Raw genomic sequence first — 72089 nt, 5'->3', positions numbered from 1 at the left:
GTTAATTATTTAGTTGTAGGCTGAAAATGTGTTTGTAGCCAAGGGCGTAACTTTGGTCTGAGAAGTACGGGGGGGTGGGGCACAATACAATGGGGGGCTGGGGCTGCTCCCCTCGAACAAAAAGTGATTTAAATCCACTTTAATTTTATTACACTGTAAATCTAACTTTGTACTACAAATTACTGTAATGATTTTTTATGATAATATACTGTTGAAGTAAACTGATACTGTGAAATAACATTTGGGTGCTGGCAACTATAGCTGCTGGTAGTTTACTGTAATTTTACGCGGAAATTTGTTACAGTGCAAAATCTGTGAAATAATTAAATTCGTCATCTTGAGAAGTCTGCCACAACTGTGAAATGTCATATTCATCTTTGGCATTTTTTTTTTCAAGTATCTCAGAGCAAATTCAGCAGCTTAATTCACACTCACTCCCAAAATCTGACAGTTAGCCAAACAATAGCATATAAGCATGATTTTTGTAGTTTAAAATAAAAAAAACCACAGTGGAAATTGCACCTTAGTGTGCAGTATTTCAAAAAAACTTATATGACAGATGTTCATTGTATAAAAATAGAGTAAAAGACATAAATGATAAACATTTTCATAATTCTTAAATTACATATCAGTTTTTCAGTGGTACTAAAAAGGTAATACAGAAGTCTCTTCAATATCAGTTTTATAATGCCTCTTATTTCCTTCAGCTGATAAAAGGCCACATAATCAAATATCTTTTCAACATTATAGTTGCTTAAGATTTCTCTGCTGTCATGTAATATGTTTCTTTTGTCTAATGTTATGTTCTTATTCTTAGAGCAATTTCTTCCAAAAAAAAAAAGAAAAGAAATTATTCTAAAGCAAAGCCTTTTTACAAGTCTTGCTTACTGCTGCACTTAACCTACCTACCAAAAGATGGAGCTAAAGCCATTTTTCAAGGTCACACAGCGAGGGCTGGACACAAGTGAGCTTCTCTGGGCCTTCCTTCGTGGTTTGAGTTCTGGATGTTTGTGAGTGAAATGATCGTAGTGTCAGGGCCGACAAACTGGACAGTGTGGGAAAAGTTTGTGTAAGGAGCCGTCCATCAGGGATCACTCAAAGTTAACACTACGCAGCATCTTTGAAAAGTGGCCACCACTTTCAGTAATATCGTAGTGTCCAATTGCTGGAGTCCCTTGAAGCCTAATATATATACAGCCAGGTGCAGAGCTAACAGGTTATATACTTTACATCTGGTGCGCTGAGTAATAAAGATGTGAAAGACAGAATGACTGAAAATTACAGTCACAGTGAATGGAGGAAGGGGGGGAGGAGTGCTGTAACCTTTTCCATAAGGAGAACCGAGGGTTGTGATTGGCTGAAGACTATTTTCCCATCTCTTTCTCTCCTTCATGCTTCCTCCCCTCCCCCTCACACCAGACCCTGGATGGCACGCAAGGCCCTGACCACCGCTGTAGCATGGCGCCGAGGGGGTACAGAGTTTGTGTTTGTGTGTACATGTGTGTGTATGTTGTGTGCGTCAGCCAGTTTGGAGGGCAGGGACCCCGGATATGTTGTGGAAGTGTGCAGTGGACAGGGGCCAGACAGGACGTGACCTTCTAGAGGAAGCTCAGTCGGCCCTATAGGCCAAGTGGCTATCAATCAACACCCTTTGTCCCGCCCCCAGCTGGCCACTTCAAACATTAGAGGATTAGACTCCTGGTCAGCTTTTTTATTGATCTTTTATCTAAACTAATATTTGTATCACTCAACAGTTGATGAGACTGATAGAGTTTTAAAACCACATTTTCCTCTATTTTTTGGATTAGTCTAATAATCCTCCCCTCTTTTTTTAAAACAATTTTTTTGGTAAAATTTCTTGCAATTTGCCAAGTTGATCATTACCTTATCCCCCTAAAAAAAAAAAAAGAAATCAAACCAGTTTGCTCAGTTTTTAAAGGGTCATATAATTTGTAAAAAGTGTCTGAACGCAGCACAAGAAAACCAATGTCAATCCAGGTTTTAAAGGGTTAAATATATTCCGACTGATGCAGAAGATGAGCATAACTGCAGGATTGCTGTGATAAATACAGTGATATCTATTGATCCACCAGTCATCATTCTTGCTCTAATTGTAGAATGTGACCTGGATCTGTACCAGTCACTTGTAGCCGCTGGACATGATTATTTATTTGTCTCTTGAACCCCACTATAATTTAGCATGGCCACTTTCATTACTCCCAATCCATGGTAACAGCAGATCAAAGCTCCGCGTTGATTCTCCTCCTCTGCCGGCTGTCCAGGGTCGAACCTGCACTTCGGACAAATGGCCGACAGGTCAGGAACTCAGTTCCGCTAAGGGTAGAGGCCAAGGGCCCAGGACTGACCCTGGACTGATGCCACTGTGCTGTGAACTGTGTCTTATGGCTTTTAGTTTCAGAAGGAGCAGGTCTTTGGTGATCAATAGATGTGGTGAGGAGCTGGCTGCAGTGGTGATGATAATGAGACGATGGATTTATAATGATTTGATATTTGCAACGTTATCCAGTGCTGTGATAATCATATCTCTGTTAAAGGAATGCTTCAGCCTCAGAACTGCTATTCGTATATTAGTTAGTTGTGCAATGTTACCTAGAATCAGTGAAGAAAGCTTTGTTTATCTTGCAGGCCTCGAGGAAAAACAACAAACTTTGATTGGGGCCCACGTTCAGCAACAGCATAACTATATCACAACTGTCATGTGCAATCCAAGTTGTATTAATGTAGTTGTATGCTCAGTACTTTCCAAACACTTGCATTTTTTATTAACCCCCCCAAAAAAACTTTAGTTTTCGAGTCTGGCTTTGAAAAGAGCAGAGATAAGTTTCACTTTCAATTCATTTTTAAACAGCGAGGCAGTGATACTTTAATTGCAGCCCATAAGCCAAATCTGGCCCGCAGTGTGCTGACTGTTTTCTAATTCAGAGTGTAGATAAAATGTGATTGTTTTTGTACTCTGAATGTAAATAAGGTGCCAGATTGCATGAAAAAGCATTAAAACAGAGCTTATTTATCAAAAAAACATGGCAGGGAAGTACGCACGGACCCTCAACAGATGTCCAGACTAACCCCTGAATGTCCTAAATCTTTCATTTTTCTAATACTTTTTTTTTTTTTTTGAAGGTTCAAATGGATTTGCTCTTTCAAATTAGTTGTAGGCTACATACATTTAATTTCTAGGAGACACGTCTGTTTTAAATATTATTAATATTTGTTCATTAAGTGCCTCCTGTTATTTTTGCAAGGGTGGACCCCAGGCAAAGCAAATTAAGTATTTCTTCAGTAAGGTTTTAGAAAAAATGCATTTGTCTGGGAAGTAGTGAGCAGAGAGTTTGTAAATTGGTGTTTTGATTGCTATTGTTAAAAGTGGTCCCCAATCAATCAGTAAATCAATATGTTTGCAGCTCTCTGTAGAGGCATGCAAGAAAAGCAAAGTTTTCTTCAAAAGCTTAAAGTAACACGGCATGACTAATTGATTTACAAATAGTCATTTTTTGCGGGTGAAGTATTCTTTTAATGTTAAACTGCTGCAAAATGTTGCAATGGGTTTGTCAATTTTTCCTCTGTTGTGGTGAGAACAGCAAACATCTGGCTGTAATGGAAAGTTGCGCAGTGGGAGAAAAATTCTTGTCCTAAAAATCACCAGTTCAGTATTTGTAACTCTACCTTTTAAATTCATAATGACATTTTTTTTGTACATATAATGATTTGAATTCATCTCTGGTCTCTTTCAACTACCTTCTCATTAAACTCTATCTTGGCACAGAGATATAGGCATTTATACGTGGAAGAATTGCTGGTTATTCTACACTGATTTGGTATTTTTGCACCACAGTTTATCAGTGAAAAGCCAACTGGCCCAATAGGATAAATATGTGGGAAGAGGACAGGAGTTAATAGACATATGAATGTCTTAGTGTTGTTCATGTCTGGTTAAAAAAAAAGGGCCAAAGGTGCTAATTAACAGAGCTGTCAGTGGTTCCTTGAAGTGAAGTGAACTTGCCGATAAGCAGAGTGGCTGGTGGAGGAAAACTGACGGGGCCCCCAAGCCATCTGGACCTTGTTCTCCCAGAGAGCGGGGCTGTGGCACAAAACGGGACAGAAAAGTCTGCAGAGTAAAGATAACGAGAACATTTGACTTGATTTTGTATTTAAACCAGGAAAACCGATGTCAGGTAACAGTGCTGACAGGTGTTAAAGATAAATATGTAATAACAAATAGTAAAGTAAAGAGTTAACCGTTTTAGGCATTCACATTTGTGTGTGAATTTGTGAAAAACATCCAGAATTTGTTTGTAAAAGCTGCCATCTTTTCCAAAGTTTAGATTTTTGGTCATTTTTGCTGGCTCACATTTACAGTGTAAAAAGAAACTAGTTGTTTCAAAAAACTAAGTGTCCATTCTGCCTTAAAATTTTAAGTTGACTGAATTTTGGAAGACAAATTGAGTTATGATGATTAAACCTAAATCAACTTTTCTAGTCAAATCTAGATGTACTTAAATTCTGTACATAACTAAATGATTAAATACAACTGAGTTAATATTATTAGATATTATCAAAAAGGGGGGAAAGAAATCAGACCATTTTACTTATGTATCAAAAAGTTAAACTAAAGGATTTATTATATAAGTGTATGTGTTTCTTGTATCACATTGGTAAAAAAAAAAACAAAAAAACAACAAAAATACATTTGGACTCAAAGTTGCACAGATAAAAAATGTGAAAAAATGAGATCATACTTTAAATCATTAAATGCGTGGGGTCTTATTTTCTGGACAATTCTAGGGGAAAAAAACCCTCAATTTACAAACACGACAAAGATGGATTTTCTTCAGCAGTGTAGCCCTGCAGCAGCGCTAAAGTGCTATCCTGTGACTCTGGAGGGCCCGTGTAGCTCATCTCCTGCAGGTAATCAACCATCATTCTTTCATGAGGCTGTGAGTGTTCAGGAGAGACTCTGGATCTCCCCTGCTGCTTCTGCCAGCAATACATCCTGCTACACGTTAGGGAACATGACAACTGCACTCCCTCCCAGCTCATTGCACCTGAACACACTCCTCCATCTCATGACATGATAGGTCAAATCAGAGCTCTCACGGTTATGGTTTGGGAAGTCAGCCTGCTCGGATGGAGCTGAGTTGTATAGATTATTATATCAAATTACACCTTGTACATAAAAGAAAATGATTCTTAAATCTCATTCGTCAGTAGGTCTAGCTCGAAAAAAATGTGACCATAACTGTTGATTTAAGCAAGCTGAATACTTCCAACTAGCATGCCTGCTGGTTGTGCTCTGTTATACGAAAATCCTGTCCAAAAAAAAGTGTAATTTGTCTTTTACTTCAGTTAGACGTCTGATGAAAAGTGGTATGTGCATATGCCAAAACAAAATGATTGTGGTTGACAAGTAACTAAAATATGAAAAAAAACCCTAATGAAAACAATTAAACTTGAAAGAAATAATTACTAGACATTAAAAATATTAACAACTTTGTGAATTGTTTTGAAATGTTTTCTATCAACACATTTGTTATAACTAGCCACATTCCTCAAAATAGCAGAAACCCTCAATGCTTTGTACATCTGCAAATGACAGTTACTGTATACTAAACCTTTTACTGTAAAGACATACTTTTTTTAGTTAGTTGTGCAATGTAACTTAGTGTATTTACTCAATTACTGTACGTACGTTTTGAGGTACTTGCACTTAATGTGAGTATTTCAATCTGATGCTACTCTCTACTTCACGGCATTTTACAGGATGTTATTGTACTTTTTAAAAATTAATTACACTTATTTTATCACTTTAGTTACTAGTTACTTTGCAGAACTGGATTATTAAAACAAATATCAAATGATACATTATGATATATTATTGTATTTTAAACTATGCAATAGCATATAGAGTAATCAAAATCAGCACCACCATTACAATTTGCAACATTAAAGTGTTTAACATATTAATACATCACTAAATATAATCCAATATAAAATGCCATTCTGCATCATGAGCACATATACTTTTTGTACTTTAAATATAATTTAACACAAACACTTTTACATGTTTACTGAATGCATAACTTGTACCTGTAACAGCGTATTCTCTCTTTATCTCTATTGTCCAAACAGGACAGTTTGTCCAACAAAACCTTTGTCTTTGAACTTTTTTGATAACTGAAACAGGGCAGTAACACATAGATCAACGAAGTAGAAAATCATGAATACATTTCAAATAATGAGGATAGAAAATGCAGTATTATATATCTGAAAACTACAGTCTCATAGCATTTCCTCAGTACTAAAGTAATGTAGGTTAATTGCACTTAATTTTTTGTGACCATTTGATAATACGCCCTCTATCAGCATCAATTTTAATGCAACATTTTGTCTGTTTTGCATGCGGCAGGCAGTTTATTGCTTAAACTGTTGCGGATTCAGTCTCGGTGGAGTGACATTGCAGCATAGTTGTAGATTTTTACACCATAATTTGTTTCAGAAAAGGCACAAATGGGTGCATAAAAATTCACCAGAATGCAGGAAATTAAGTGGTTGGCGCCCAAAATGTTGCCCTTGATTAGCAGAATTTACCCTTTGCCTATTGTTTGCTTCTGAGGTTCTCTTGAGTAGGATACAGAGGTTGAGCAGCATCGTAAATTATATAGCTAACACAAGAATGAAGCAGAATGTTTCTGCAAAAGAGCATAAATTGCACAGCAATCCTAATATGGATAAAGTTTTAAGAAGGCCAGGTCATTGACAATCTACCACCCCTTTTTATACATGTAATTAATAAAACAGTGCATGCATTTTTCGGGCACCCTGCTGAGCTTTTGTGAGATGCTGCTCAAATCCAAAAAAGGCAATTGGATTAAAGTTATATATAAAAACTTGGCTGTATCCATTTACCCGGTCTGATTCAAACTGGGCAACAGGCAAATTGCCGTGATGTAATATGTGATTAAAGAACATTTAATTGAGCCATAAGCAATTGATCATCTCTTTTCTCTGTGGCTGATGGCATACTTTTATCACATTACTATCAAGCATTTTAGCTTTAAGGTTATTTATTTTTTGACTCAAACCATGAGCTGTACAGGATAATAAGTCTTGTGACATATCACCTACTGTTTTTAGGCTTACTGTGTATGAAGACTTACCGCAGCCTCTTCCCTCACGTTATCCCTCCGTCTCAATATCTTTTTTTATTAATAAGTGTGTGTGTGTGTGTGTGTGTGTGTGTGTGTGTGTGTGTGCGTGTGCGCACATGATTTGCACACTTGCATTCGTGAGACATGGTATTATCAGTGTGGTTCACTGGTTCAGCGAAAACAGTTGAAATGATATCCAGAGCTCAGACATCAAACACCAGAGGCCAGTTGAGTTATGGTGCATCGATCGACTGCAAGAACAAAGGGAGCGATGGTTAAGGGGATGGAAATCATGGACGAAAGAGATAGATGAAGCAGACAGAAGACAAGCAGCTCCGGGGTCTGCGGCAAATTCTGCCTGGGGTCTGAGGCTCTGGGGTTTATGTCAGTCAGGATCTGGAGGAAAAGTTGCTCCCTTGAGAAAAAGAGTGGAGAGAAAAAGAGGGAGTGATGCAAGGGGATGTGTGGGGCACTAAGGGTCTGGATGATAGGTGAAATTAACCAGGTTCCCTCCTGGCCCAGCTGTCAATCCATCGCTTTCCCTTTTCTGCTCCTCTACAGTTTAATATGTGAATGTTTTCCAAAAAAACAGGCACCCAAAGTCAGGTGCTGCTTTGGAGCATGCATGGCTGGCGAGTTTCCGTCTGTCTGTTTTTCTAAGCCGTTACAGTTGTGTACGGGCACATGTCTGGATGGTGATGAATAACCAGACCCTCCTTGGTTATCTCGACTTCCTTTAGAGTTTTAAGTGAGAGCCAGATGTAGCTATTTATCTTAATCTTTCCTCTCATTTAGTCTGTATAGAGTTGGAGGCCATTTCACTTTTCATTATGTTATCAAACAGTGGAAGAACATGTTGTTATGAGAAAATAATCTGGACGTGTTGACTATATTGTCACCACCGCATATAAAATAACAAAAATAATAGAAAAATCACTGCAGTCTTCGTAGACACTGTATGACAAAAGATGTGTGACCCGAGGAAGCTCCTTCATGTACACATAAAGATTTAATTTCCTGTTGTTGTATTAATGCATTAGACATGTAGAGGAATAAAAAGCTTTTCTGACCAAGAGTGTTGAGTCAGAGGAGATGGGACTTCTCACACCGCTGTAAATGTCTGGGGTTTTTAGAGTGATCATACATTACATGATAAAATATTCAACAGTCCACATTTGACTGATCTGTTGTCTTCTCTTCCTTAAATATAGATCTAAAATCTGACCTTTCATTCGTCTGACAAACCTTATCAAAAATGTATGTATTTCTATTAATAAAATATCAATCTTTCACAAAATAAAGACAGAAAACATAGAGTATTTCCACTCACATTTTAGAAAGGAAGCAGAGGACAGGCACTTCCTGTAAGAAGTTATAAATTTGCCTCCCGTGCCACAGATTGACAGTGTTCACCACTTGTGTGTTTGCAATTAACAGATTTTAAACAGTGTCATCCTCAGTGATGACAGACCACATGCTAAGAAACTTCTGTCAGACTGCGGCAAGGAACGCCCCTCGGATATGGAGACACACACGGCTCATGCCTGCAGCTTCAGTGTTACAAGAACCACACTTTTAACAAGAGTGGTGAAGGAGTGTCCAGCGTGAACGGTTTCATCTCTTACCACATGGTTTTCACTCCGTGCCTGATAGGTGGTTGGAAAGAAAAATGTTCATATAGCAAAGTGACCCACCACAGAAACAAAAAACAAGTGCTTACATCTTCTTTCAGGCTGGTCAGCAACTAAAGATAATCACCATAGGCATAGATTTTTGTTGGGACTCAGCTGACACATCTCTCTACCCCCTAACCCTTATAGTTAAAACATCTGCATTCATATGAAAATATGAACGTAACAGAGGACTATTGTTTCACCGCACTGCTATAATGCCACTCAGATGAAATAGTGCCTTGGGTAAAGTAGTTGTTGGCAGTAGTAACTATGCATGATTGAAGCAGGAGGTACCATGAAATTTTCACCATAAATTGATGCAGAAAAGATGCAAATTTGTGAATAAACATTCACCAGAATGTAGAAACTGAAGGGTTTGATGCTCAAAATTCCTTTCCTTTTTGTGATGTTGAATTGATTGAAACAAAATCTACACCTGTGACAGCCAGTGCTGCTTTGCTAAAGGACACAATTTGCATAAATGTGCTGTTATTTAAATGAAATAAATGCATTTAAACACTGACGAACCAAAGTTTACAACAAAGAAATTCACCTATAATTTACACCACATTTAAAACCACCATAATTTGACTCCAGAACTTCCAAAATCGTGTGTTGTTCATCTTAAAATACCTTTTGTTTCGGTGACTCCTCTGCTTAATATATCAGTTTTTTCAAACTGATGATTAAAAGTTTGGCATCTTGGATTTTGTTCTTGACACTGCTGCGTTTCACAGCACATTACACACTGAACCATGTAAGCGAGAGCTTTGTAGACAGCAACAGAGGTGTGTTCAGAGGGCAGTAATGAACCAGGCGAGGGATGAAGAGAGGACTCTGTGTGCGCACCGGGCATGTGCACATGGCATGCAATCCTTGCAGAGAGGCACATGGCTGCAGCACATGTACGTATGTTCACAGTGTGGCTGCATTTAGCCGCAGTAATTGATAATAAACAGGTCTCATAGCAGGGATTTTATAGCTTTTCCAGTCTTGTTAATTCAGAAAAGAAATGCATTGGTTCTTTTCCTCCCTGATTTCGTTGGCTGCTTCCATGAACATACCTTTGTTATGGGCGCTGGTGGCCAGGCCGCTTTAAACGGCTGTGTCAATACCAGAGACGGAAATCAGGTGGCTGCCATGTCAGGCCCAACACTGGACAGAGTGTTCGATAGGGGATGGTTGTTTGCCTGGTCACGGAACTGTATATTAGTTTCCTTTTCCGACAGCCAGTCAGTGTTGTATATTTTATGATATGAAATATGGTAATAAAATTATATTTTGCTGCAGTGAGGTCATAAGAACAACATGTGAGTCCTCAAGCGTATAGATAAAAGTGCCTTTTTTTGAGACAATGTGAAACAATATTTCCAGTCGAAGATTATTCTGAGCTGCCCTGTTTCATGCAAATGGACAACTGAGTTTTGTATTCTTTCAGTTAAGCATGTAACCGTCATTATCATATACTTTGCAGCTTGAATGATTTGAGTTGCATGCATGAATACATTTAAACAATTCACCACGATCACACAGATTTTCACACGCTGATTTTTGAGCCCAGTATGGCTCACCGTGATGGAGGGCGTGGACTAACACACTACCTATGAAACATATACACTTATAGCGAACCAGTAGGGGGCATTTGTTCTTTGCGGTAGCCAACTATTTTGTGTGAAATCAACCATCCAGATTACAGCCTAACCTAGCCCTTTGTGTGGGGGATAGAGGTTGAACGGTGGTGAGTGGGGCGGCAGGAGGAGGGAGGGCTGGGAGCGGATTCTTGTCCAAACATTCTGCACGCGGATTTGTATTCATTGCACCCCTGCTGCTATTGATATCATTACGCGGGGTGCACATGCTGCGAGGAGGGGGCTGGGACTGGCAACGGGGAGGTCACGGAGCTGCAGGCCCTAACGAGAAGTGACACTGGCTCCAGGTCGGCCAAGCATCCACCGGATTTCAATGGGAGCCGCACTTTCCCAGTCAGCGCATTAGATCAAAGATCATTACCTGCTAATCAAAACACATGAACGTAAGGGGCTTCCCTTGCGTCCATTCACTCTTTCGCTACTCTTTGCTGAGCCGGGGCTTTAGAGGAGATCGAGGTGAAGTAAAGGAGGAGACTGCATCAGCTATGGACCTCCATGGCCCCGTGAGAATAGAAGACCCCCACCCTATCACTGTCTGGACTCTTTCAGCTGTTCCTGCAACCTTTACCACCTGAAACTAACTGTGTGATAAAGTTTGTGTCTAAAATGTTACCAGAGGTCGAAGTTTATGCAAAAATCTCTGGCCACATTGTCAATACCCTCCACAATGCTTGAAAAAGCTGTGTGGATTTTGCTCTCTATCCTTTTCCAAGCCCTTTTGTCTCACTGCTGCATCACCATTATTAGGTCACCACCTCTAAGGGGGGCTGAGCTGCTCTTTACCAGAAGACATGGTCACAGGACTCTTGTCTAGATAGTGACAGATCGTCTCTGTCTCTTGCTGCTTATAAACATCCTTGCAGTCAAGCTCAAATGTGGATACATTTGCCTAACTCTGTCCTTCTCCGTTGGTGCATAATCTAAGATGTTCACGGTTTTGATGTTGGGTTATTCCAGTTAATTCAGTTCAGGGATCTCAGTTGAATGTAGGGTAAGGGGTTTTCAGAAATATGTCGCCTCGAAGCAGAGGCCTGGGTCTTGAAATGTTGAACCCCCTCGGCCAACATGGGACAGGGCGAGAGCGAGGGAGCCCATAGAAGGGGGAGCAGCAGCAGTGGGTATTTTGCTGCTGTACTGAAGGCTCCATGGCCCATTAATCGTTTGTTTGAGTTTCCGCCCCAGCGAGCATGTCATGTCTCCATTAGAGAGGGTTTGTTTCTTCTTCCTGTCCGCCTCTTGGCAGCAGGGGGCTCTCACACATCTCATTTGGCCGTGCACTGCTGTCTGGTGCCAGGCAGACTGTCCTGCGCTTGTGTGTGTGTGCACACGTATACGTGTGTATGTGCGAGTGCAAATGCGCATGGTGAAATTTCATGTTTTCGGGCTACTCATTTCCTAGAGGTGAACGTTAATGCTAATCGAGTTAGGAGGGTGCTGATTCCAATGTGATCTGTTGTACAAACCAAATCCCTCCTAAAGACTGTTGTCAGTTACTTAAGCCCTCTGACTACTGCAATTCATGGATTACTCATAATTGGATTACTTTAGTTATTTTTGTCTTACTTTGCTGCCATAATGTATAACATAATGAGTAAATTCAACAATTTATTTCATGTCTAACTTGAACATGAAGACTTACTGCTGCTTTTTGTTAATGCATAACAGCTGCAAATGAGATTTTTGTGATTATGTTAATCAGATGGAACAGCACACAAATTATCAGCTCGCTGCATCCTGCAGAGTTACAGTGAAAAATCTTGTAAATATAGTGTGCTGTGTGTGTTTTGCTAATATGAGCTGAAAGCTAATTTGTTAAACCTCATGCTTTAAATATATTTTAGGCTCATGTGGACCAACAGGAGAGATCATATTGTGTACTAATAGTTGCGGTTAAAAAAAAAAAATCTAATTATCAGTATTGAAAGATAGCAATGATTAAATGTTAAAAGTACATTAATTCAGTAATAGAATATAATGATTCTTTTTAGTAATAGGTGTGACTTTTCTAAAATATTACAGTAAAAACCTGTCAACCTAAGAGTGCATGTCTCTCAGTTTCAAAAATTAATTACTATGAGTCAGAAAAGATTTTTAAATGATGTATTAGACAAAATTAATCACCTTGTTGTCTTTCCAAAGATATTCCTGCTAAGATACAACATTCCAGTCAGTCTGCCGACTTACTTATTGGGCTCTCCGGTGTAGGAGCTGACCCACACTGCCACGGCCTATCTTGATGTTAGTTTGACCTTCGACCCAAGACTATGCTGTAGACATCAGCCTGCTGACCTGTCAAATGGGCCCCTTTATTCCCGTGACCCACCGAGCCTTCTCCTTTAAACTGAAATATGGCCGCCAAGCCTACAGAAGCCAGCCAATTAGGAAGTAGAAAGAAATCAGAGTGGCACAATGAGCCGAGACTAATAGAGTCCTCTTTATCTGCCGCCCGCCCGTCTGCCTGCCTGCTGCCTTAATGCCCTCACCACTGCTGCTGTTCAGCAGATCTGTGGAGAGCTGAAAAACTGATGATCAGACCTGTGACTCTTGACTGATGCCATTTTTACTTTTGAGCTATTTTTGACAACTTAATGTACAGAAACTCATTAAAAAACACTTCCAGGCTAAATAAATTATGCTCTTAAGAAACTAAATCATGGTTACAAGTACCGCTACATGGGACTGGATTGAATTTGTCTGCTTTCAAACAGCTTCAGCAGTAACCAGTTTTCAGGATAGATGAGACAGCTGCCAACAGATTATTGAAAGGGTTGGGAATTATGATGACAAAGACAAATTAAATTGAAAAACAGTAGTTACAAATCAAAACCAACAATCAGTTTGTCAGTTTGACAAATACTGATAACTGTCCTGCTTCCTAACATGATCTGTGTTGGTAGCAGTTGTTGCAAAAGTGAGGAAAGTTCTTTGTTTCTGTCACAATATCTGATTGTAATTCGACAAACATAGGAAATGAAAAAAAAAACTTTCTCACAGAGCAAAATCCCCACTATTTCTGATATAATGGCAGTTTTGACATTTGGAAACTATACCAAGTTTCTATTCTCTTCATGCTGGCCGCTATGCAGTAAAGCAACGAGAGTCTAGAGGAACATGATGAGTAAAAGTATTGTTATTACTCTTGGTGATACAGTATAATACAAAACTAAATAATCATCCTCTTTATTAAAACTACTCGCTGAGACAAACCCAAAGTTTTGGGTAGTGCTTTATTGTTAAAATCCCGAGAACGGCAATGATTAATCGATCAGTTGTCAACTATCAAATTAATCACCAACTAATTTGATAATCGTTGAATCAGTAATTTTAGTCTTTAGTTTTAAGATTTCTTTTCTTAAATGTTAATATTTTCTGGTTTTGTTACCCCTCTATGACAGTAAAATCAAAATCAAAAACAGGACATTTGAGGACGTCATCTTGGGCCTTGGGAAACACTGATAGAAATTTTCTGATATTTTCTGAAAACACATAGACCAAACAATTAATTGATTAATCCAAAAAATGATCAACAGTTTAACAGACAATAAAAATAATCATTAGTTGCAGCCCTACCAATGGCACCTCTGCATGCGTATGTCTTGACAACACAGTGACTTTAAAACTGTATGAAAGAACAAAACCCAGAATGTTGGCATTGTTCATTTCTGCAAACCTTCTAACATTTGTATGTTATTATGTAGTGAAATATTTCTTTATCTTTCCACAGTGTTATGATTAATTTGTGATTATGTTAATTCACAAAAATCCCTTGGTTCTGATTAAAACATCAATCCCAGTTTGCTTTAAAACATCCAGTTTTGGTGGCACAACTGTGGCTGGAAATGCCACCAATGTCTTGCTAAAAAACACACCAAAAACAACCATTTTTGTAGTTTGTTGGTCTTGAAAAGTGGTCTGCGGCTTGGCAGTCATCTTGCCTGGGTGTCACGCCACATCACCTTTGATGGGAAATAGAAATAATGCCGGCTTGTGCGGTAGCTGCAATAAAAATAAACCTGCTAATGTTTTGAACATCCATCGCCATGCTTCTTGGAATGTTATCACAAGAGGGGAAGTCGCATAACATCACTCAGTGGAAACGCAGTCATCTCGCAGTTGTGTTTTATCAACATTATGAAAAGTTTTGCGCAAATTTATAATGGAAACCCACCTATTGATATTATATGCATGAACTTTACAACGTCTTTTTCTGGTGACGCACAATATATGATGGAAACCATGCACCAACTGCCTTATTGCATACTCTTAATGAGGAAAAACAACTTTTTATACCCATATAAACAGCTAACTTTTAAAGGCAAACAAAAACTTTGTAATTCTAAAACATTCATGCAGCTGAAGTGCCTCTTGTTGTGTTGCTTCAGTGCTTCTCTGTGTGAGGTGGCTGATCTTTATTCCTTCTGGCTTCCACCCTTACTCCTCTTTTCATGTCACTGACACACTCTCCCTGATGTGTGTGTGGATATACAAGATGCACTTACTGCATTTTTCATTTTTCTCATTCCAGTCCTATTTGTTTTCAGGTCCTTGTCTCTTTTTCTTTGCACTTGACTGACTCAAAGCAAGTGTTTGCATCCCTGAGCAGCTTAGGGATGCTGCAACAAACACAGAGGACTATTGTCTCAGTTTAAAAAAAGGACAGCCATCTCTGGACATGTTTCCCTGAATGATTCGCAACACATTTGAGTCACTTGTTCGTTGGCAGTGTCCTTTCATCCCGCATCCCAGAGGAGAACGAGAGAGTGCCACCAAAGGCTTCTGAGTGTCCAGAGCCGGAGAAAAACTGGTGACAAAATCAATAGCTCACTAGAGTGGAACTATTGTAGACTGTGAGTTGCAATTTCTCACCTTGTTGTTCTGAAACACAGCTAATGTTTCCCTTTGCCTCGTCCCTGTGCTGGATTGATATCTGTTGCTTCAAAGATGGACATGATGTCCCTGTTAACCCTTTGTCTGTCAGTCACAAAAAAAAACTTTATGTATGTACAGGCCCCGTTTGTTTTTGTAATAATTCTTTATCATTTAAATGGGGGGGGTTGCTCTGCAAGAAATTTTTGAGCATTAAAAACTTAATTTCCTGCATTCTGGTGAATTTTATGCCCAAATTTGTGCATTTGTGCATCAATTTTTGGTGTAAATGTTCTACTGCTATAATGTTTTTATTGGATGTGGACAAATGTATGTTCTAAATATTGAGGGGGGGGTGTCTCTAACTCTAACTCTAAAAAAAATTATAGTATTCTAAAACACAACTTTTAGGACTAGAAGGATTAGAAGATTAGTACAAATAAAGCACAACATTTGGTGCAAATTTGCTTTGCTTTGCTTAGTGGTATCAGTAAAGATTTGAGAAACTGTAACTATAATTTATAGGCAGTTTGAGTGATAATAACATGTCTTTCATGAAACATATTAATGAAATGATTAGGAAAGTTAAACAACAAAAAAAGCCTTTGATGTGTTTTTATATCCACCATATATAAATGCTGTAGACAAATCTCTGCAGTGGCTCCATATATCATTCCCTCGCTCATTCTGCTGAATGTATTTCAAAAGTCAGATAAGAGCATCACATTGATGAGAAGCAGGCTCGGGTATTTTTACCTCAGGATCCACTTCTGTCCATTGACCAAGATAATAAAGATGGACTCAAGCAAAGATTGCCAGCAATTCCTGCCAGCCCCTCTCGTTTTTCACAGCACTCTCACTGAGCAGGAGGTGCTTTGTTAAGTACTTGTTAAGTGTATTTTTCTTTGTACACAAACATCACCCTGGTAATAGCACACCTTAGTTCTAGAGTGAGCGTTATTGTGTGTGACCTTTGCGTTCAGATGTTGTACATGGTCATTTACTTTTTACACAGTTTACTAAAGAAATTTAGGTTTTCATGCAACACAATGATTTGAAAATTCTTCCTATCAATTTATCTTATTCTATTATACAGAGACTTGGATTTGTCAGTAGAAATTAAACATGCAAAATATTTCAAGTAATAATTTGACCTTGTCCAATTTTTCATTGTAGCACATGAGAGTAAGAAAAAGTGATAACGGTTATTGGTGATATTTCAGTGTTTATTTTTGTTTTCAAAGCTTTTGGATAGGTTTGGCTTTAATCTGCGGTCATTTATTCAAATCCCAATCTGTTTATTTTCTCATGTTACCATGACCTACTACTCTCAATCTTTTGTTCTCATTTTTGCTCACTCAAATCCCCATGGTCCTCTCTCCAAAATGTGGTTTGTACTCTAAAACAGACTTAAGAAAATTTCCTTTGGATTATCATTTTGTTTTAAGGGAATACTTCACCACCAAAATAAACCATTTGTATGTCAATTACTCGCCCAGTGTTACTTTGAATTTGTTAAGGAAACTTTGTTTTTCTCACATGCATGTGTTTAACAACAGCAGAACTATATCAAAGCGTCAAACACTCACACAACTTGTGAAGTATGATTAAGGTCTCATTTATCCAGTAGTATACTGATCACTTCCCAAACGGACAGCTTTTTCCCACGGGAACTTAAACGGAAGTGAAACTTATCTATGTTCTGTGAGTAATTTTACCTCGCTGAACACGGGAGCTACTTGTCTACTGCTGCCTGATTGGTGTGTTTGAGCTACTGTGTGACTATGATGTTTTTAAAGGGTTCATTTAGACCCACCAAAGTCACATATCAGCCTGTTCTCATTCCAAACATGTAAAACAGCTCCGCTTTGTTAGTGCTTTCGGTGTAAGATCGTGACAACAAAAGGCACCATTCACATGTGCATGAAACGGCACTGGACGACGTCAGCAGAGAACACAGCTGGACAGAACCAGTCACGTCGTTATTATATGCTGGCTGACGGCACCTGACATATTGTGATACATACGCGGGCGGCATCACTTGAGACCGTGGCCAGATGGAACCTGTTGCGTGTGCATGAAATGCGCCAGTAATGACACTTGTAGGGTGGGTGGGATCAGTCTGTCATGCGTGGGTCTGGTGTTTGCTTCTTGTCCGAATATGAACCATCCATGCCAGCATGTGCATTTGTTAACATTCTGACATTGGCCATGTGCTGCCTAAACATAGCCACAGTGCCGTGTCATCCCAACATGTGCATTTGTTGACATTACGTTAGCAGCAGATGCAGAAGGATACCTAGAGTGTAATATGTAGACGTGGAAGTCCACTGCAAAGTGGCAACATGTGATGAGTTGGGATGAGAATATGTTGCACACACTGGGTGTATGACTGGATAAATGAGACTTAGATTATACTACATGAGTAGTATGAGAGTTCGTAAAAAGAAGTTTTGCTGTTGTTAAACGTGGACCCCTATGACTTCATTGCATCAATAATTTTCTCTGTTGTTTGATTCTTTGTTTGCTGGAGGCATGTGAGAAAAACAGTTTTCCTCATGGATTCAGTGCAACATGCGGTGAGTAATTTATATACAAATGGTGATTTGGGGAGTGAAGTATTCCTTTAATATTATTACTAACAGTTTTATAAGAAATTTGCATTATTTGAGCAGCTATATGATGAATTCCTTATATTTCTTCACTTTACCCTATGTACTTAAAATACATATGTAGCTCTACTAACCAGCAGTACCACCACTCTGTAACACCAGCTTTCTGCACATTCCCACTGTTTTTTTTTTTTTTTTTGTCAAGACGGCCCATGTTTCAGCACCCAAACTTCAGAGCAGACCCAATGGCGAAGACGGAGGGTCAAGAGGGAAAGTGAGCCTTGAAAGAGTGTACCGCTTAACCTTGACCTTGGGCTTGCATTTCTCTAAATGTGTGTGTGTGCAACTACAGCTGCCCCGCTCGCCACTTCAGAGAGTGTTTACATTTTAGGAGAGGTCTTTATCTCCCACAGGCCTGGGGTCCCTCTGGGTGAGTTTATACAGCCAGTACACACACACACACACCGCCATGGCTCAACGCGAGCCTCTCATAGAAAGAGCAAAGGGAGAGTGCTGTCATACACTCATCCATCTCGGCTACATTCTGGACCAACGCCGGGTGCAGCAGCTCTCTCCCTGAGAGCCCAAACACTGCAGAAGTAGGTTACCTACAGTCTGGATCTTGGAAGGAGAGAAAAAAGATTGTATAAACTACAGCAGGAAGAATATACATAGACTTAGCAGTGACTATGATGGGAATTTCTGTAACATCATACCTTTTCACAGACTTTAATGGCATTAACTGACTTCATAAATCACCAGAATTCTATTTAAGCAGCACCTAATTTTTCAAATGTCCTCCAAAAGACTTCTTTGGTCATTTGTGGTGTGAAAACAAGTGGCTCATGTATCACCAAGACCAGACTAATCTAAATGACGCTTAGAGATTGCAGTTATGTTTGTGTGCAGCGTTTAAAGACATGTATATCATGACTGGTGTCCGTCTGTTGTCCTATCAGTCAGTTTAGCCATTTCGTGTCCTTTCAGACCCATCCATCTTGATAGGGTGCTCTGTTTAGATATGAGGCCGTGGGGTGTCTTCCATACTGTTACTGTCATCTGTCAAGTGTTAGATTCACATTGCTAACCAATGCCTCTAACATTCAAATTAATTTGACTGATTATAAGAGGTGCTGGCTTGTTCTAAGTTTCAGTTGTTTCTATACTCACTGTGCTTTGCATGCCATAAACATTTTTTTTCAAGCCTCTGCATCAAATAGTAAATCTTCTCACAGGAGACATCAGGTTACACAGTCTTAACAGTACTTAACTGGCATCTTGATCTTGATCTTGTAAAACTGAGAATTAGTCCTTTAAGATGAAGGATTTATCTTTTCAAAGGGCTGGTTTGTTTTTCGAATGTGAAAAAAAGACCACCAGCATGATATCACGGCCTCTCCCAGACTCTCTTTTTCTCTCTCTCTCTGTGTCTCTCTCTCTCTCTCTCTCTCTCTCACACACACACACACACACACACACACACGCGCGCGCATTTGCAAAAGTGTGACCTTTGTCACATGCGTAGATAAAAAGCTGTTACAAAAACCAAACAACCTGTCAGGGATAAGATAAAAACAGAACAGCTGATTCACAGACACAAAAAGCTCTGCAGTTCTCATTTTTCCCGCAATGCACCTTTACTCCCAGCTTCACAACAGCTTGCCTTTAAACTTCACAACACACAAAATTAACAGCCTTGATCAGCTGTTTCAGTTTCTATAGACAAGTTTCCTCCATTTTATTTTTTAAAAAATTTTCTTGCAATAAGAATGTGTACAATCAAAAAATGTCCAACATATTTCCATGTATTATTATTGTTACTGTTATTGTCCGGGTTTTAGGTTTTTACTAACCCTTACCCTATTATTTATATTTCATATATCTGGTAATATGAACACTTGACAAAATCCATCCATAAATATATATATAGATACATACACAGATATTTATATTACAGTACATTTATACGTAGTAATAATAATAATAATAATAATAATAATAATAATAATAATAATAATAATAATAATAATAATAACAATAATAATAACAATAATAATAATAGCTTGTATTTATAAAGCCTTTTAAGAGACCCCAGGATGCTTTACATAGAGTAAACTAAATTCGAGGAAGGAAGTCTTAGCGTCCTCTTTGCTTGACTTTTCCCTGACATTCATCCATTGCTCACTTCACAACTTAATACTTTTCAAACCCACAATGCCTTGATCTGGTGAGCACTGTTGCTGACTAACCCAGAACCCTAAAGACCTCAAGCACAGAGCACAAAAAACACAGAAACATAAGCCGGTATGGATTTGAGAAAACCTACTGTGAGATATTGAGTGTTTGTCTCCTTGAGGGCCTGCCTCTATCAAGGTGATTCATCGCAGAAAGCCTGACTAACTGTGCAGGGCGCAATGGAAGTTCATCTCAGATGATGGTTTTATTGATGGCATCAAGTCACACATCGGCCTCTGCGGAGGTGCAATGCAGGCTGCTTAGCCTGGGTGGTAGGAGAGAGAGATGAGGAGTGAAAGCAAAGGGCAAAGGGGTGGGTGGGGGTGGGGGTGGGGGGGGGGGGGGTAAACTGGCACACAGACAGGCCACAGTGTCTCTCCAAGAGCAACATGCGGACACCTGCAATTAGGGAGATCAATACCTTGCCTCAGACAACTCAGAAGGCCTCTGGAGAATAGCATTTATTGATTTAGAACTGGTGTTAATAGAAGGAGCCGATATCTCTGATATTCTCTGCTCAAGTTGGGTCTTTTTATGTTTTCAAAGCAAAATAGCAATCCCATAAGAGGCTCGTCCATTCCTGTCACCTTGTAAACTAATAGTTGCACTGTTAAGACAACCTAATACACTTGATGCATTGGATCAATATTTATTTATTTATTTTTCTGTAGAAATTGCAAAAACCATAGTGATCAAAGAGGATGAAATGTCTATTCAACTAAAGCAATTAAACATGTACAGCAGGATTTTCCAAATTTTTATAAAACATAAATTCTTTTTAGAAATTGCACATTATTTAAATGATCCAGTCTGGCTGTCGCACGCATGATAAGTCAACTTACTGTCCCAAAATGTGATGGCCCCATACTGTTGCTTCTAGACATATTGACCTGCTATGTTGGCACTCTGTCTCTGAAAGCACAGAGGGGTCAGGCAGGGTTGTTAACTCACTACCCTTGGGTTCAGTTACTCTGTAGGCATAGTATTGATCCCCCAGCAGTTACAGAGCTCCCTGTTGAGTATTCCTACAGAGCCATGGCTGCCGTCACGGCTGTGGTATCCCATAGCTGGTTCGTACTATGCAGCAAGGGTTTTTACTTCAGGGCGTAGTAAGCTCTTGCCACAATGCTGCACAATCAAAAGTTTTGGATGACCAGATTATTTGTGCCCTCTGTGTCGTGCTTGTATCAGATTAGGTGTGATCAGTGTTCACGCAACCTTGTTTAATTAAGATTTCCAAATAATTCCATCTGCCATTTCTAAATCAATACAGTAACTGCCAAAGTAACATGATTAAAAGAGTATCAAATACAATAGGCCAATATATATTTAGACATACAATTAAAACAATGTTATGCAGTGTTAGTTAATCTTTATTTGTTTATGTTGTTCATTCATGCTTTTTATTGCCTCTGTGGTAGCTGCTACTCTTACTGTAGCCCAAAAGACATTATACATATTCAACATTGGACAGACCATACATAACCAAACAAAACATGGGTTAGAACAGATTTAGACAATCTATGAAGAAAAGAAAATACATTAAAGAAGCAAATAATGCTAGAAAACATTTTTTTTTTTCACAAAACTGGGCTGTATATGTAGAAGGAGGACATATACTTTTAAAATTGATGCTACATGACCAGAGAAAACAGAGGAAAAGGGCTGGAAAACGTAAAATTACCAGAATGCACTTCGCCAATCTCAAATAACTGAAAATGCAGAAGTACAGTTTGTAGTTTAATCAACAGCTCTAGAGCCAGTGTTTCATGTCATCCAATGAATCGATCTGGAAGATGATAAGGGAGATCTCGGCTCTGGTAAGATGGAGGAAAGTTCAACAGTGCATTTACACATACTTCCCACATTATTATGATACAAAGCTGGCAGAAAATCATCAGAGTACCCCTTCAAAATATTTTCAGGACAAAGCAGATAGAAATGTTTAGATTGAAACAAACCAGCATGCTCAAAACCTCAAAGGCCTGACATAGGTCTAAATGTGTTCCATATGGTAAAACTACAACCCAGGTGGATGAGAGAAAGGGTTGTTTTCTACTCACCGGTACCTACAACCTGTAATTCCCACAGACTGAGTGAGGAACAGAGGGAGTCTTGCCATGATGCCTTATCAGCTCTAATAATGGGACAGCTGGAGGCCATTTTCCAGCTGGGCCCAGTTTTGACATTGAAACACTTATGGTCTACCCTGCCCGGTCTCTCCATGACAAGGATGGATGAGACTTCTGCAATGTTAACCATTCATTCAAATCTGATATGATGGCTTTACTGAGCAAATGCTATAATTTCACTCGCTCTTGGTTATCTTCCATGGAGAGCTGAAGTTGAGAGGAGCCTTTTGGTTAAAAATGGCCTGTCATTGCAGGACAGTGAACCCTTTTTGTTTGATGAAAACATAATGTTAAATCCTGATTAATGCGGGCTGTGATTAAAAAGAGTCTCCACCAAGATGTCATTGTGTAATTGATGAATAGATGTGTGTTCTTTGCACTAAACTGGATAGCATGGCTGGTAGAGCGCAATATTTCACCCAACTGAACTGACTTTTGGGATAAGAAATGTTGCACAGTCATAATTTACCTGTCACAGAAAGACCTCTCATCAGTTACTGTAAATCGATTTGGCCCACAGTCATGCAGGGTTTCTCAATATTCTTTTACATGATAAAAACAATTTTTCTCACCAGTACATGATCTGTTTCTTGTCAGACAAAAGTGCACAGAGACCCAACCCACTCCCCCCTTTCCCTTTTTCTTCACATCAGTCTATTTTCTAATGTTTAAGTCTCAAAACTCCGCCGTGTAGTTAGTTTGTTAATTATGCTTTTTTTTTAATTCAGGGAACTTTGTCATTGAGATCAAGATAACTAATTTAAACAATCACTAAAAATCCCTTATCAAACCAGTAGCAAATATTATTAAAGATATCAACAATAGTTGTACCTCAGAGGAATAAATGTCTCCAACTTTCAATTGTTTAACAGTTCCGTCCAGTATTAATATGCATAGTACTGGACACCAGTCCTCGCAAGCAACCTCATTGACCGTGAATACAGCCGTCATAATGTTGTCAAACACCCATTTTATAGCATCTAATTACATATATAGTTATAACCACATTCATCAGAAAGATACTGCAGCCAGACACCAGGGGGCAACTAAGATGTTTTGGCTCCATGTTTGGGGGCTATCATGTCCATCTTTACATACAGTCTATGTGAGAGCATGGGTCAGAGTAGAATCCTGAGTGGTTCTTGCTCATGTGAAATTGATATATTTAGTCTTTTTGGTGTTTCAAACAAGCTTTGCATTAACAACAGAAATGTGGTGGCCATCAAAACCAGACTGTAACCTGCAGAAGGCCAGGTTTACAGTAAGGCATACAATACAGTATCATCAGCATAAGATTGATATTGCAATGTCCATTTGGAAATAAATGTTATTTTAATACAGTCAATTTAAACAATTAAGTAAGTATATTTCTAAGTAAATGTATTTAAATAATAACTTTGTTTAGCTCTATTTACTATATGTTATATTTTACTTAACATAAAAATAAATTTTAAATATTGAGTGGGGGTCTGATATTGATCCCTGTGGGACACCTTTATCATCCATTTGAGGACTTGATTTGAAACCATCATTAAAAACAGTCTGAATCACCTTCAAGCTGAATCTTTAGAACCCATAGAAAGCGGTTTATCAAAATCAATAATATCAAAACCTTCAGACAAATCCACAAAGATCACAGCACAATGCTACTTTTGGTCAGGCAAGTGAACAGTGTCTTTCACAACAGCAACAGTTATTGCACTGTGACGATGTGTAAAGCTTGACTAATGCAGCTGAAGGATATTACAATATTATCGCCCAGAGAGGCATGTAGTTGTGAGTTACTAGGATTTTACATTGACAGGACATTTTGGATATAGGCAGATGGTTGTTTAAGTGTACTTATTGCACCAGCAGTTCCAGCTGAATGTTTCCCACTATGGTATGGACACGGTTTAACAGCTTTTACGCTGCCTTCGAGCTCTGAGACACTCTGGTTCTCACCCTTTCAACACTGCACCATCCCTGTCTGCCTTTCTCGGAGGACGGTCCCTACCCTCCCCCTTCTCCTCCCACTCTCTCCCCAGGCCTTTGGCCAGGAGTAGTGCTGAAAGACTTAATGGTGGGAGATGGAAGGGTCTGTGCTCCCATTTCAGCGAACCCATCCCAGGACTTGTCTTGGGCCGACTGCGGAGGCAAAAACTGGCCGCTGTGCACAGATGCAGGTTTCCCATCATGGTGATGCATGTCTCTGTTGATATGCTGTACGTCTTTACATGAACCAGAAAATGTGTTATCTGATGGAGGGCTCTCTTAATTCCAGACTGACCCCCACTGCCATCTCAGCAGAAGTCTCAAAGCCAGGCATCAAACATCTGCCCTGGAAACATGCCAGGAAAAGCGTGCTAGACTTTATTTTATCTGCCAGCAAGAGCAATATTAGTATTTGCCTCCTTATGTGGAGGGCCCAGATGCTCTGTCGATTGAGGTTCAGGTTGGAGCCTCCCTTAGAGAGTTGCATGAAGAAGCATAATCCCGTAGTTATAAGAGTAGTTAATCTCTTTGTCCCTTTCTCTTTTTCTTTTTTTAGCTTTGACAGAGCCCTCTGACATTGATGCTTGAGCTTGTTGTCCAAAGGTTTTCAAAAGGAGGCTCCCATTTTCTAATGAAAGACCTAAAGTTGCAACAGTTTGACTTTTCAAACAGATGTTTGTGACTCCTACATGAGATGGATTTGATTCTCTGAAAACCCTCTTTGTGCAAGGCACTCATCCATCTGTGGTGATCTGTGTTTCAGTACATCTTAATAAAGTAATCCCCTCCCTCGTTTTTCTACCCCTAGGAATGCTCTTGTTCTTGCACTCTTCTCCTTTGTCATGCGGGGCACCCGGACTATGATTTGTTTAGGTTTCAGATTTAAGGTTGACTGAGGCCATGACTCATCATTACTCTGAGATGACTTGTTTTAATTTTCTCTCTGCTGAAGTAACAAAAAGATGTAGGATTTTCTAAGAGATACTTGATGTAGTTATGAAGAGTTCAGTGCTGTTTTGATGTGCTAGTACTCATTTAAGTGTCGACATATTTAAATAAACAGTTCTATAAAGATTGTCCCTACATTTTGTCATATTCAAGCAGTCCGCAGATAAAAGCACTGTTTCTTTTCATCCTATCTAACCCTATCAGCACAGGTATGGCAAAGATATACACTCATAATCCAAATAAACCAGCGATGTACCAGTGTGAAGTTTCATTCATCATCCAGGCTTTCCATTCATTATACATTCATTTGTTTTCCTTATGACATATCTCCAGACTTTCAACCGCTGACCATGATAACTGAAGCAGTGGCCAAAGGTTCCAGCTCCTCCCTTTGAAAAGCTGACCCGTTCTTTAAATGTTTAAAGAGCCTATTGCATCATCGGCCCTCGCCCACACATGCATGTTTGGGTGAATCGTAAAGGGGGATGCATGGGGGTGGGTGTTGTGATACATCATGTGTTTAAGCAGTGAAGGGGAGGCCCGGGTTGTGCGGGGTTAATGACTGGCCCTCTCTGTGGGCTGTGCCGGCTCTCGGAGAGGATAAGGCTGGCGGTGTAGGGGCATCTGGAGCGCAGGGGTCACATCGCTCACATCAAAGGAGGCTGGGAGTCTAGGTCACTGTGTTTGGCCACAGGGTGGTGGAGAGAGTGGAGGGGTGGTTGGAGGGATTGGGAACAGGATCACAGGGAGTCAAAGAGATGGGTAGAGACAGAGAAGGATGAATACGAGAGAAAGCAAGAACCTGTGAGGGTCAAGGGATGGGGGAAGGGAAATGGACAGCTCAGAGTTTGTCATTTTCAAATTTCCTGTGAGCATTTCAATTTCATATGTGAGCAGTTTTCATTAGTCAATTATGGTATCTAAAAAGAGTCATGGTTGGGTGTCATCACATTACTTACTTATAGATAACATGACAATGTAACATGATAATGTACCATGACGTAAAGTCACATATGTACATACGTAAAAGTTGACTTTTGAGTTCACATGGGACACAAACCAAAATCTCCTAGGTCAAAGTCATGTGTTTGTTTTACCAATCCACCACCAAGATGGACCCTCTCCCCTACGTGAACTTCCTCACTCGTTTGTATTAAAGTCATCTGACCTCCTTCTTTGCATATGACATATGACAGATGCCAACCTGCAGTGTATAGGTCATGTAATCCCAGCCTCATGATTACATGGGTTACATATAAATTATATCGTGTTACTTTTCATAGGTAGAAGTGTTAAAAGTGTAACGGACCATTTTGATGTGTTCAGGTTCACTCATTCACCATCTAATAAAACTTTCTTTAAATGCCGGTGAGAGGAATTTAAGTTGAGATAAACAAACTTAAAGTGCATCATGTAACTCATAAGCTACTGTATATGGAGTATGTTATGACAAAACAAGAGTTTAATAAGAAATTGTCCAACTTTGTAAATTTCTGTTGTTAATCTTCCAGTTATGTTAGCCCTTGTCGTTTATGCTAACAGCAGTGCACTATCTATGCTTTTTCCTCTCTGGCCCGCGTTTTTGCCATAAACTGTAAGTTCATTTGAAGTGTCAAAATCTGGCTTAAACACACTTTTTTTTTTAACATGTTGCACTTGTGGCCACTGGGAGTAAATATATGAACACAGACTCTAAATCAATATAGTAAATAATCATTGTCATTGACCAGATCAGTAGCTTTTAACAGAGGAGCTCCCCTCACTGCTGACTGAGGGCGCACTTGTCCACTCAACGGTGACACAGTATGTTACTTCCTTGTTAAAAGCTTATTAAAAGCCCACAAAAGCCACAGAAACAATCATGATGTGATAACTTCCACAAGTAGTTGGCTTCTTAGCTGTCAACCCTATAAACAGTGCTTATATCAGCCTCGATTTTCACAAAACTGAGTGAAAAAGCCCCAGTTGGCAACCAACTTTGTTTAGACAGCAGACATTTAATCCCTTGGATTGTCTGTAGCTTTAAGGGATTCTGGAAACAACAGAGTATAATTAGCTGCCACCAACAAGTGCATTTGTCCAATGTTAAGTTATGCTGGTATGGCCTTTGTATCCCAGGCAAATCATGTTTGTATAGACACACAAATTAAACATGGAGCTTCTATCATTTCATTCACCGCTGACAGTGTGAGCTCCACGCTGGGGACAGTTGGTGATTGTCAACTGTGAGCATCACACAGGTAATGTTACTTAAAAGTTATTAATGGGTTAAACGAACACGTTGAACTCCTCTGGTGTCAGTGTGAGTTCGTTAGATCATTTAACAGCTGATACTGTGTTAGTTCCTGCTAACCATGCAGATGTTGAACTGACTGTTTGCTGGTAGGAGAGTGGCTCCGGAGATGGTTTTTCAGTGCTGGGTTAACATGTAAGACAGCAACAACAGAGAGTTTGCCTCTCTGGCTGGGAGCTGGATAAGAAGGGATGTCAGCTGATGAGACATTCTTCAATGTGGCCCAGGACACATAAGTGTACACAATCCTGAAAGAATGTGGCCATATATGGCCCACATCACCTCCAAACGTCCTCTGAGAGATCAGATCTCAAGATGCATTAAGGACACACTAGGTGCATTCACACCTACTTAGAGTTGTACACTTGTGATCTGCTACCTAAGACACATGCTAATACCAGCTGTAAACCAGGGTTTTTTTTTTTACATCAGCTAGAAATTCCGTTCATCTCTGTCCAAGCAGTGAACAAATATCCAAATTAGTAGTCACAAAGTTTTGAGGAGAGACTGGCAGATATAAAAAAGAAGTAATCACATTTTCACTGGCCTCCATACTGCTTTCCCTGGATTACTAACCCTGTTTTCCAGCACATCTGTAACATAGAATGTAACACACCAAAAAAAAGAAAGAAAAAAAAGGCATACCAGTTTACTGGCAATGGAAAGGAGTCTATTGCCAATTTTTAGCATTTAAAAAAACCTTTACAAGCAAGCCATTTTTGGTGTAAAAAAAGTATTAGACATCAGTTAAACTCAGCAATATATATCAACACAAGATAGAAATTCCAATCTGCCAAAATAACTAATGGGAATTTACCTTTAGATAACACAAATATATCTGAAAAAAACTGTTGGTATGAACAGACAAAAGATCGCTGCTTTAATGTTTTCAATTTATTGCAGGTATTCTGTTATGTACATGTTTATTTACAAAGTTATCCATGTGTTTCAATCTTACTTTGATACTTTCTGACAACTGTATAGTAATCTCCTGATTTCTATATAAGTATGATTAAAAACTCCTATAAACAATCATTAAAAGCAGGCTATAAAAAAAAAAGAAATTGGACCATCTTTCTGTGATGCAGGAGCAAGCTGATTTACATAGTTGAAAAATAAATACTATTGACAAATAGCATTTCATCAACTATACGCATTTGAAAAATCGCCTTTGTCCACATGTAAAACATAGCCTACCTTTAACATACACTCTATTTGTGTATCAAGTTTGTGTTTTCAAATTTACATTCTACTGTGGGTGGTACATGTTGACATAGTTTGATTGTCAGAGAAGTGCCACTTTGGGGATTAATACAAAATATTTTTGAGCACACACACATTCACTGAGAACAGCATGAGACACCATGGAACCCACAACTAGAAATAACACCATGATGAGAAACTTCAAACTTTGCAGGGTTGATATGTTAGGAAGAGGGCAAAATATTTAGGTTGTTTCAGATGTAAAGACCTTTGTCACATTATCTGAGGCCTGGTCCACATGTACATGGGCATATTTGAAAACATTGCTTTTTTCTGTCTTTTGGCCTTTTGTCTACACGCAAACTATGTTTTTGGTGACTGAAAACTGATCTTTTGTAAAACTCCATCCAGGGTGAAGATTTTCATGGAGTCTTTTCAGTGTTCACTTATAGACAGTTAAAATAGACTTTTTGGCTCTACATGTCAGAATGTGCATGTTATCCCCTTTGTGAGGCATTGTAAATGAGGTCAAATTTTGTGCAATGGCACACGTGGTCAAAATAGTGTTGGTACTAACCTTGCTAACAGGGATTTTACATGTTTACACATAAATGTACAGTTACTCTTGCACTATATTGAAAATCAGAGGAGTCAGAATGCACCACAGAGGTCACTTCTCCAAGTAGTTTTTTGTTAACAGTTTTTTTCAGGCTTCTACCAACATTTTCTTTTTTGTTTGGCTTTAGGGTTACGGTTATATCACCACCTGTTGGTTTGGCATGCTCTTGACAGAGTGTTTTTAAGACCACGGGGGGAAAACCCTGTTTTCAAAAATACCTGTATTTGTGTGGACAAGGCCTTACATTTCAATGTGATACTGAAGTGCTGTGGTTTGTCACAGCCATTTGCCCCATGAGGAATGTGTTATATCCAAATAAATAACAGAATTTTGATTCTTCTTCTAAAGTGTTTTTAGACCCAATTTTCTTGAAATGTTGAAATAGTGGCATGGAAAATGTGCTTCCCCATACAGAGATCACACAAATGCATTTAGAGGTACAATCACATTTGTTGCTTATGCCTGAAACATTATAATTTCAGTGTTTGCATTTGTCTTAACTAGTGCCATTTCATTAAGTGGGAATAAAAATACTCAGGACATCATTTTGCTCTTTTCCATAATTAACTTAGTGAAAATAGTCTCTTTTTTGTGGGTTGGAACAATTGGTGTTGGCAGTTTCAATCAGCCATCTGCACTTTGAATTATAACTAATGTCAGTTGTTCCTCCACTTCCAAAAACTTTTGTTAGTATGAATGTACCTAAACGTTAATAGGAGAGCTGAATGCAGACAGTGTGAAGAAGTTCTTCGGGGTTTGAGTGATGTTTTCATGGCTTTACTGGACTGCACTTCGATGCAGCGCATCCTGCAAATTGAGATGTCAAAGGTAGCTGATAAAACCTTGAATATTATAGCTAACACTGCAGAAATGAGGCCCAGGTTAATGCCACTGGCTGCATCATTGTGCTTTGTTTTGTATGGAGGATTTAGAGCTCACTTATACTTGGTTGTAACACTGTTGCCACTTTGAAAGCTAAGGAAGGGTGTCTACCAAAAATGTCTGTGTCTGAATGAACAATTTAATTGAAGGGCTGCCCTTCTTGTGATTTTTACTGTCATGTTTCTCATGATGGCATTAAGATTCAATCCTTGAAGTTCCTGTAAATGTTCCCCAGCAACAGGACAGATTTAAGAGCAAGCAAATTCACCAATGAGCCACAACAAAAGCTCCCATCTGCTTATTAATTTTTTAACTTATAGCATTTTGACTACAAAGTAGGTGTTAGCTACAAAAACTTAAAAGAAAACTCAGGATAATGTTACAGAAGACAAACGTCCTTTTTTACACAATGTTGGGACATGAATACAAAACAAGAGATTTGTAATTTGACATCCAAGAAACACCACTGCACAAGAACCCATCAATTTGGGGACAACTGGCAAAGCATCTGAAGCATTTTTTGTTCTTCTGTTCATTGTCTGGATTTCCACTGCGTTCGCTTTCTCTGCACTGGAGCAGTCTTTGCATCAGATGTGGTCCAGCTCCTCTTTGTTCATTTTAATTTGCTTATAAGTGCAGATGCTGTCACAACAGGTAATAAGATGCCCGCTTTACTACTTCAACACCATCTCACCAAAATCTACTGCTGTCAGTGAACCAAACCTGATGATCAGCAACACATCCTCTAAAAAATATAAATATAAATTCATCTGAACCCTGCCTTATTTTGGTCCTTTTTTTGTTTTTTTCCTTTTAATATTTTTATGTTTGAAGAGTGGAAAAAAAGCTTTTAGCTGTTCTCGTTCCACTCTGGCATGATGCTGACACTATGTACAGTGTGGTACTGGTGTGGCGATAGTGTACGTGGTATGCCGTGTGTATAGAGGTACTCGTTTCCCTGTAGGCCAGCTGCTGGCGACTGGATCCCCGCCCCAGGACTGCACTGGCGGCCCAGAGTCTGGTGGGTCATGGAGCTCTGGTACATGGCAGGGTGGTGGCTGTCGCCCAACTGCGGAGAGGCGTGGCCCCCGACCCCGCCAAGTCTGGACACCAGAGACCCTGAGGTGAAGTGAGCAGAGAAGTGCTGGTAGGGCAGCCGGTCCATTGGCTGCATGGTGGTGACGGAGCAACTCCCATAGGGTGAAACACTGGCCCAAGTGTTGCAGCTGATGTCCTCCAAACTAGGAACTGGCTCAGCACCCTGCGAGGCACTGGCATACATACAGGCCTGCCGCTGGCTGGATTCACTGCGGTAGGGCCCGCCAGCTAGGCCAAGACTCTGAGCGTAGCCAACAGGACGGTAGTAATGATCCTCCTCACTGGACGAGCTCTCCAAATAGGCCTTCTTATAGCTGTGCTCACCTGAGTGACAGTCGTCCTCCACTGCTGGGAGAATTACAGAGTTAAAGAACAGTGTTACCCAAGTCTAAGTTAAGTAGGAAAGTTAAAAATGTGCAGTCAACTCATGTCCCAAACCTGTGACAAAGTTTTTTGGAATGATGAATTAGTGTCTTTAAATTCTGTTTTAAAAGTCACCAAAACAATTAATTTTCCTCATTCTGTTAAGTGTTATTTAAAAAAACCACATGTACATGCTATAATTTTAATTTAAAAAAATAAAATAAAAAACTGCTAGAACACAATTAATAGATGCAGCAATGACTCTGCTAAGGTGGTGGCTGTGTTTACAACAATGCACTGCTGATGCAGGAAGTACCATGACATGACACGTCAACATCAATAGATCTGGATTCTGACTGCTTTAAGATCTCAGTCTTTCTTTTTGGTACATCAGAGTCTCACATATTTGTCTCCTACCTTTCCTCTTGATGCAGTGGTACTCCTGGCCGTGTTCATGTGGCAGGGGGTAGGAGCCTGACTGAGGCAGCATGTCCTGTGAGGTGCTTGTGACCCCGTTCTCACACTGGGAGTACTGGGAGCTCAAACCGCTGGGGGTGGCCATGCCCTGGACCTCTCCGCTGAACGGACTCTGGCTGGAACCAACTCTCTGGCGCACTGTACTGCGAGGCACTACTGGATACTCCTTGGTACTATTTTGCAGGTACACACAAAAACACACAGATACACTTGTTAGAAAATTATATGCAGTTAATCCTTTGAAACTTGATCAAATTGGCTTAATTTATTTCAGAAACATGGGAAGAAGTTACAAGAAAATGTCCTTACATTTAGGCATAAAAAGACAAGAAAAAAGAAAACAAAAAAAGGTTAAAAAAAAAAAAACCTCAACAACCAAAAATTACAAATTAATATATAGATTAAATAATTTTATCTATTTTTCCCTTTTTTGTTAATATTCTCTTTTTTCTCTCTCTCTGTCTCCTTTAAAACTAATTTTCAGGTCTTTTTTTCCTTATTTCTTGCCATTTTGGGACATCTCCCACTAGCTGGTCATTGCCTTTTTAGCCATTTAAAAAAAAAAAGAAATCAGACCAGATTGTTCCAGTTTCAAAGGTTTAAATGCATGTGAAAGGTAGAAAACAACATCAATTGTTTACTTCTGTACAGTTTGACTCATCATAAGATCTGTCCTCAAAGACAACCAACAACATTCACCGTCAGTGATTCACTCCCACTTAGTACACACAGCGAGACTCGGGGGAAAACCCTGCAGTGAAATGTCCACATGCATTCCACTCCTATCAGTCCACAGGATCCATCAATAGATCATTTTGCTACTTTTGCATCTTTGATTTCAGGGTTCTCCTCAGTTGAAACAGTGACCTGGTTTTGCAATAAGCTCTCCCTTCAACATTGTAACCAAGAGCAGACGTGCATAGCTTACTGTACTCTGCAGGATTGGACAACGGCATGTAAGATTGATGGTGTGGTTTGGACTCTCACCACGCTCTATACATTTGAGAGTTGTGATAGGTGAAATGCATTTCACTCAAAACGTCGTATTAAATTGTGGCACGCACCTACTTAAAGCATCTTAACGTGTGTCTGATACAATCAAGCGTGCAATTTTTTGAAAAGGACTTAAAAGTACGGAAATCTCTGCCCGGATTTCCAGGGGATTTTTCTCCACAGCATAAACCATGACATTAATCTGTAATGCTTAATTACAAAGAGCTTCATTCTGTGGCTCAGTATAAAGGTTATGGGTAGGGTTTTAGCACCTTGTGGAAAAGCCAGCTCTTCCAGGTTTTTTTTTTCTTTCTGATTTAGGATTTTTACATGTAATACACACAGCGTTTGTATCTGCTGCCCAAAAAGGGGGGTGGGCTGTGAGTTTCAAAACCAGATTTTCTTCTTTGAAAAAGTGTTTTCCGCACACAACGGACGCATGCTCCATCCCTCATCTGGACTGAATAATAGAGAGAGAGCAATGTGGTCCTGTATTGCCTTGGCTGCTGGACCGAGCCATACCACCAGTTCAACACAAATGCGCTAACACACACACACACACACAGCAGACACATAAGCATTTGGAACATCCTGCTGTGTGAAAGGGAGATGTTGCAGTCCTGTGTTTTAGAGGTTCTGCCAGATCAGCCATAAAAGTCTTCAGCATGAAAACTGGCTGAGAATCAAGATCTACACTTACATCACTGAAAATAACACTCACTGAAAATAACACTCATAACTGGTTCACATTGGGGTGATTGGAGGATTAAAGTGGGGCTTGTTAAATGACAGTGTGACCAGGATGTCAGCATTAATCTGCTCATTTGACATCATTCAGATTGGGTCATTGTTTCCACATATCAGAGCTGGGGATCAATTAGAAAAATGTAAAGTTATGTTAAAAAAACAACAACAAAAGACATATTTAAAAACGTTGTATAGCTACCTTTGCATTCTGGACATCCGGTGCAGCTCCATGTCATCACTCCCACGAAAACCTTTTGCAAAAGGATTGTTTTCAATCTTCAGCTGGGTTATCTAAAACGACAAAAACACTTAATTAGTAACATATTGTGTAATGAAAGCCATTTGTCCTGCTAGTTGTGTTACTTACATCCTCTTCAGCTATGCAGTATTTAAAACAAGTTGTCTGTGCATTAATTAAAACCACACTTGCATTTTTTGTCCTAAAAATAGGAATATAAATCAAGATAATGCAACCTTTCGGTATCCACTTTACTCTGACAATACTACTCTTACAAAAATCTTCAGTTTGAGGCTCTTATGATGACAGTATTACAACATGTTTTAAGACTGACAAGTTCTTAAGTTTTTTTTGGATGCACAAGTTACCCAAGAGAATTAAATAATAGATCCAGAAACCTAATATGCTTTTAAAGATCCTAAACCAAACAATTCAATAAAAGCATGTCTCAATAAGACATATTTTCAGTGTATAATTTATTTGACATCTCTGGTTAAGCAGATATTTGGTGCGTGCTTGAAAGATGCAAGTAATGTTATTTATTATAGACTTTATATTTTCGTAAAAAATGTCTTTGTAAATATCAAAATAACAAAAAAAAGAAAAGAAAAAAAATGCAGAGAAAGACCCTGAAAAAGCGAGTTAATCCCAAAGAGGTTAAACACAATCCAGGGATATCCCTCTCATGAGCAGTGGTTTCTGGCAGGTAATTAGTTGGCAGCTCTAGTGTGCTTCCAGCTCTCTGACAAGACTGAAGGTTTGTCTGCACGCTGGCTGACACTCACAGCAAACCTTGTAAAATCTCTCATGTGACACTTTGCTAGCTTCTTGTTAATACATGCAGCCTGGCAGAACTTTTATATATTGTTTCTTTCACAGTTTAGAATAAAACGTTAAGAGTCCTTTTGCACTCTTTTTACCCTCTGAGGGCTTTCAAAGAAGAAAAACAGCTAAATAATGACTCATTCCAAAGTGATAGCCTGAGTTCAGTTTACAGAAAAGGAAAATAATACATTTTGCAAAACACATGTGAGTTCTCCTTCTGACCGGGCTCAGAGGATGGAAAGAATCAGAGAATACTGTTAAAAATAATTTGGGAGTATCCTCAAGACAGTTGGGCAAAATTCATTCGTAGCTTCAAAGACTGCAAAGTTTTACAGTGTCCAAACTGTACTCATTAAAATAACTGAGGCTTTTATGAATATATTTCCAGATGCTTTTGGAAATCTTATCCTATAAAGAGAAGTACTTAAAATAAAATATATAAGCCATTGGCCACTAATTTTTCACTTTTTATTCTTAAATAAAGCACATTCCCCCCCAAAAAAACTCAGTCAGGAAAAATGGTTTAATTGCTGCAGTGACAGGAAACACTGAAACCAGAGACTTTGACCATTTTCATTAGCTGAGAGTCCAACAGGTGAATTGGACACATGCCTGCAGCACACATTGCTTTGGCAGATGTTAAACTGTTTGATTAGACAGTTGTGGTACAAGCGCTCTGCAAATCAGAAATGCTTGTTTTTCTGAAGGGTCTGGAAAGCCCCAATAATTAGCACGGGGTTACGATCTCAGCCCCCAATAACATGTTTGAAAATAATGAATGGTTTCTACAGCATGTCGGTCATTTGCGCTTCCTGTTCCCAGAAGCGCAGAGACGTGGGATTGGCTGCGGGGACATTACGAGTTTTCGCCCCCCTCTCCCATATTCCCCAAACTAAGAACATATAGGTCTACACGGTTAAGTGATGTTAAACAGACGTTGTTTACACATATCTGTGTTCCCAAGATTTTTTTCTCCCTACAAATTTCTGCCGAGTAAATATTGAGTTTTATTTCTGCGTCTTTCCCCCCAAAAGTGATCAGCAGCTGTGCGGCTGCCATGCATGGCCTCAAGAAATCACACGTTCATTTAACTTCAATTTGATGCTATTATAAACTACCCCTTTCTAAATTGTTGTGTGGAAAAAAACAAAGAAAACATCCAGATTTTCATGTTTTAAACAGCAAAACAAGCAATAACAGCGAAACAGTCATTATTTATTATGCGTCAACTGACTGCATGAAAAGAAACTTCACAAAAAACAAAAAACAAAAACATTTTAGAAGTGCAGTTTAGAAGAACTTTTTAAACCATTACAAACTATATTGAATTAATCATATTTTATATAATGTGTTATATTAATTTGATTCATTTTCAAATCAATATTTCTGTTTTTAGTTATTACTTTAATCTTTGTGTTGTGTATCTGTGCCCATCATTATAAAAATCACTAGAAATAATCTGGTGATCAAATAATTTGTACCCGCGGTGTTTTTCTGTTTGTGTAAAATTGACTCAAAACCACCACATCACATTTTGACCAAATAATTCTCACAAACAAATCATAAAAGTTTTGCAACTAATCGTGGATGCATTACGGCGTATTATTTATGAAGATCATTCATTACGACCTAAATATATTATTATTAATTACTGTTATAATAACGCATAGTTTTGGTGTCTGTTGTTGGGTTTTATAGTGCTAGAGGTTTATCGGGTTTATCTGGACCTTGTCTCGCGCTACAAAGCGCTGCAGGCCTGTAACTTGGAAAAAAAGGCTCTTGAGGTCAGACGTCGTCTAGTCGGATATCTGAAGTTTTCTCTCGTCTGTCAGTGACTCACTGTGATACCAGAGATTTCAGCTGACAGCGACAAGGTTTTAACTTAAACCTCACAGAGAACAGCGTCTTGCATTTTCTGTCCTGCAGCTGAAGCACATTCAGTTTGCCGTTTGGCGCTGCGTAAAACCAGGCAACATTTAATTAAACTTTTGAATGCATAAAATTAGAAATGCTAATTATATATTTTGTTTAAGGTTGAAAGGGAAAAAGACCTTTTTCCATAATTCTGCATTTTGGTATTTTTCTGCTTTGGGCTAAAGTCTACATTTCGTTCTGTTTGTATTTCTTCTTCTTGTTTGCAATATTCAAAACATTGTTAAAATCAAACGTAAATACGCCACGACTTTAAAGTTTCTATTTACTCTGCCACAGATTGCAATAAAAGAACACACAAAAAATAAAAAGTAGCCCATGAAGGCCTTACCTTATGGTTCTGATAGGACGTAACCGCAATGAAGGCTGTCTCTGGGAACACGTGAGTGCAGAAGGCCGTGTTTTTGGAGCCAAAGCCGTTATTTTCATCCGCCTTCACGATGTGGATCCTCGGCTGATACTTGTGCATCGAATTTAGGATGATCTAGAAAAAAAGAAAAAAAGTGGAGCCTGGTTAGATACTGAATTAGGCCTAGGAGCAGCAGCAAAACACCGCTTCTAAAAATAATACTTGCAGAAGAGACAGAAATAGATACTAACGTGAGGTTTTATTTGGAGCTGCTTGGAGTGACATTTTGGAGCCGTTTGTATTTGGAAAAAAATCCTGAAACTTCCTCTTAAATCCCTTTTTGGCAGCACACATCTCACTTTATTTTTGTTGCTTTGTAGGTTAGTGTTGCTCATGTGTTGCCACATGTCTTACATTTGCTGATACAAAGCACATATGCTAAGGCATTTTGCAGTACATGCCAGGGTTTAATTCCAGCTCTTTTATCTGTGTACCTTCAGGTCTGCCAAATTCAAAATGCAAACATATAGGCTACATGGCAGCATTGTTTTTTTGGGGAAGAGCATGAAAAGTTTGTTTTTTGCCTTTTTTTTAAAACTTCTAAATAATTTTGGCCATAAATAAATTAAAATTAGCCGAAAAAAAAATAAAGAAAGCTCTTTGAGGTCCCTCTCACCCCTTGGACTCACATAAATGGTGTAGTCCACCCCTGCACTAGGATTTTTCTCCAAACTTAACTAGAGCCAAGTGAGACTGGTTAACCCCCCCCCCCCCAAAATGGACAGAAAGGAAAGAGAAAGAAAACAAAGAGAGACCAAAGAGGAAAAAAAAAAAAAGGTGCTTGAACAGACATGGATCAAGAAAGGAAGGGCGAGGGAGACTGTTTATGTATATGGCCAAGAATCTGATTATACATGCCCCTGCATATACAAGATATGGCTGAGCATATTTACGCAAAGATTAAAAGAAAAAGAGACAATTCACAGCGATGTAGAACTATAAAGCAATGAGTATACAGGGCATTTCTGTGGAGCAGGCCCTCAAAAATGCTACAACGAATAGCCGCAACTGCAGCATGTGCAGGATCCAGGATTTTGTGCTACACCCCTTTAAATTTAGACATTATAGGAAATAAAGACAAGAAAAAGGTTTAGCAGCTACCTTAATTAGGGCAATATACTTTATTAATCTAACAGATGCTAAACATATTAAATTGAGATGAACCTTTTCACTAAAAAAACTACATTACTGTACTTTTTCTGGAAAACTTGCTTGTTTGACTAAAGGTAAAAGTTTTATTGCACTACAAAATGCAATAAAGGTTTTATTGCTTTCATAAATATTGCAAATAAAATTGCCCCACGTGCGCTCTTATTTTGTTTTGTAGATGGCACTGAACCTGTCTTCTCATTCCAGCCCCAAACTGAAACAAAAAAGTACTTGTTATGTAACTCCAAACACTTTTCAGATACAGTAATACTCACTATTGTGCCTAAGCAGTCACACAGAGTAAGTGACTAGTCCCAGGAGAGTGACAGGACGACATGTATGTCCTCTCTCCTGTTGCTCCTAAGCTGACTAACCTAGTTTAAGCTAAGTGATGACTACTACCCGTGGATAGCATGGCGACATTAAGACGCGGTCCGCACAGCTGAACTTGAGCCTTGAACTTCTCTTTTGAGGCCCTCTCATCTGTGGGTCTTAAGTCTAATTGTTTTGACGGACCATGGGAGTCATGGTCATCAGCCTCAAGGAAATCTAATGGTTTTTATTTTCATCAGATCCACTTACATTTAGAAATTGAAAAAAATTTTGGATTTTTCTTCCATCCTCTGCTCTCAACTTGCTCCTCCTTTTTGTTTTACACCCACCTACCCCCACCACTCTGTCCCATAGGCATTCCTCTTATCTGTTATCTTAAAGGTTGTTTTTGTACCTGCCTTTCACTGCCAGCATGAGAGGAGACAAGGGTTCGCCCTGACCTTTAGCTGTGGGGGCATCCCATATATGCATTAAAATGACATAAACCAAGTCCTTTAGAGCTAAATAAACTAAAGAGGGAGGCGATACAATTGCCGTCCACTTTCCAGTTGAACTTGATGTCATTTCATGGTGCACTGGGTTTTTGAAGTTGGCAGAAACTGGGTAGAAAAGAGTTTCAACTGCCTGCCATGCACCTGTACACTGTGAAAGAGTAAATGCTCTTAGTAACTTTCCAAAACTGCTGTAAAAATACACACCTGCAGTGGTAAATACAACAAAGTTGTGCGCTTAGTCGATATTCAAAACACATTATCCTTAAGACTACAACGCTCAATTAGATAAAATAAATGGTGAAATTGACCTTAAGACTGAGATGTGATCAATATGTAAAATACTGGAACATACTAGACTGTAAAAATCAGACTAGTTGATTTTATTTAAAATAATCTTGGAAACTGATTGTAGTAAAATATGACTTTAAGTCTTAATTTATGTTTATATCTAATTGTTAAGTTTACTCAAAATTCAGTTGTATTTACTTAATATTGTGAAGTTGTTGCAACTCAAAACTGACAAGTGAAATTACTTTGTTCTTTCTAAGTGTTAGCAGCTTGAGTAAACCAAGTTAATCTATCTTAACTTGATAATGACAAAGAGGAATTTGCCATTGATGAAGTTAGGAGTTATGTGAGTTCTGTTTTGTTAATGTGTGTAAGAAAATATAAATATGACTAACTAGTTTGCCTACAGCAGAATACAGATATATATAGCACAGTGAACTTTAAGATTAACTTCATTAAACTTCTAATTTTTAAGTTGCAGAAAGTTCACAAAATCAAGTACTTTAAGTAAACTTAACAATCAGATATGAAGTTAACATAGATTAAAAATAAAAGCTATATTTATATACATTTTTCTAGACAATCGGTTTCCTAGATTTAAAAACAAATTTAAATCAGCGTAGCATATTTTACACTGTAGATGCAAGATGATTTAATGGAAGTTACTGACCCTGTTCAGACAATATCAGCTGAGTGTAACACTTTGGTTCGATAAGCAGGCTGTTTTAGAGTGGATGACTTGCAGATGAAAACTCAATAATTGTAAATTATACAGTTCGCTGTAAATAAAACTATTTGCAGTAAAGGGGTTTGGGGGCTACATACTTAGATCTGAGGTAAGAATAGTTTTACCAAAACTCAAATAAAATCTCTTTGCCATATTCCATTGGTAGCTCTGTTTTAATTTCCATATTTGAGTTAGGGATTGTACTGGTTCCTGTGTTGTAAAGTCATGTCACGAATGCAAAAAAACAGCCACATTTCCCAGCCATCAAGCAGCACCAGCATTCTGTTTGGATTTGCAAATGAGGTTTTAACATCCAGTGAAAAACGATTTGAACACAGTGCGGAAAAAAAGTAGGTTAAACAAAACATTTTCCCATGCATGCATTCATTAAGGGCTTACTTGAGGTCTGCAGGGATGCGTCCAAGATTGGACAAACCACAACAACAATCCCATCAATGCAAAAACGTCATTCACCACACTACATGGATTTAGGGGCTAAATATGTCTATGTACTGAGACACATTAGAATGGATATATCTAAATGCACGTTTAACCCTGGAACATAGCATGGTCCACTGACTGTGGGTTGCCAAAGTCCAGTATGTGTGTTAGAATGGGTTGTGGGGGTAGGGGTATAGCTGTAGACCACCCACCGGGGCCCCAGCGCACGCCTCGTCTCCCTGGCCCAGCCGCTGCCCTGCCTGGGTCCCTGTATCTCTGCCCCCCCTCCAGCCTCTGGATGATAGTATTTAATGATAGTGAGGGATCACTTTGGGTCCTGAGCCGCTGCCCTTTGCTTTCAAGTTCCACCACATCAGAGAGTTTCCCCGAGCCTCGGGATCAACGGGCTTTGTACACCATCATCTATTGCTCATCGCACACTGCCATTCAAACATAAACAGTGCGATCCTCACACTCCACCCTCCTGGCCAAAACATGTGTGGGAAGACAGGGAGACGAGTGCAGGAGCAAATTGAGGGGGGAGATGAATAACACTGAGAAATATTCCAGGAGTTGAGAGGGAGATCAAAGCAACAACTGCAGCTCGGTATGAAACCTGAGACAAAAACAAATGATTTTTAGGAATTCAAATACAGGAAAAAAAGAGAATGTAGCACTGTAATGGATTGGTTAAAGACAGATTTACACCATTTACTACAATACTGTAACTTAAGATACTTTATTAGAAGCATTTATAGTTTTACTTGAGTAAACGTACTGAAATATTAACAGTAAGATGTAAACTGTAGTATCCAAAATAGCAGTAATTCCTATGCAGAATGGCCCTTTCAGTGTGCTGTATTGTTATACAGAGTATATACAATCCTCATGAATTATGATGCATTCAGTAAACAGCACTTTAATGTTGCAGGTGGTCAAGGTGAAATGTATTCAAACTACTGAAGCTGCTAACTTCTCACTGTGTAGCTGTCCAGTGAACAGTGACACCCCCAGAAATTTGGCCAGGGTGGCCAGATGGGGCCATATAGACTGTACAAATAATGGACGTAACTGCCGTGATGCCACCCATTGGCTTGTGGACTGCTGTTCTGAAGCCTCAAGTTTAGCTTTTTGGTTATTACAATCTTGTTTTTTGTAGCCAGAAGTACCATTTGTATGAGAGGGAGGAGCATAGTGTTTATCTGACTGAGGAAGCCCTTAATTATGCATAATGTAAGGCCTTAGTAAAATGTGAAGGGGTGAATTATTAAAAAATAACAATAATAATCCCCCCCATACAGTTATAATGAATGTTGAAATTAGCTATAGACAACAAAACTGTTTTTGTACTCGGCTGTAAACATGTTTATTTCTGCTGTAAAGTTGGGCATTTTAACATGGGGGTCTATGGAGATTTACCAACCAGCCTCATATAATAATCCGTGGAAATGCAGTTTTTGGTACTTCCGCACTAGCGTCATTTTTTTTAGCCTTGGAGGTTGTCACATGGGTGGCACACCAAAACCAAAATTCATAACTGAATTTCAGGGATTCGATTATGCTGTTGTAGTATAAAGGCTTGTTGAAAACTATTTCAGTATAAGAGTAAAAGAACTGCATACTGGTATATACTGGTTTCTTATTTTGTTCATAATTTTCTAATGTGCATAGACTTATATCATTAACATTTTGAGTTAGTTTAAAAACATTCCTGCTTTAATCTGTTGTGTAGGTTTGTACATGTGTTAGGCTGGTCGTCCATTTGCTTCAAAAGACAAAGACAAAGCTTTAATTCGAAAGAACTGTATCAGGGTGTCAGCCCCCCCTGGCCACCCCTTTTTGGTGCCTCTGCCATAAATGTAGTGCATTAGGAAGTACATTCCTTTATTAAATGTAATGGTGTAAAGGCATAAAAGGGCATAAAGTGTTAGCACTTAAGTACAAATAGTTCAAAATATTATTTAATTATTGTAGTTGACTAAATGCACTTGGTTACTTTCCAAAACTGCTGTATTGTTTCATTAATGTGCACGCCTGCAATGGAAAATAAAATGAATTTTTGCTCTGAAACCATATTTAGAACACATTAAGACTACAATGCTCAATTTTATAAACTGTATGGAAAAATTAACCTTAAAACAGAGATAAGATCAATATGTAAAATACTGGCACAATACTGTAAAATCTGACAAGCTGATTTTACTTATAATAATCTTAAAAACCAATTGCCTTCAAAAATTGAAGTTGATATGACTTTTTTCCTTAATCTATATTTATATCTAATTGTTAAGTTTATTCAAAATTTAGCGTTATTCACTCAATTCTGTGAAGCTGTTGCAACTTTAAAATGACAAGTGAAATTACCTTGTACTTTCTAATTGTTAGCAACTTCAGTAAACTAAGTTAGTCTGACTTAACTCGACCATGACAAAGAGGAATTTGCCAAGGATAAAGTTAGGAGATCTGTGAGTTTTGTTTTGTTAACATGTTTAAGAAAATACAATTATGACTGATTAGTTTGCAGCTGGCAGAATACAAATATATAGCACAGTATACTTGGTTTACTGAAGTTGCTAAAACTTAGAATGATTGATTCAGTTAAACCCTTTCACAACAACTTCAGAAAATTAAGTAAAGATAACTACATTTTAAGTAAACTTAACAATCAGATATAAAGTAAACATAAATTAAGACTAACTAGTTACAATTTCTCACATTTTTCAAGGCAGTGGGATTCCTATATTTTTTAAAAGTAATATCAACTTGTCAGATTTTATAGTGTACAACTTATATGTGCCTGTACAATATATATGTCACTGAAACAAATGGTATTGAGCTGAGATATCTCAGTGAGGTATACAGTGATGCTCACGCCACTCTTTCAGCCTGACTTTATCAAGAAAAACAAAGTTACAAAAGCCAAACACTTTAAAACTATGATAATGTCACTTCCAAAACATAACCCTGGCAGCATTTTTCTTTAATCTTCCTTACAAAACCTATTTGCTATGCAAGTAAGATACACAATTAACTGTATACAAACACTAAGGCCCCATGGGGCTCAGCTTGCTTTCTTTCCTCTCACACTCCTTCACAACAGTCCTAAGCTGGTGAGCTCAGCCCGCTGACGTGTATCTAATTACCAGACATTTCTAGAGAAAAATGCCTACTTCAGGCCCATCCTAAATTGGTCCGTTCTGGATCAGCAGTGTGTTTTGGTCTCACTTGTGTCACTGCTAGTAATTATAAATCATCTACAAGTTATTTCAACCAGCTGGACCAACAAGCCCGTGGTATATATTTCTGGCCCGCCACCAGCGATTCATTTATGAATCCCAGGGTGCTGTCTCCCAGCATGAAAGAGGCTGAGCCTGGAACCACTGCAACCAATCAAAAATGCACTTTAACCCAAAATTTACAACACCGCTCACATTCCGACTGAGCTCCAGTTTCATTTCACCAGCTGGGCTTTGGCACGGCAACAACCACTATTGGTGCCATGTGGATAGATAGTGGTGTGTGTGTGTGTAGAAATATATATTCAGTCTTATTTTAGATTCACCACCAAACTGCGTACCTGTAGCTGAGTAAATAACTGTCAATCTGCATTCAGTGGGAGTGATGATTGGAATAAAATAAACATCTCTATATGTTTTAGTGTTGCCTCTTACATATTTATGGAAAACAACCTAAATACCACTGGTTTGAACCTTATTTCAGCATTAACACTTTTATTAATTTCTAACGCCATTCAGTTTCTTGTGTTTTCCTCACATATTTAACCTACCTCCTTTAAAAAAACACAATAGCTAATGATGTACCTCATAATGATTTTTCTTTGTAACTGGGCCTATTAGTTTGCATGCTAATTGTGTGACTTTTCCGTTTCAACAACAAGACATCTAATTTGGCCTCAGTGTGCCCATCAACTTTGAATTTTATGAAAACCTGACGCCAAAGTGGATCCATTTGTTGATGATGTAAGTGATGTTTGTGTTTTGGGTAAGACAGGAATCAGAAAAGCCCGGGGCCAGATAGTGCACAGAATAATGAGGAGTTAAAGTTAGGAAATGGGTACCATACAGTCCCTGACTGGTGAGGGAGGCGGTGGGTGGGGGTGCAATTGCCTCTTTCCTTTTTCCTACAAAAACTGCTCCCCTGTACTTATGTAAGCTGACTTCCAGGAGGTCTGCAACTTTAATGCATCTAGGGGGTGCTATAATAAACCTGGCCAAAAAAATGTTAAGAGGACACTGGAAACAAATATATTGTCCCACTGTACCATCAACAATGGCAAAGAGTCTAAATTCGTTTTTTTTCTCCTGGGTTGAGAATTGGAGATTTAAATTTTCTGAAGACATCACAGGGGCACTCAGGATTACACTGTTTTCGTTGTAAGGACTAATTAATTGCATTGTAAGGTGAACTTTGTATATCTATTGTACATAAAATATAGTCCCCAAATTCACTTTGTCCAAATCATTTGATACATTTTTCTGAAAAAAAAAAAAAAAAAAAAAAATAGAATATGCAGATGTAGAATAAAGTCATCCTTCTGCTGTTTTTAAAAAATGGTCACTGGGCATTACTTGAATTTAAACGTTTTTCCCCCCTTGCTGCTAATTATGTTCTTTTAACTAATTTTCCCTGGGTTTAATTATCTTTTCAATAAAAAGTTTAGCACAATGTTTTTTTGTTTTTTAAAAAAATGACATTTAAATGAGATATAATAAATAAATAAACAATAAAAACTATTGCTTGCAAATACAGTTTCAAGGAAAATCCACAAACACAATAAACTATCCGTCTGTATTTAAATGCTCTGAGCAATAGTCTACCTTTTTTCTTTGGGCCATATTTAGGAAGTGTGAAAATAAACAGAAAAAGAACAAAACATTAAAACAACAAAGTAAAAACAACCAAAAACTTCATAACATCAAGGCATTTAAAGTGCTTGATGCTGGAAATTTTTTGTCTTTACTATTTTTTAAGTAAATTAAATTTCACTTGGTGGTGCCTACTCATGCAAATGTATGTATTTATGGAAGTAGGTTTAATTAAACTTTTTTTTCCCAAAAGAAATCATGACCTTTAAATCATGACCTTTAAAAGGTGCAATAGTTTTGTCTCATCATTCTCATTCTCTATATCCATGCTGTGCATTAAGTTGCAAACTTGTCTGTTCAACAAAAAATAGGTCCTCTACCATATTTTAAAGTTTTTATTAGCCCTTAAATTATCGTTTGTGTGCCTACTATTTTATTGGTTTGTGTTGTTTATATTTGTACTTGCTCTATTTCAGAAGTAGCACTTTCAAATTTCGTTGTAGTCATACACTGACAAAAATACATTCTCCTCTATTCTATTCATAAATGGCAATTAAAAGCACCTAAAAACTTAAAACTTAGTTTTTAAAAGTGTTACCAAAGTTTTGAATTTAAATTCAAACAACAACAACAACAATAATAATAAAAATTATAATAACAATAGTTTTCATTATTAGAAAACAGTCATACAGTGCGTTCCCTTTAACATTTTTTTTCCTTTTTCAAAATGATATTTTTTGATCTGATTTTGTATGAGTAATTTATATATGTAATTTTCATGCATATGGTTAACGGAGTTTTTAAATTAAACGAGGAAAACAAGCATTATTCAAAGTTCAGCTGCGGACACCAGCACTAGCGTTGTAAAAGCAGTAAACGTAAATGGAAAGAGTCGATTTAGGCTTAAAGCCGAGCGCTTCAGAGACAGTCCTCACTGCTGAAGTGCCACTGAGCAACACACCAAGCCATAAATACAGTTCTCCGATCAACGCAGCATCAGGTTATTGTAGCATTCACAGACATAAGTAGTATAGGGCCTAGGCACCTACGTGTCCGAACGGGTCCAGGTGGTTGTTGGTCAGTTTCAGCTTCTGGAAGGAGACGAGCTGCCTCATCCAGTGCGCCCCCGTGGCGGGAGAGTCCGGGTGGACGTAGAGCCTGCCGGGCATGGCAGGCTCGGCCTTCCCGGTCACAGACCTAGATTAGAGCAACACAGTCACACTGTAACACTTAAAACTGACACACATATGCCAATCAAGCATGCAGGCGCTAAAGCAGGAGGACGTGGTCCGTAGTGTAAAGAAAGAAAGAAAGAAAAAAAAGTTAATTGGTCCATCATCTGTGGGCTATTATTTCATTATCAAAATTTCTAAATTATGCCAAGGGTAGTTTAAAAGAAAATCTAAAACAGCAAACAAAGACGACCTATTAGTGGGACACTGTTGCTAAACTTTAAAAACATGTTTTTAAAAGAGTAATCCAAGACATTTACGCACTCGTCTTACATTTTCAGGCCACCAGGATGTTTACCCTCTAGTCCAAACTTTGCACTGGAGCTTCCTAAAGTTTAATAAATCAAATTATAGCTACTCTCAGAAGTTGTTTTTTGGATGATCAGAGGTCAAATTAGAGCTGGTAGACATTGTTCTCCAACATCGTTAGATCAAGGGGGGGATTAGTTCCGGGACATGCTTTGGACAGGTCATTATCGGCAGTATTGGCATGTGATTATCCTCTAAAAGTACCCCATCATTGAAAGGCGCTGACCCAAAACAAGGCATTATTGAGCAAGGTTAGAGAGAGATAGACATGACACTAAACAAATAACCATCAAATTAATGCCCCACTGTGAAAGACAGCCTTTTTGCAGTGCATATATAGGCTGGTAAAACTATAGGAAAAGTCATCAGCATTCATTCAACAGCTCCGGCAGGAACGTTTCTCCCTGCTGACAACATTTCTTGGCAAGCATTAGAAAACGCACAGTTCATACTTTTCTAGGAATTAATATGTCCACTTCCTATTCTCATCCATCAGGTCAACAATATAAAAATTCCTGTTGAAATAAACTCCGGAGAGCGAAAAAACAACATCTACCACTGTTGTGAAATTTCGTATGTAAAATTTTTTAAAAAGTTTTTTATTGCAAGAAAAAGACGTTTTTTGTGTGTTATATTTTACATACCATTTATTATCGGCGAATTTGTATCGATGGTCGTCCGCAGGAACAACATCCATCAGGAGAATATATTTAGTTTTGGGGTTTAATCCCGTGACCTTGACTTTGAAGCTGGGGAACATTCGCCTGTAAAGGACAAAACACGGTTTATGGTGCTTTATGGTATTTCTGTCAAACAGTGGGGAAAAAGGAGGCGACATGCAGGGAAAAAAGGAGGCGACATGCAGGCAAAAATAAACTGTGGTGTGTTTTCATGCTTTTCTGCACCGTGGAGAAAAATCACATCCAACTTTGGCAATTTTAAACGTTTAGCGGCCTCATGTATGCATAAACTTTTACAAAACATCTGTTATAAAGCAGAATGAAAGTATGTTTTCAGAGTAAAATGTTGATCTTTCTAGTTTTTTATTATTGTAATTTGCAAAGTAAATTAGAATGCGTTTTCGTATCACGTGGGGTGGTTTAAAATGTCATACAGATGTCTTAATTTGGTTTGGAGAGTAAATAGTATTTTTTAAGGCAGGAGGGACCTGCGCATTATAAAAAAAGTTATTCACTGTGGGCCAGAATTTTTTCAGGATTCATTTAGTAAATCATTTGGATATTTGGTAGCTGTCATACTTTTTAGAAAAACAGATAATGTGAGTAAGTCTGAGCAGTCTCACGAGTCGATGGGTAGGGCTGAGGACGATGGGGAGCTGCTGCATAATATCATTTCACGCCAAAAACACGAGAGACATGACTGACGGGAATATAATGGAGACTTTATGCAGCTGTGTGAAAACAAACTGCCTCCAGCCCGCACTGGAGAGCACGGTGAAATGTAGCCGTGCTGTTACATATAAAATATTCATCATTTATAATACCCACATGCGAGCCGGCCCGGCGGCCACTTTGACACGAGCAGACAGAAGCGGCCATCGTGCATAAATGCAAGTTCACACTCAGCAGAAGAGAGTTTGACTGGATACGGTCTGAGGGCAGCAAGACACATGTGCAGTACAGTCCCTGCGTAACATGTTGCTACACAAGTGTTGTCACGCAAGAGGTGTCTGCGTATAATCTCACACACATCAGATACAGGGACAGCATTGTAAAAGGCATATGCTCCATGTTTATTTCATTTAATTCAGAGGAATGTAGAAACTCTGTCTCAGCAGCACACCGCAGGACAGTTTTGTCTCTCAGACTGATTGGTCGATGGTATTGCATTTCCCCAACAGGGCCACCCAGACTAAAATTTAGGCTATATGCACCGGTGGTGTTACACAGCGCTAAAGCGTCCACCAGATGCTCTGTGTTTTCTCTGTGGCTCCTCGCAGTGTAGATTTCCAAAATCCCCACGCAAGGAAAATTCCAGCCAGGCCTATAGCTTATATTTTGACTCTAGGCCTAGATACAACTCAGATATAATAATTGCGTTTGGAGCAATATCAGCAAACAAATATGCAGTCAACATCACCCCTGTTCTGATTATCTGATTATCGGCCTCCTGTAATAATAATGTTACATTTTTTTTAAACGATTGTTTTTCCTCTTACCTTCCAGCTTTGGTGATGATCATCTCCGTCCCCACCTCGTGAAACTTCATCCAGAGTTCCCTCTCGTGCAGGTAGACTTTTATTCCCTCCATTCCCTTCAAAACAAAACATCTTAGTTCCCATATTGTTTATAGCATCACTATATTAAGCCTGTGATTTTAGGCACATGGTTTTGAGGCCTTCTGAGTTTCATTTGTAACATTTGTTTTCAGCTGCCAAAGATCACATTTTTACTCCAAGAGGTCTAAATTAAAATATTAATTCTAAATGTCAAGAAAGAGGCAAAAAAAAAGTATTTTAGTAACAATAAATAATGTAAGGTATGTAGTGACCCCTCTGCAACAAAATCAATATCTGGGTGTCATTCTTTAGTCTTTACCTCGTTGGGCCTTTAGCATACACATTTAAACCACTCATAATATATAGTATAATGAGGCCACTGTTAATATATTCTCCTACAGAATATGCCACGTCAGTATAGTATCATATTTCATCATAAAATCTAGTCTACAAACAAGCGAAAATTATTTTGAAACTTTCTGATGTTGATTCAATCCTTAAATATATATATATTTTAAAAACTTTCACATTTTGGGCAACGCAGTGTGTCAAAAAAACTTATTGTAAGACAGGCTAATTAAAGAATTTAAAAAAAAAGTTCTCCCGGTATGTAAATATATTTTAGAAGAAGTAAAAATTGTAAAATTACATCATCCCACTTGCAGACATTTTCATCAAGATTTTGCGCATAATTTAACACCAAAACGACAATATAGTACTTGCCTGTATACGCATTTATTTTTTTTTCAGTGGGTTTGACCCCATAAGTGGAAGCAGCCTCGGCTCGCGGTGACACTGAGGCCTACCAACACACTGACTCATACTGACCTGCTGGATGTAAGTTGTCTGTGATGATGGGGATTTGCTTGAGGTCCCGTTCTGTTTCTCTGATTTATTATCGGTCTGTAATTCCCTTGAATCCGAGCCACCGGGAGAGTTTTGAAGGGCAAAAGTCTCCTCTTGGTCCGCCATGACCGGAGCTCCGAAAACCCTGTCCCAGCTGTAAGAGCCAAACAGAGATGTCAGTGTATGGGCCTAGAGCGTTTTATTGTCATTGTTGGAGTGATTTGAATACGTTTAATTACTCAGGAGGACACAAATAAACGTCGATTTGTCTTTGAAAGTGACCAGAAAGTTACAATTATTTCGGACGAGCCGTGTGCTTATAGACAGGCTAATAACTACAGCTCAGAAATATGAGCATTGTGAAACAAAACTGACTTAAAGGCAATATAAAGTTAACAGAGAAACAAATGTAGATTTAAAACTGATATTTTTCAGAGTAGAAGGACATTAATTGAACATATACTTCATTGTTTAAATAAGATGAAGCGTTGGCAACTTCTGTCAAGACGATTCTCACAAAAGGTGTCTCTACTATATACAGATGATTGCATATAATTGTATTTTAAAGATGTTATTCATAGCAAATGTATTATTTAAATAATATAATAACACAATCTAGTATTCATGACATTAAAAGTGTGATGGCTGACTTATTTTGGTAGCATAAGGCTGCACGCAGAAGCAGCACAAGATGCCCCTGTCTTTTGGGATTTCCTATTCATGTTCCCCAAAACAAAAGTCATGAGTTTTATTTTAGTATGGCGACATGGTGATGTCCAGAACAAAATGAAGCCTCCTTAAAAAACAAGCCTCTACAAACAAGCCTCTGGACTTATACGGTGCAACTGTAGCTACTCCTGTAACGCAGAGCAGCCTGTACTACCATGGATAGCAACAACAATGAATAGACGGAGCCGGATCAGAGCGGGAACAGCTTACCTAAACACAAAAACACGTCGTGGGCTCGAGTTGGACACGGCGGCGGCGCAACAGAGAAGCTTTAAAATGTTCAGTACCCCGTCCCAAATCAGATAATCCAGGCGTTTTGCTCGATGTAGCTGCGCTGATTCCCCATGAATCTCTCTTTTCTGTCCTCTCAGTTATTCCAGATTTCCCACAAACTGATCCGCGAGCGGAGGATCCTCGCTGACAGCTACACGGCGCTGCTCGATCCCTAATTGTGCATTTTACAGCTGAAGAACGTTTTGTGAGCCCCGAGCCCGGTGATAGCACCTAGCAGTGCGCTGTAGCCGAGTCCCAAAGGAGCAGGTCCGTCACCTCCTTCTCCCCTCCTCTCTCTCGCAGTCTCTGCCTTGTCAATAAGTCTCCCCCCTCTCTCTCGCTCGCTCTCTCTCGCTCTCTCTCTCTCTCTCTCTCTTGCGCGCTCCCTCTCCAACCCTCCACTGCGCATCAATGACCAACCGTGCGAAGCGGAAGCGGAGTTCGCGATGAGGAGGGGTGATGGGGGAGCAGTATGCGCTGAAATAGCATTGGTTTATACTCCAGATAATAATTCCGTCCAGGCCCCCCACCCCAGTTTATCTCCTAAACCTCTCCATAATCCCAGTCTGGTAGAAAGAATCCATTTGATATTTGTTCCTTCATGCGCCATTACGCGCAACCTCCTTTTCCTCAAAGTCATAGCCTCCAGACAGCAAGTTTATTAGGCATAATCTGAATATAATAAATTAATATATATTCTAGGTCAGCATGTCTATGCTTATGGCCGAATGAATGATTATAATTAATTGATTAATTGAGCATATATTTTGCCTGTATAGGTCTATTGTCAATTAACAGCTTGCTCAAGCAGTTTATAAATCGTGAATGCATCCCATATTCACTTTCCCATCATTCCCTCGCGCAGAACTGAACAGCTTCTACGACAATGAGGCTAGATCAGAACTGGATATATTTGTCCCAACAGAAAAAAACAAAACAAAACAAATAAACAAACAAAAAAAAAAACAAAAAACAAAAAAAACAAGCCCGGGGCAGCAATGGGGGCTAAGTTTAGGCCTGTGGCTCCCCACAGGTTCAGTCTAAACACCGCGGACAGGTTCACAGGAAACTGGACTGCATGTTAAGATCATAACACACCATATGGGCATTAAATTGTATGGAAACAAACCGTATGTGTATGTTTGCATTGATAACGCCTGTTTTGGCACGCAAGCATATGCGTATGTCTGACCTTATGGTGACACCGCAAAAAAAGCAGATTTACAATTTTGCATACAACATGTTGAATAGCAGAATAGAAAATAAGCCTCTGAAGTTTGACATTTTACCAAATTTCTCTCCATTAACTTTATTCTTGAACTGCAAATTCAGGGGATGGAGTTAATTCAGCATGGCCTGCCTTGATCCTCCTGAAATAAATAATGATCGGAAACAACAGCCTAAACGCAGCCTATTAGCAGAGCATTTGATTTTAAAGACAGACGGGAGCAGCATGACAACATACGACTTGCTAAAGTTGACATTTTTTGCAGTGTACGCGTAAAATGTCTCATTTGCATTTTAGGCTGTTATCTCATTACGCACGTGCCCAAAGAGTCAATTTGCCCATTATTTGGTGTGGTACAGAGAGTCAGCATGAGGTGGATGTTAGTCCATTAGCAAGCTCATGTAGATATGACGGGTAGGAGACGAGTAGTAGGTTATTGATCGATCAGTAGAAGGCCTGATGTTGAAACCATGGGGGTGAAGATATGGCAGTTAGAATGACTTTGCTTTTATTTTTGTGGTAGAAATGTTATCATAAAATGTTAAGATATTTTATCATAACATGTCTGAATTAATTACTGAGTATCTTTAAGTATACCGCCTCTAAATATATCGGGGATTTTGTCCAACAACATTCTCCCCGAAGGTACCAATTAACATTACATTGTAACGCACAGAAAAGTGTATATATACTGCATGAAGTTTCTCAAATTTTAATTTCTCTTTCCCTCTTACTTAGAAACACATTTAATTAACGGGGTGAAAGAAAACAAATCTACTGAGGCTCTGAAATCAGTCTCACGTAAAATTTTCCAAACTTGTAAAAATTTTTGCGGAGTTTCTAAGGTAAAGAGAAACTTTCTTTTCTCTCCTTTATGCACACACTCACGCAGCTGCACACGGAGCTCAGGAGGTCTTCCGGAGAGCCTGCTTCTCCATTACTGTACCAGCACAAATAACGTAGGCTTTGCAGAACTTGGACAAGGCCACAGAGCACTCCATTGCACTAATGTTGTTTTCAGACAAAGTATGACTACAATATAGGGATAAAAATTTCCCCAACATCCTTTAACAGGTATAATTGAAGCTATAATTTGTTTTACATTAGCATACAACTTTGATGCACGATAAAAACCAAGATAAACCTCGTGCGTTGTTAAAAAAGACACATATAGATAGAGCAAAAGAAAAAAATAATATAAAACAGAAAAATAGAGGAGCGAAAAAAAAAACGTCACAACAACAATAACAGTTTGTGCCAAGAAGGTAAATGACGTGTCACGTGTCACGAGCCTAAAACTTTAGTCAATATAAGCTAAAGGTCAATATCAGGAAGTGGAAACCCGCTTCTAAAAAGTTTGGAGGTTGAGATGAATTATTTTTTCAATAATAAGTAAATTTATACATCCCAGCTGTAGGCCTACATCGGTATGCGCTCTGCCTTTCTCGTGGTTCCTTTTAAGACATATAGGGACTAATTAGCGTGATAACCCATGCAGGAGAGATATTTAATTTATCTACATGAGGTTAAGAATACTAAATAAAAACGCAAAGTGCCAAATATTGAAAAAACAAAAACAAAACCTGCTTACTGACTTTTAAACCGAGTAGACTTCATTAGTGAAACTCATCATTTAAGAGGAAAGCACCAAAATGTGGAAACTGATTGAAGGCCCAATGAGCAAGTAAGGGGAAAAAAACAAACAACAACAAAAATGCCCTAAAACAAAACAAACAAACTAAAACAAAAAACCCTAAACAGTCAGCAACAAAACAAAACAAAAAGAAAAAAACAAAGACAAAAAAACAACACAAAATCCAACTTTTAAGCACTTTAAACAGTTAAAGGCGACCCCCAGAGATGACGTGGATATAGAGGTGCAGCATGAAAACTTCACACTATAATTAACTTGCAGCCTCAAACAAGAGACGCGTTAACGGCGCTTCACACACACTCACACACACGTGAACACGAATCGTTTAAAAAAACAAAAAACAAAACAAAAAAAGACATTAAAGGAGAAAAAAATATCGTAATTTTGGCTTCTAAAACAAACAAGTTTAGTAAGAAGCAGCTTAGTAAAACTTTTTGTAAATTTATTAAATGTATTAGATAAAAAAGTATTTATGGTCATATGCGTAAAATAAACAGATTTTTTATTGTGCAAATGATTTTTTCACTTGAAATAACAATATTTTCAAACGTGAAATAGATTCTTTATGTAAGTGCGATGCCACACATAGTAACATCCTCCAGGGAGAGGAATTAAAGAAGAACAGGAACGATACATTTTTATTTACACCAGCGGTCTAAAATAAATGGGCCTGGACGGGTTAAAGTTCAGCCGTTCTGCGCCACTAACGAATGACTGATCAGCCACCACATGAAAACTTTCACAAAAGAAAGGCATCTTTACCATGATACTACTCTTGTACAATGAGCCATTAAAGGTCATTAGAATCAAACAATTAGAGCAATTAGAGATTGAAACTTTTTGATATCATTCGTTTTAAATAATCTAAAAAAAAAAAAAAAAAAAAAAAAAAAAAAGATTATCCGCGCATCAATGTACGCATTTCAACTTTACCTACATTTAAGTTTAGTTTAGTAAATGTTTCATTTTGAGGTCACATTATGACAACCAATTTAAGACATTGCAAATAATAAAATAAATCAGATGAAATGCTATACAATACATGTAAATAAAATCTCATGTTCTGATTTGGAACTAAGTTAAATTGCATTGTCCCAAATATAATTTAAACAATAAAGAAAAAAAAAATTCAAATTCAACATCACACTGTGAAAAAAGGAACCAGTTACTCACAAAAGCCATCATGCATCATATGGAAATAGACAGTGACACATCACAACATTATGTCCTCTTTTACTTCAGATAACACAAAACTATTTATTTGTAGCACCCTCAAAAACTCTGAGAATTCAAAAATTATCTGTGTGAGCTTCAAATGTGAAATTGCAGACATATAAATGTATAATTTTTATCACTAGTCTGCATGACAGAGCAGCTAAATGATGCCAAAAGTCTATTGCAGCTAAAACTCTGCAAGACCAAATTATTATGTGAAAAATCTGTGTGTTGGAAAACAAGCTGATGTAATTGATGAGGAAACCTGCATCTGTGGATAACTTTCCTCAAAAAAACCCCAAAAAACAAAAAACAACAAACCTGAATCTAATCCTTTCTATGGTAGAACATAGTGAGCCTCTCAAATAACCTGTTTATGTCGACTGTAAAGCACATAAAACCTGTCCTCACCTCTGAAACAAAAATAAATCTCATGTTGCGTGACCATGCTGGCTAATTAGTATTTACTTTGAAACATAAAATCTAAATGTAGCCTGGAAGACACATAATGTATGAACCACAGAAGTCAGTGAGCAACACTGACCGGTGGCATCTAAACAGCCTCACCGCTGCTCTGACTGTAGACTGTTAATCTGCAGCATTAAAAATCGAAGCACTGGATGCAAACTGTGTCTAAAGCCCATTAAAAGTCATATCTTAAAGGCACTCTGCGTGGTACAAAAAGTTCCTCTTGGACTACAAATCCCACTCAGCCACATGCAAATGACAAGGTTAAAGAATTCAGATGAAAAAAGGTGAATTAAAGCTGAATGCAGGATTTAAAAAAACAAAACAAACAAACAAACAAACACAGGAGTAGCTTTCTCATGAATTTGATGCTGCAGAAAGTTGTGTACAAATGCAACAAGCAACAAGCAACACACACACACACACACACACACACACACACACACACACACACACACACACTCACAGGGATTAAACCCTCCCTACCTCCTGGCTGTCCAGTACTATGAGTGTGTGGTCTGATGTTACCGCTTGTTTAGAGCCGCTTAAAGTCTGGTGAGACTTGAGCAGACAGGCAGGTGAAAGCGCTGGTGTGGCTAACCACCAGTCCAGCCAGGACTCCTGAATCAGGGAGGGGAGCCTGCCCAGATGCTCCGCACCAAAGAGCAACTGTGAGGTTTGTGGCTGAAAACCCATCCACAGTTTTGGCTCTTAGGAGCTGCAGAGCCAGAGAAGACCAGAGAGGGGGAGAGAGAAGGAGAACAAAAGCTGCAGAGGTTGCATTTTTTAAGAGGTTTTCCAGGTGGCACTAAGGAGCTGCCTAATTTGAAAGACTAAGCAATTTGAAGTCTTTTCAAATCTGTTCTTTCCTGCTGCAATATGTTTTCATTTGCACTCAATGGATCTAGCATGGAGAGGGTTTTATGATCAATTTCTAAAACATAAACAATATTGTGACTCATTCTTGTGTGGATCAACTTCTCTTGCTTATGAATACTCAGCACTCAGCTGTTTGTATAATCTGCAAACATTCCACTGTCAAAAGAGGAGAAAAATGCAGCTAGATGAGAGCAAAAGCATGCACCTTTAAAGTCCAGTGTATCCAAATTGCCAGCAGCGCAACAAAAAATAAAACTTGGCTTGTAGTTTTGTGTTTAAAATAAGGGCTAACAGGATTACATGGCTTAACTGAGACTGGAAGAAAAGGAAAAGCTGTAAAATCTGACAAGTTGAACTTACTTAAAATAATTTTGGAAAGCGGTTACCTTGACAAAGGAAAGTAAATGTAACTGTTAATCTTAATTCATATGCACTCTATATCTAATGGTTAAATTTACTTAAAATTTAGTTGTATTTACTTAATTTTGTGAAGTTGTTGCATCATAAAAATGTCAATTGGGATTACATTGTTCTTTCTAATCTTTAGCAACTTCATGAAACCAAGACTGACTTAACTTGACCATGACAATGAGGTTTTTTTTAACATGTTTAACAAAATACAAATATGATTTACTCGTTTGCAACCAGCACAATACAGATATATAGCACAGTAAACTTTACTAAAACTTGCTAAAACTTGGAAAGATTAAGTTAATTCAGCCTGTCATTTTAAGTTGCAATAACTTCTCAAAATTAAGTAACTTTTAAGTTAACTCAACAATTAGATTATAAATTAAAAATAATTAAGACTAATAGTTCTATTCACTCAAAATTTTCAAGGCAATCTGATTCTTAGAAAAAAAGTAAACTGTTTGTCAGATTTTACAGCGTATACGGATATTAAAACAGTGTTAAACCTGCAGGTTAGGTCATTATAATGACTGGAAAGTGATGTATACAGATTGATGAGTCACTTGTTGGTGAGAGCACTCCCACTCAGCCACCATCCTCCTCTGATTCTCTCTACAGAAAAGATGAAGAGATGAAGAACTCCCTCCTGTTCCAGCATGGTTTCACCCTGCATGGCCACACATGGGCCTGTGGTCTGCCTACTGCCCAGAGTCTTTTTACTCCCCCACCTCCCTCTCCTCACCCTCGACCTCGTGAGTGAGTTTACCCTTGTTCCACTAGAAAAGGCAATGATAAGATATCTGGGCTTCCATAGCAGCGCAAGGCTAAGAGGTATATACGCAGATACACACACACACATGCATGTTCACGTACAGAGCTCTGCTTTCACAACCTGAGCAGGGCTGTGGGCTCAGGGTTGGTGGTGGTGGTGGTGGTGGTGGGTTGGTGGCGGTGGGCTTGGGGCTGACACGTTTCTGCTAACAATCACATCACACACAGGGACCCACATTCCGACTTCCTGATGAACCCCCCCACCCTGTTTCCTACCTCACAGTGGTTCTCCTCCCCCAACAGGTCTTGGTGGAGCTGTGCAAGCAGATGAAAGTGGTCAGCAGTCTGGATTTAGAGAAACAAAGAATTATTTATGAAAATGTTTGCAAAAATACACAATGATATTAATATTAAACATATGATAACTTTAAAGTATTTAATAAATTAGGTAAGGTGTGATTTACTTTAAGTCCATATTTTAGGAATATTGCTGAATAAAGTCATTAAAATTAATACAATTCTAGTACATCTGGATCTAGTTCAATTTGACATATTAGCTGGTAAGCACATTTTTGTGTGGCTGTGTGTTATACTGTATCATGTGCTCTGCTGCCCTCTAGTGATACTTTTAAATAGTTCACCAGTAAATGCAACAAATAACAAATGCGTGGGTTTGCATGCTTAATATTTAGGGTATTTAAAGAAAGGCAATGTTTTATGCATGATTGACAAAATATATATGTTTTAGCTGTTAGTTTTATGAGTTTAGAGTTTTGGCCGAAATGACAACACAGTTTACAGATCACTAAAAACAACACAATAGAAAATACAAGAAGTATGCTACACAAAACCCTAAAACTGGAAGTGAATTTTCATTTTTAAAATTCATATATACTTAAATACATGCATGCATTTGTCAATGATGAAAACTAAAAAGAAAATTTAAAATTCTGTATTGATATCAATATAAATAATAATTAAAGGCTCGTGTTATGCTGATTTTTAGGTTCATGCCTGCATTTTGGGTCCCTACTAGAAGATGTTAACATGCTTTAATGTTAAAAAAAACCACAATATTTTTCTCACACTGTCTGCCTGAATATACCCATATTCACCTTCTGTCAGGAACACTCTGTTTTAATGTCTGTCTCTGTAAGCCCATTTCCCTTTTGGTCAGTGTTTTCAGGTCTTTTATACCTGCTCTCAGAGGGTCTGCACCATCATTGCAGCCGGGGAAATGACTGTACTGCAGCGGCACTTTAACAGCACTTTCTTTCTCTGGAGACTGTTTAACTGGAATTGCATTGCTAGGCAAAACTTGGGTTCATGTTTACTTCCTGTCGGCTGATGTCATCCACATGCAATACAAAACGTTAAAACAGGAATCAAAGCGACCCATTTATAATGTTCATGTTACAAACGGTCTGTTTAGTTTGACGTCAGAACTTCACGTAAGTCCTGATTGCTCATGTAAAGACAATGTTTTTGAATACATACTGTGTGTATTTCTCTGTGGATTGAACATTTTGATACTTTAACACAATTTGTACAGTACCTATACCTGCTTTACATTAAAAAAGGATGTGGAATCAGACTTTTCACAATATGGAACCTTAAAAACAGTAATTGTCATACTACTTTTGTATTTGTAAGTGAGTCATAGATCAATTTTTGAGGCTAGTCATACTGACATGTACTTTGGAAGTTAAATGCATGTGGCAGTACTAGTGATTATATTCCAAACTAGTACTGTTTTTTTAAAATTGTATTTTATTGCCTGTTTTATTTGTATATACCTGTGTTCACATGCATATGCAACATTTTTTTATCTTCTATTTGATTTACATAATCATATGAAATTATTGTTATTCGTGTAGGCCCCAGTAATGTAAGCTGTTGTGTAAATAAAACATCTAATTCCAGTTCAAATAAAACAAACCCAGTAAAAAAAACATAAATAAAATAAAATAAAATAAAATAAACTTAGCAACATAAAGTCTGTGCTATAAAAAGTTGTATCAACAAGTAAAAAGGAAGATCATGTCGCTGTAGGTGTAACTAAACCCTGTATACTGCATTAATCCAACATACCATGTATTCAAAAACAGGACACCACCTTGTTACATGGTATATGCATATTAGAGAGGGACTATCACAAGCCTGCAGAGAACAAACATATGTACAGAGACACTCACTACAGCCACCAACCAGGCTGAGGTAACGAGCATGGGAATCATGTGGTGTGGTCTGCTCCAGCCACGGCCACATTCACAGACCCTCGGGGGCCTGCGGGCCATCATGTCTCACTTCAGTGAGGTCAAAGCACCTTCAACTCTGACATGTTCAAATGCAAAAATTATGACTCTGTCAAATCTAGAAATTATGAATTAGGTATTTCCTTTACCTCATTTGAGTCTTTGTTATATGACCTGGTATTGGAACATCCCTGAATCCTGAACAGTTACTTTCAGGATCATAAAAGGGATGAAACACATTGTAGATAAAAAGACAAGCTCAGCTAAACTTAAAAAAAATCAGAAACTTGGAGGTAGTAACATCACATCTGTCTTTGGGCTTCCTGAATACACGTCGGGGGAAATTGGTTGGAGACTTGCGCCAAATCTGGCTCAATATGAAGCATTACTGTCTTGAATGATATAGAAAAAATGATGTTATAGAAATGTGCAAGAATGTACATTTCCTGACAGGAAAGAAAAGAATTCTACTGAATTTGTCAGACATTACTGAAAGCTTTTTAAAAAAAAGTTTTTCAAGGTGTTCTAAGATGATCAATAAATGGTTACCCCTTTGAAACCTGGACCAAAATCACTTTTCTTTGCGATGCCTTTCACAAGCCATGTCTCTTTAGTAACAGTTGGTGTGTGTTGGTGTATGTGTGCGTGTGTGTGGGTGGTAAGGGGGGGTGTTCGGGTGCCTTTGCGAATATGTGTGGGAATATCTACATGAATGTGTGTGTTTTGTTGCGTACGTATATGTGGGGGTGGGAGGGTCAGGCTGTCTGTATTTTTCTTGATTTTCTTTGATGTTTTTCATTTCTGTTATTGTTTTTAATCTCTGTTAGGCACTTTGTGTTACTCTTTGTATGAAAAGTGCCATACAAATAAAGATTTGATTGATTGATTGACAAGTATTTAAACCTCTGAATCATGAGCACACTGGTGAAATCTTTCTTTCAATCTTTCAATACATGGAAAAAAAGGGAATGAACAACTTAATAAGAAATATTCCACAAATTGGAAGAAATTAGTAGCTTTAGAAAATTACTTTTAAAAAGCAAGAAAAATGTATAAGGAGAAAAGAAAAAAGCTAGGAAAAACTACATTAATAATTATCATAATTACATATTTCAGATTATGTTACAAAATTATTTTACTTTTGAAGTACTTTTCACAGTTTATTTCCTTGTTTTCTTTTGTTTTTTGTTGTTGTTTTTTTTTTTACTTTTTCCTCCACTTTATTTCTTTTTTTAAATTAATATTCAGGTAGTTTCCTTGTGCTTTTTTTCTAATTGTTTGCTCATTTTTTGGGTCTTCTCTGTTTTTGTTGGTCAAAGGGTTGAAGATGAAATTATAGTTTTGTAATTTATTGCAATTGTTGAGTTCTTGCAATGCCACAATAAACAGGCAAGAAAATGAATCAATCACCAAGTTATTCTTGAAAATATTGAGAAAGAAGCTGCTAATTAACATAAATGATAAATTAAACATGATCCTTTCAAAGCATTGCACAGAGGGAGAGTTCATCAAGAGTAGCAAGACACAAGGGGAGAGTATTTATATTTAGAACCAGGTGAACAGACCAGATCGAGAATTGCACACAGAAATGCAAAGAGAACACTTCACCTGACAGGAAAAATGTCTGACTGTTTTTTGAGAACAATATCCAGATTCTCAAACATGCAGAAAACACAGCAGTGAGACGGGACACAATGGCAGAGTTACAATGAATATGACACAACTATGAAAAGTTGTGCTGCTAAGGAATGTTGAGGTCATAGGTAGGCCACAACACTGGAGGGGAATATCACCAGAGGATGGCAGTAAAGCAAGGATGCCAGCTTCTAGAAGAAGAAGAAGAAGAAGCCAAAAATTCAAATGCGATAGGCAAAATGGAAACTCCCAGCTTCTCAAGTGACCTGCCTCTGTGACTATATCCCTGGATTACCCCATGTCCTCTACATGAAGATGTACAAATACATACTCTCCTCATCTACACAGATGTAGGGCCTATTAACAGTGAAAATGATCACATATTTATTATAAAATTCCACAGATATTTTGGATTGCTCCTTATTACACAGGGTTTGACTTTTACAACTTTACTTTATCAGCTTATTTGGGTCTCCCACCCACTGCACATCTTCATCTTCACTTTCAGACTCAAGATAATCTCGCTACTATTGGGCTTTGCTTTATGATGAAATCAACGGGTGGAAAGTTTGGTTAGTTGGGGACAAATTTTGTCTTAATAAAAAGTTAAAGAGGTTTTCTTGCATCACATATAACCTGAAAAAAAAGACATTGGGGAGACTTTTGCTTGATATTGAATATTCTTGCCCTTTTTTTGAATTAGGAGAAGAAACAGTTTGCCATTTGTTTTATGACTGTATGTATACAAGAATATTTTGGGTGGATGTTCAACTTTGTGTAACAAGGAAAACTGGACAAACAATTCAATTGCAGAATAAAGACATTTTTATGTATTTCAAAGACCCGGACATGGAGAAACAAACACACACACTCTCTCTCTCTCTCACACACACACACACACACACACACACACACATACACATATATATTGCGCAATTACTGTTACTTTTGGGGAAATTCCACATCCACAAGAAGAGATTGGCGGACTCCAGACCAGATTTCTTTTTTTAAACAAGAACTTAAACAATATGAAACCACAATCAGAGGCCTTTAAACAAAAAGGCAGTCAAGACGAACTACATTTTTTGAAAAATTTCACATGAACTGACAAGGCAATATTTTGATTTTGTATTGCTTGTTATTATTTTTGTTTTTAATTTTTCTTTACTTTATTTTTTCTGTATACATGTACCCATAGCACGTTCAGTTTGTTGTATGTATGCATTATGTTTGTTAATAAATATATATTTTTTTAAAAAAGGCTCTTTTTTCTGGAGGTGTTCTTGGAGGAATGAGCCAAATGTGCGACAGGTAGAGGGGGATCTGATGTTTTTTTGGGGTTTTTTTTCATAAGAAAATGGTCGATTGTGAGCGTTTAATTTGGTTAGTTTACTCTGTTTGACATGTTTATGGAGATTTGTTTACTGTTCAAATAATCTTTAAATTTATAGGAATATAACCTAACTTTGTGGCTTGATCGATGTATGAAGTGGCGTTCCTTGTAGTGGGAGGAGCTATGCGTTAAAAGCAGGAGTTTTGCAGCATTTTTTTCCTGAGTGATTGGGATGTTCCGTGTTGACGGAAGAAAGATGGCGTTGTTTTCACCTGCATCGAGGACAAACTTTTGAAGGAATATCCAAGTGCAGAGTTGGTTTTTTTGGAAATACTTTTGTTTCCTCAAGACTGTCTAAACTTTTTCTGCAGCTTCAGTTGCACTGCCAAAAACAAGTGGACTACACCGAGCAGCATCAAGAGCTTCCCGCACCTTCACCGCCTGACCAACCGCACGCCGCTACAGGTAGGCCTGATGTGCTGAAAAATACCACATAGGTTGAACCATGGGTAGAATAAAAACGGTTTTTGCAATGAGGCTCATTTGCGTAGACAGGGGCCAACTTTGCAGCAATATGCTGAGATGAGATGCTGTTTGCTTGGTTGCCAATTAATGCCCCCCCCTTGCAGGTCCTTTGAGAATGTCTGGATTTCATTTTGTCTTGTTTGTGCGCGTTTAGTGACTGCAGTCCTTTAAGTGAAATGGCCCCTGAGTCTTTAAGCAAATAATTTGAAAATAGTTTTCATTTGTTGTGGCTGCAAGTGTTAACAAGGGGCATCTTTTGGCCAAAAGAACTGATGTGGATGATGTTTAAAGACTGTGAGACAGATGTTGCAATGTGTAGGCTAGGCTACAGTTGTTGGCCAGTGATGCCATGTAAATCGACCTGCTTATGTGCACATATTGAATGTGAAAATGTTGTTGTGACAGAGAAAATTGTTTCTAACTAGCAGCTTAGACCAGCTTACCCTGGGAAACAGGCAGGAAACACAGTTCAAGTAAATATTGGCAGCAATGGGTGATTATGAGGGTAAGATATTGAAATCGATATCAAATACACCATTGTGCCATGTTTAAATCCACGTTTGCATTTCATTGGCACTGCTATGTTTCTGTAAAAAAAAGAAAGTCAAAGTGTATGAAGGCTATTTTCTTTTGCTTGAGGCTGAGTCAGCTTTGAAAATGAAGATGTTTGTATACATGACTGATTGGAGGATATTAGCTGTTGCTTACCACTTTGAGAAGAGTTCTCTCAGCTTGTTTAAAGATTCCACACAGTAAAATCTGACTAGTTGATTTTAGTTTAAAAAATCTAACGTGTTGCCTTGGAAAATGTAGGTAAACATAACTATTAGTCTTTATGTTTACTTTATATTTAAAATTTACTTGGTTTTGCAAAGTTTATTGCAACTTAAAAATAACAAGTTTAATTAACTCAATCTTTCTAAGTTTTAGCAACCTAAACCTACCTCTGCTGGCTACTAGTCACTCATATTTGTATATTCTTAAACATGTTAACAAAACAGGGCTTGCAGATCTCCTAACGTCAGCATTGGCAAAATCATCTTTTTCACAATCAAGTTAATTTAGACTAACTTGCTAACACTTAAAGATACAAGATACAAAAAGATATAGTGAAGTTATGGTGTCCTGAGCAGAGATGGAAGTCCCTCTCCCTGAGTGTGCGTTGTAATCCGAGCTTCTTCGTTCTTTGTTGCTGGTTGCGAGTGCATGTGTGTGCATGCAAATGCATGAGTGTATAAAATTTGACATCACAAGTATTGTGTTCCGATAGCATGTGAGTACAAGAGAGATGTTTTGTTGTGGCTATACCAGCTAAATACAAGTTGTAACACTGAGTAGTATTGCATACTAAGGATGCTTACCTGAACTCCTGTGGTATTGCTTTCAACAGTTGAGTGATTAGCTGGGTAGGTTGTCCTCTGGTGTGTATGGTGAGTTATACCTGTGGCACACCTTCTTTCATTCGTGTTATCTTCCTCCTTCCCCTCAGCATCAGCCTGACAAGATCTAAGCAGCTTTTATGTTTTCCTTCTGCTGTGCCAACTGTAAATTCTTGCATGAATTGTCATAATAGGTGTACCTTACACTGCATCAGCTCTAGTCAGGATCTCCATTGCCTTTGACATAGGCAGGCTGTAGGATTAGGTTTAATATATTTTGATCAATTGTTTTATTGTTTATTTGGTAGTAGTTGTTTTTTTCCCTTTCATTATTGCTGTTTCATTGTGCTATGTTGTTGGCTTTTGGTACATTTTTGATTGTTTGTGTTTTGGATATTGTGTTGTTGTTTTTTGTTTCTTGCTGTTGGCTATTTTGTCCTTGTTTTTATGTGTTTTGGTTCTTCAGTTTCTAGTTTATCTTTTGTCAATGCAAACCAACAAAATTAAAAACTGTGAGTCAGGATGAATATACATTTGAATCACACTGTAATTTAAACATCCCAATCACAAATACACTGGCCACAACCACATTCTCACAGATGTGGCGTACAGTGTAAAGTTCAACATTTTACACAACACAGGGGCCAAAACAAAAAGAAAACAAACTACGTTTCATGAAATATAGGCATTTATTTAAAAACACTGATTAAAAAAAGCAAATAAAATAAATCAACAAAATTAGAAAACTATTCATAAAATAAATATACAGAAAAATCCAATGATTTAGCATTGCACTTTGATATCATCATCAGACTGATTTGACGTCACTTGAGGTAATTTATCAATTCAGTTTCGTGCAGCTACCTGAGCTTCCACAAAAGGCTTTATATGGTTTTTTTTTCCACATATGCGTTACTCCTTAAACAAACTTCATCATGTAAAATGGGTGTTGGAGTTTTCCTTAAGTGCTTTAACATAAAACAAGTAAATAGATACTAGGATGACAGAGAACAGTGATAATCTGCTGACTGGAACACATAAGTATATGTTATACAGAACTGTATGTTCCTCAGTCTTAATTATGATTGGATGTTTACAATTTAATTCACAGTTTGCTGGAGGGAGTAGGATTGTCTGTGCTTGTTTTTCTTAAGTGTGCCTTTTATTGGCAGTTGCTCTGCTTTTTGTCGTGTTCACATTGTTCCAGCAGCTTTTTCTGGATTTATAATAACATTCTGCATTTTGGGGGCAATTGTGACATAAACAGATGTTGAGGCATGCAACTGTTTGATTGTTCTTTATGCAACATTGCTTCTAGCACTCCTGTTCCTGTTGCATGGGTTTCTATATTCCAAGAACTGAGTTATATAGATCACAAACCTTTCCCTGTTCTGTAGATTTCAGTGCCCTGCAGTCATATCTGGGTGAGACAGCAGTCACAGTGTGAGGCAACAGTGGTTTACACATCATCTTTTAATGTTACAGGGGACACTGGCGGTTCTCAAAACCCATACAAGGCATTCAAAGAAGCCTGAGTGAATGCATCTAAAATTTGGTGATTTGTTTTGTCCACTTGGGGGCAGCGGCAACATATGGTATGATGTGGTGAACTTTTTTGCAGACGCTTGTTTACATATCCAGCAGTAACAGAGAAAAATATCATTCATTTCTAGTTTTTGTGTGTGGCTACTTCCCACTGCTATCCCACTAACATCTGGCTTTTGTCTTTAGCGGGAGAGGTTACAATCAGTATTCATTCCCAGGACAAATGACTCTGCAGTAGTCATGGTTATTTATTGGCTCCTGCTCGGATTGGCAATGAAAGAAACATGACACTGGGATTGACACATTGTTGACTTTTCTTGCACAAACCTTAAGTTGGCCTTAATTTAGATCCAAATTACACACCTGTAAAGTTTTGTGACTGCATCTTGCAAAGTTGTGACGCTGTCCTGATGATCTGGTCTGAGTTGATCTTGGTCTACAGACAGACATATAAACATATGGCAAAGTACTCAAAATGGCTTCTGTTGTACTTCCTGCTACAGTCGGTGTCTCTGGACCACATTTGGCCATAATGACACACAGACTCACAAGGTGAAAACGTTACCAGTTGTTACACGTTCTTGTGGCTGGTAAAAAATAAGTAACCACTGTAACAATTTCACTGGCCTCCATGTGTACTTTCTATTGTTTACTGGCCCTGTTCTCTGGCACGTTCATGATATCAAATGTGTCACACCAGAAAGGCATATACTACTTATCTACTGTCAATGGTAAACAAGTCTATTGCTAGTTTAAGATGGTTTTCTTGCATGACCTGCATACATGACAATATGGATGGAAAAAGGGTACTAGCTCTGTTTTTGGTCTCTGACAATTCCTGGGGAAATAATGTCATTATGAGAGACCCCTTTCACACACCAGCAGTCATGGGGTTAATTGTTTAAAGTATTGACTATAGCTGTTTTGTACTGTTATGAAGACAGTTACAGTTTGGCCTGCCATGGTTTAGCGGTGCATGGTTGTGTGTAAAAAGCATTGTTGTGTGCATTGTTTGTTTGACTAGAGAAGATCTTGGTATAGATTTTCTATGTGTGACGCATCCATGTTTTAACAGACATGGATGTAAATAGTAAGTGCAGCTTGATTGGTGCGCGGAAGCATACAACTGCACGGCAGTATATCTTGTTTGACTTTGCTGCGTGAAGAGATTGTGGATTTTTTCTATGTCCTTGACTCTGAGCTTTTCATAGATGACGAATGTGTATAAAACAACTAGAAAGCTCTTTGAGAGAAAGGAGGGCTGTGAAATGTGATATCAATTTACAAAGAGAGAGTGACTGCTGTCATATAGCCCACTACAGTCCACTTAAAAGAAGTGCGTGTCTGTGGGCGGATTGCTGCGTCACCCATTAGAAGTTCATCATGTGTTTATGTATTTGTATATATTACAATTTGTGCATTTCCACTTTATAGTTTGAATAAAAGCACATGACTTGAATCCACTAGCATGCTGGTGCGTGCGTCTGTCTGTGTTTGTGGTAAGCCTTCTTTCTAATCTGCCAGCCAGTGGTTGTGTATGAAGTGCTGCTGATGGTGGAGACTATTAGGCCTATGAAGGGAGAGTTGGCTGTCTTCTCCTATTCCCCACAGCTCATTTAAACTTCCAGCTGATGGTAGAGATTAAACGTCATCTCTTAGAAGAAGGGATTCTGCGGCTAGACTTGAATGAGTGAAAAGCATGTAAAGAACCCATTTAGTATAAGACAACAGAAAAGCAGTGGGTTTGCATGTGCAAACAATGTATCATGCCTTACACGATATACCACACATGTGGCCTGCTTTTCATATACATCTGGTTATCTTTTAGGGTTTGCAAATGTCAGGTACATATTGTTGAAAGGGTTATATTTACATTAATCAGGAGTGTTTGGTGCCCTGGATATTATTTCTAAACCATCTTTTATTGGAAAAGGTCTGGAAAGGCCATTTTTTATGTTATCTAGCTTGTTTGGTAGTTTGTGAGGTGTTTTGATGTCCATTGGTTAAGTGTTGTAATTGCTATCTATCTATCTATCTATCTATATATCTATCTGTCTATCTATCTATCTATCTATCTATCTTCAAAATGTATTATTATTTATTAAATCAGAAAACAATTTTAACGTTACTGTCAGTTAAGTCTCACTCAGTTGACAAATCGTTTCAGTTGTGCTATAAACTGTTGGCTAGCTTAGTTTCTGAGAAATCATCATATTTTATAAACTCGTATTGTATTTTTTTTTGCAAAATTCGTAATTTTGTAAAGTAACTTGTAACTAAAGCTTTCAGATAAATGCAGTGTAATAAAAAGTACATTAGGTAGAAGACCGGAAAGAAAAATGACTTACTTGCGATTGACTATCTCCCTCCCAGAAGGTCTGGGGGTATGTGTGTATCACTGACTGGGCAGTGGTGGTTGTTGAGATGGGTGAATGACTGGATAGAGGGGGAGGTTATTGAGGAGGGAGTGGGTATACTCTCCTGTGTATTTCAGTGGCTTTTGGCTGATAGGTGTGTTTATTGCCAGTTTAAAGAGGTTGGTATACACTGTATACGTGGGTAGATTATGAATGCTTGGCATAGATATGCAAAGAGCCCCACGACATGTCCTACATAGGAGCAAGACACAGACTTTTTGCATCGCTTTGCTGTCATTATGCATCTTTTTGTGGGGTTGTGTTTCTTTGTGGTGATTTTGAGTCTCTTCCTTGTTGGTTTGTGTTAATTTGACATTCTGCAAGTGAAGGCCAGGAGCCCCTCTGACACTTTGAGCCCCTGGGCTTATGCCCGGTAGAGCCTCCGGGTCGGTCAGTAAATCCATCCATGCCTGTATACTTGCATAAACCTTCGTGACCGGGCCCCAGAGCCAGAGCCTTTGTGTGAAGTCACTGTCATTAACTTTGCATTTCTTGTCAAAGGGCTTAGCCATTATGTAAAATTCAAACTGCATGAAAACAAATCCGTCATGATACATTTTAAGAATGTTTCTCTCCCCTTGGTTTATCTATAGGAGTTGCACTAAGTATCCTATATGGGCCCTTCAACTCTGTGGGGAGAAACTGCATGATGTACCTGCCCAGAAGGGTAAGGGGGCCATTTATGCATGTGGGCCCAGGGGCTCAGTGTGTCATAATCCACCTATGTCTATAAACACATTAAATACAATGGGAGCACCTCTACCCCCAGAAAAACCCAAGTTGCCATTACTTTTATTAGTATTATATTATATACATATACCACGTTTTATTCTACTTTATATGTATTTACTGACTTGATTATCATTTCTGTTATCTAAAAATGAATGGATTATTTTTTAACCTACTCTCCCCCTCGCAATCCTGTCACACGTATGCATACATAAAATACACCTAGTTCTCCGATTGACAAAAACAAGTCATAACCGCTGTTTGTCTTACTATTTATTATTATTGTCTGTATGTCAAAATGGCTTTTTTCTAGCTTGTCCAATTGCACTAATTAGAAAAACAAAACAAACAAAGAAAAAAAATCATAATTATAGAAACAACGTATATTTATCACACCTTCAACGAAATGGTGTAAATCCCGTCAGAATTAACACCAGTCAAAAATTACAGTAGTGCTAAGAGAACATATTTGAGTTAAGAAAGCTCTCCCAATAACACGAAGAATAAAACCTCTCACATTAAAGTGACATGTCATTATCTGTATAACTGTGAGTTTTGTTCAGGCTTCACTAATGGCTTAATTTACATGCATTATATTTTGAAATGAAGCTTGAATTTCTCTTGTCCCTTTTCTTTATGTACATACATCTATATAAAGAACCACACTTTATACCTTAAGCACAGATACAACATATGACAGTCTTCAGTGTTCACACTAAGTGATCAGATTGAGCCTTTGGGGAATATTTACCCTTTGAAACCTGAGCAATATTGGCTTGCTATAAATAAAAAATCAAGGCAAAGAAGGCTATAAGCAGCTTGAGAGGAAATAACCCCAAAATTAACAAGGTATTAGGAAAAAGTGCAGGCTTTCTTTCTGGAAATTAGGGGGAAAAAAAGAATAGCAAAGAAAAGGGAAGTGAAAACCAAAAGCAAAGAAATGACAACAACAACTTTTCCTAGCATATTTTGTAAAATGATTTTCTAAATCTCCTTCTTGCAATTTGTGTAATGTGTTTTACATAGTCGTTCATTAGATGTTTGACCATGCTTTTGAAAGAAATCAAGCCAATTTGTTCAAGGTTCGGGGGTATTAATACTCGAGAAAGGCGTCTTGAGTGCAGTACAAGAATAGTAATGTCAGTCCATGTTTTTAGAGGGTGAAAAACAAGCTGTCTGTATTTATTTTCAGGCTTGTGCAGTATTTGTCTTTATATTTGCCACTTTGAAGCAATACATCTAAAGAAGTGCTTAATTTTTTATTCCAAGGAGGGATAAAATGAATCAGCTAAAAAGCGCGGCACAGAACCCATAAATTGCCATCATGAAAGTTTTACAGCTAAAGACATTTAGTCTAAGTGGATGCGTGGACAGACTATAGAGAAATAATTTTCCAATTTTGAGTAGAAATGACATGATGTGGCGCAGTTTCATTAAAGACAAAAAAAAAATGTCACCCACTCCATTTTGTAATTTGATGTGAACAGCGGATTGAACAACAGATTCTTGCCGTATCATGTCCTTTAGCAAACCATAACACACCTCGACAGCTCCAGGGTTAGACTTCATGTCGGAGTAGAATTAGAGCTGACAGCAACAGAAATGGAGAATTTCACTGACTGACAGGTAGGCATGTCGGTGAGCTGCAAAGGCCTCAGTACAATGTAACTTTATCCTCGGAAGTGACATTTTGAGCTGTAGTTTCTCACAACACCAAAGTCTGGTTTACTCCTCCTGGGCTCTAAAACAAACAAGCACACAGGAGGAAATCATGCATTCATTCCACAAAGTCTTTCAAACCATTAAGCTTCGTTATCACCTTTCTGTTTGATGTTTTAGTCCTGACACACAGGCCCCTCTTTTTGTCTTCCGGCGACACCTTACACAACAGGCACTGAACATTCTGTACGTCTTAGGAGCCTCATGCCGATTTTCACTTTTTCATGTTTTTGGCATCCACATACCACTTTTATGATTTTGTAAATAATGATTACATGCACTTTGAACTATCATATTTTGTAATTTGTACAGTTTGTCATAGTAGTTAGTGTAATTTGTTTTGTAAACACAACATCTGTTGAACGGAAGAGGGATCCCTCCTCAGTTGCCTTTCTTGAAGTGGGGGTGGGGGGTTCCTTGTCTGCTGTTTGGGTCCAAGGACAGAGGGATCGTGTATGCTATAAAGCCCTCTGAGGAAAATTGTGATTTGTGATAATGGGCTTTATAAATAAAATTGACTTGACTTGAACTTAACCCTTTAAAACCTGGATTAATATCACTCTTCTTGTGCTGCATTCAGGCCCCTTACACAAGCTATTAAACCCTTTGAAACCTGTGCAAATTTGTTTGATTTGTTTCAACATGGAGAAAAAGTTTCAAGAAATAAGTAAAAGTGACAAGAAAATGACCTCAAAATTAGTTTTTA

The 72089-nt window shown here is 38.3% G+C and overlaps 1 protein-coding gene and 1 long non-coding RNA gene across 3 annotated transcripts; one reads left to right on the top strand and one right to left on the bottom strand.

The window, feature by feature from the left end:
* Positions 1–28432: 28432 nt before the first annotated feature.
* Positions 28433–51501, bottom strand: tbx5a (T-box transcription factor 5a). Of its 2 annotated transcripts, none has more exons than XM_042508704.1 (9): positions 51158–51501; positions 50201–50372; positions 49313–49407; positions 47778–47897; positions 46642–46789; positions 37257–37409; positions 34130–34221; positions 32131–32363; positions 28433–31698 (listed from the first exon to the last, which is right to left on the bottom strand). In XM_042508704.1, exons 2-9 carry the CDS (start codon positions 50342–50344, stop codon positions 31103–31105), a joined length of 1581 nt encoding a protein of 526 aa, XP_042364638.1. In that variant the 5' UTR covers positions 50345–50372; positions 51158–51501; the 3' UTR covers positions 28433–31102. The 2 variants fall into 2 exon arrangements, with proteins under 2 accessions (XP_042364638.1, XP_042364639.1); XM_042508705.1 differs by having other exon boundaries at positions 28433–31695.
* Positions 32300–57805, top strand: LOC121959436. Its single transcript, XR_006106910.1, has 3 exons — positions 32300–32374; positions 49320–49383; positions 57694–57805. It is a non-coding gene; the product is annotated as an uncharacterized LOC121959436 (long non-coding RNA).
* Positions 57806–72089: the final 14284 nt, after the last annotated feature.

This window comes from Plectropomus leopardus, chromosome 20 (genome assembly GCF_008729295.1).
Source record: "Plectropomus leopardus isolate mb chromosome 20, YSFRI_Pleo_2.0, whole genome shotgun sequence".
NCBI classification, from domain to species: Eukaryota; Metazoa; Chordata; class Actinopteri; order Perciformes; family Serranidae; genus Plectropomus; species Plectropomus leopardus.
This window is presented reverse-complemented; position numbering and strand designations above follow the sequence as displayed.

What these genes read in the sequence shown, in the direction of transcription:
- tbx5a (XM_042508704.1), bottom strand. Translation starts at nt 50,344, where the DNA reads ATGGCGGACCAAGAGGAGACTTTTGCCCTTCAAAACTCTCCCGGTGGC. An exon ending in ACCTGGACCCGTTCGGACAC is followed by an intron (nt 37,410 to 46,641) that starts GTAGGTGCCTAG and finishes CTTTTTTTCTAG; the next exon opens with ATCATCCTAAATTCGATGCA. An exon ending in CGGATGTCCAGAATGCAAAG is followed by an intron (nt 32,364 to 34,129) that starts GTAGCTATACAA and finishes CCTGCAAAATAG; the next exon opens with TACCAAGGAGTATCCAGTAG.